The 72,089-nt window shown below is 38.8% G+C and overlaps 4 protein-coding genes across 9 annotated transcripts; 2 read left to right on the top strand and 2 right to left on the bottom strand.

Annotated features, from left to right (window-relative positions):
• Positions 1 to 38,461: 38,461 nt before the first annotated feature.
• LOC104228127 (uncharacterized) lies at positions 38,462 to 41,915 on the bottom strand. The gene is made up of 4 exons (XM_009780538.2): positions 41,169 to 41,915; positions 40,974 to 41,076; positions 39,375 to 39,583; positions 38,462 to 39,260 (listed from the first exon to the last, which is right to left on the bottom strand). Exons 1-4 carry the CDS (start codon positions 41,810 to 41,812, stop codon positions 38,966 to 38,968), a joined length of 1,251 nt encoding a protein of 416 aa, XP_009778840.1. The 5' UTR covers positions 41,813 to 41,915; the 3' UTR covers positions 38,462 to 38,965.
• A 1,826-nt stretch (positions 41,916 to 43,741) lies between these two features.
• On the bottom strand, positions 43,742 to 47,435 carry LOC104228126 (pheophytinase, chloroplastic-like). Of its 6 annotated transcripts, none has more exons than XM_009780531.2 (7): positions 47,170 to 47,435; positions 46,967 to 47,071; positions 46,717 to 46,855; positions 46,038 to 46,208; positions 45,673 to 45,919; positions 44,789 to 44,880; positions 43,742 to 44,184 (listed from the first exon to the last, which is right to left on the bottom strand). In XM_009780531.2, the coding sequence occupies exons 1-7, from the start codon at positions 47,255 to 47,257 to the stop codon at positions 43,899 to 43,901; spliced, it is 1,128 nt and encodes a 375-aa protein (XP_009778833.1). In that variant the 5' UTR covers positions 47,258 to 47,435; the 3' UTR covers positions 43,742 to 43,898. The 6 variants fall into 6 exon arrangements, with proteins under 6 accessions (XP_009778833.1, XP_009778834.1, XP_009778839.1 ...); XM_009780532.2 differs by having other exon boundaries at positions 46,967 to 47,068; XM_009780537.2 differs by having other exon boundaries at positions 47,175 to 47,435.
• A 17,877-nt stretch (positions 47,436 to 65,312) lies between these two features.
• On the top strand, positions 65,313 to 66,948 carry LOC138886352 (uncharacterized). Its single transcript, XM_070167436.1, has one exon. It carries the CDS (start codon positions 65,555 to 65,557, stop codon positions 66,917 to 66,919), a length of 1,365 nt encoding a protein of 454 aa, XP_070023537.1. The 5' UTR covers positions 65,313 to 65,554; the 3' UTR covers positions 66,920 to 66,948.
• Positions 66,938 to 69,239, top strand: LOC104229932 (replication factor C subunit 3-like; the record flags this gene model as incomplete). Its single annotated transcript, XM_009782661.2, has 7 exons — positions 66,938 to 67,033; positions 67,132 to 67,164; positions 67,494 to 67,671; positions 67,758 to 67,939; positions 68,088 to 68,224; positions 68,293 to 68,388; positions 68,520 to 69,239. Coding segments are annotated over 7 exons (975 nt in total), but the record flags the coding sequence as incomplete, so codon positions are not given.
• Between the last annotated feature and the right edge of the window lie 2,850 nt (positions 69,240 to 72,089).

The following is a 72,089-nucleotide window of genomic DNA, read 5'->3' as shown; positions in this document are numbered from 1 at the left end:
AGCCGGTCAACATGCAATCCGAAGCAAATAAGTGTACAAGTAGCAAGTAAAATGCATCAGGATGATCTTTTTATTTCGGGTACACCTGTCCTAGACAGACCCAACCCCTGTGTTGAGTCCCCAAAGTCAAATGCATGTGATGCAAACAAGCGTTTCTACTAGGGATCCGGTATGAGGATATGCTATTCTAGGTTTAAAAAGTTGGGTGTATTATTCTAAACCTGGCTTACCCGAGCGGACAGCTCGAGCCAGGGGGGACAGCGTACCGGGAATACAGAAGCTTCACCGGCTTTGTAACTTGTCCGAACCTCGTTCTAAAATTGGGATATGACTCAAACAGAAAAGAGTCACACGAAGTGCATACTTCCCAGATGATTTAGAAGACTCTGAGAGAAGAAGGGTTTCGTAACAGTTTATATATAATCCAAACAATATCAAAGCGGTAAAAAGCGGCATTTAGCACATTAGGCTCAAATATGTAAAAATCAGATAATAAATAAAACCAAGTATAACAGTTATTCTAAGCTCGAATTCTTGAACCCTGAACCAAAAGTTCTGGGTTATGATCCCCAGCAGAGTCGTCAGAGCTGTCACACCTCCTTTTTTACCACCCGAGAGGGGTATATAAGGGAGTTTTTCCAATTAAAGTGACATCAATCAAAATGGAATTATTTTATTTATTTTTTAGAGTCGCCACTGGGAATAATTTAGTTGGTGTCCCAAGTTACCGGTTTATTTTAAAAATCCCAAATCGAGGAAAATTGACTTTATTTAAAATTCTGCGAAATTAGAAATTCTAGATAAGGAATTCTGTTAACCTGGGAGAAGGTGTTAAGTATTCCCGGGTTCCGTGATTCGAGCACGGTAGCTTAAACTATTAAAATTGGTCTGATTATCTGATTAATTACATGTTTTAAAACTATTGTGCTTTTTTAGCTTTATAACCACCTTTTAATTATTTTAAAACCGCTTTTAGGATTTATGGAATTATTTCTTGAACAAGTTACGATTGTCGTACACTTGTTTGTTTTAGAACACGCTGCGAACCACGCTACATGAAATGTACCTGCAATTCACGATATGTGTATTTTATTAATATCGAAGTTGCTATAATCGGGTTACATGAAATGCACCCCCGAATTTGGGAATTAGGTATCATGACTATGCCACGAGAACCGTACCCATAGTCATGATGGTTTATTATAAAATGTTCCTAAAGCAAACTACGAATGTTCAAAGTGTTTTCTAGATAAGTTATGATAATGATATGAGGGCCATAGACTACATCATTTGGATGGAACACCTCAACTATTTTTTTAAAAAAAATTGGTTTCTAATTATAGCAAGCTAAACGTATTCAGTGTTAACAGAAAAACTGAATCGAATTTTAACATTTACATGATTAAAATGCATGCCTGGTTGAGCATATGAAACCTTTGACTATTAAAGGGGAATTCGGCCAACAGTAGCCCGTTGAGTGATCCACAGATAACAATCAATATTAGTTGGGCTCAAAATAGAGCCCAATACATAATCAGGGGACCGGGGGTGAATAGGCTGGCTTGCCATGGTGTAACCTTTTAATTGAGCTGATTTCCAACCCAGTTCCTAGACAAGGAAACCAATTTATTATTCATAAGAAATAGAACAGGAGTTCAAGGTCGTTTGGTCCTGAAGTTGAGCCCGAAGATAATGAATAAATTTAAATGAAGGCAGCCCAGCCTAAGGTCTATCAGGCTGCCTCGCCTGGGCTTTGGCCAAGCCCAAACCAAAAAATTCAGATTCTCTTTTTACAGCATATGCAAAAACATCAAAAATCTACAGAAAAATCTAATTTAAGTCATGCCATTAACATGAACTAAGCCTCAAATTTGACCATACACTAACTCATGCTATTGTGAAATTAGTTTAATGAATATAAAATTTATAACAACTGGTTAAGTGCATTAATTTCAATCCAGCGTACAAATGTTAAATAAAACGTAGGCTGGAATTTACAAACACAACATATTTAACCAAGTTCTTTAACAGTCCACTTATATATTAAAAGTGTTTAATGAAATGTTCGATATAATATATCACTTGATTTGAACTTCTAGGTGATGAGAACTATCCTAACAATGATAACATGCTTAAAATAAAAATAACTGTAGAAGAACTATAAAATGAACATTTTAGACAGTAACTCAAAATGAAGAACAACAATTCCTTTTAACAAGCAATGAGCTACAACTTCATTTTTCTGCACTTTCAAAGTTCAAGACATACCTGAAACAGCAAATAAAAACAGAAAGAAAGCTTCAGCAAAAAAAGTAATGAGAAAGTAGCAATCAACAGCAGGTTTCAGCTTCTTTGAACCCTCTTTAGACCCAAAAAACCAGAATTTCCATGAAAAGCTCTTAAAGTTCTCAAAGAAAATCAGATGACCAGCCAATAATGTAGAAAACATTTTGTGTATTTTCTTAGGGTATGAATCTCTCCTTTTGTGTGAAAGAAAGGGTCTATATATAGCCCTTAATAGTGCCATGTGCTGCAGAAACAGAATGGGAATTATTCCCTCACACAGCATCTTTTCCAACAGAATTGGGGACAAATGTCCACCTCTAATTGGTTTCAGCATTTTGTGCTGGCCAAATAGGGTCAACTGCCCCTATTCTAGAATCTTTTCTTCTAAAAATCCTATTTCTTATTTCCCAAATTACCCTCCTAAGTTTTCATCTGTTCAATTAACACCCTATGATTTTCTAATAATTTACTAAACTAGGCAAACACAGGCAAATGCGCCAATACCAGTAAAAAAAATCAAATAACAGATTCAAAAGCATAAGTATCTGAAAATTTAAATAAACTTAACTTCTAACAGACCAAGTTCATAAGAAACTTCACAATGCATAGGCGGACGGGTAAACAAACAATCACAAAACAACTTGAATAAAAACTAAACCTAATCTAAATATTCATTAATTAAAACAAATAACAAACAATTTAGGCTAATGATGCAAGAAGGGAACTAACAACTTATGACAGCAATAAGAAACCACTCAAGACTTAGGCTAAATTAATCAGTGCATTGAGACTAATTTAATCCCCCCCCTCCCCCAAGCAAATGATTTTGAATATGACCAATGATTGAAACAGGGATGACTGTTAAAAAGATGAAGAACAAACAGATTAACAAACTGAAAATCAAACTAGGAAGAATACTGACCAGAAATTTAAAGAAAAGAGAAGGAACGTGGAGAGATAGATGAGACTTTACCATTTGAGGAGTAGAAAGCAAACAAAACGGCTTTTGAGGTTCGTCTCCGCCTTGACTGACCAACTGAGGTCTTTTCCTTCAAGGGATCCGGTCTTACATGGCTTTGACCGGATCTCCTTGAAAGAAAAGACTTCTGGGAGCCTAATCTTCGAAGGAAAACAACAAAGGGCTTTGGATTTCGAACGAATATAGAACCAGCAACTTTGAACTGGACAGAACCTAGCCTTGGATTTGAAATTGCAGAATTTTGTGGGGTTATTTGGGAAAATCAATGAGGTATTAAGGTCAAGGGGAGTGAGGAGACTGTGTGATGATGTTTTGGGTGGACTTGGTGAACTAGGATTTAGAATCTAATTTAAATTATCTAAGATTTGAGGATTTGGGTGGGGATTTTGGAGAAAAGGTTTGTGGATTCAGAAAGGGGAGGGAAAGAAGACTATGGGGTGTTAATTTGGGAGTGTTTGGAGCACCGGAACCGCCGTGAGGCGATTTCCGGTGGGTGGTTGACGGCGAAGGAAGCGGGGAGATTTTTGGGGCGGCTATCTCTAGGGTTTGGTTAAGGAAGATGAGAGTGAGGGACAGGGTTCGAATATGGGGGTGAAGGTTTTTCGGACAGTTTTATATCAAGTCAAATCCAGTTCCCAGCCGTTGGATCACATGAGATCAATAGTTGGGATTCAATGGATCAAAAATGAGGTCGTTTGGCTTTAGATGGAAGGCTGGACCAGGTAATTTAAATTTGGGCCTGAATTTGGGGTGGGTTTGGGGTGTAAAGCAGCCTAATTTCAAAACTAATTCAAGCCCTTTTTTTTAATTCTCTTTTCTTTTTTTTTCTTTTTCTTTTCTTAAATTAATAAAAATCCTAAATTAATCCAAATTGTAAAAATTGAGCTAATTATCCAAATACAAAATTTATAATAATCAACTTGACTCTAAATTAAAAGAGAAAAATCACTAATCTACGAATTAAAATCAAAAATGTAAAAATGAGTCATTTTTTGTGATTTTCATTTTCAATAAAACAAATAATTAACTAATTAATCCTAAAAATATAAAAACAAAATTTAAATGCAATGCATGGTATTTTTGACATTTTTTATGATTTTAACAAAATTAAACGCGCACAAAAATGCAAATAATTAATAAAATCCTATAAAATGGCAAACAGTTGGAAAAAATCTATTTACTTTGATTTTATATGAGTATTTCGTATAGGGCAAAAATCACATGCTCACAATTGTTACCTTTTGGCTAAGAAAGAAGCAGTGATGGTGTCAGAATCGACATTAGGAGTTTGGACCCTATTTACGAGCGTAGCTTCCAACGTAAAAGGGTCAGGGATCGGCATAGTATTAACCACGCCTTCGGGAGAAACCCTAAGGCAGGACATAAGAATGTTTCCTCTTACCAACAATGAAGCGGAGTATGAAGCTTCAATCGCAGGCCTCGAATTGGCCCGGGGACTAGATTCTGAGGTCATAAAAGTCAAATGTGACTCCCAGTTGTTGGTAAATCAGGTCTACGAGATCTTGGAAGCCAAAGAGAAATGTATGCAGTAATACGTAGTGAAGGTTCAAGCTTTTATTTCTCAATTCCGGGAGTGGTCAATTATACATATCTCGAGGAAAGAAAATGCAGAAATGGACGCATTAGCTAACGTTGGCTCATCAATAGAAATGAAGGGATCGGACTCTGGTATGATCGTATAGCTTATGCACTCGATTTTGGATGCAAATAACTACTACGAGGTAAACACGACTAATTTGGTATGGGACTAGAGGAATGAAATCATTGATTACCTCAAGCACGGAAAGTTTCCTGAAGATCCCATGGCATCCCGAGCCCTGTGCGCTAAAGCAGCGCGATATAGTTTCAAAGGAGGCCAATTGTACAGGAAATCTTTCCAAGGCCCACTGGCCCGATGTTTGGGAGCCTCCAAAGCTAATTATGTTATGCGAGAAGTCCACGAAGGGATCTGCGGAAATCATTCGCGCACAGATTCCTTAGTACTAAAATTGGTGAGGGCAAGATACTATTGGCCCCAAATGGAACAAGATGCCAAATCTTTTGTTCAAAAATGCAATAAGTGTCAATGCTACGCGTCGTTGGTACATCAACCAGCAGAACCATTGCACTCAGTTCTATCTCCATGGTCGTTCATGAAGTGGGGAATGGATATCGTCGGACCACTGTCGCCAGCCCCTGGTAAGGTAAGGTTTCTTTTGATTTTAACTGACTATTTTTCTAACAGGGTTAAAGCAAGTCTTTATCAGAAGATTGACGAATGTGAAGTGGTGTATTTCTTGTGGAAAAACATAATTTGCAGATTTGGGATACCAAAAGAGATAGCCTATAATAATGGGCTGCAATTTATAGGCGCAAAGGTCACGAAATTCCTTGAAGACTTCAAAATCAAAAAGATCACATCTTCGACCTATCATCCAAGCAAAAGTGGTCAAGCGGAATCAACGAATAAGGTGATTATACAAAATCTCAAAAAGAGATTGGACGCAGATAAAGGCAAATGGCCCAAGGAGTTGCTCGGTGTATTATGGGCATAACGAACAACGGCTAAATCGAGCTCGGGAGAGACTCCTTTGTCCCTTGTGTGCGGAGCAGAAGCCCCAATCCGGGTGGAAGTAGGGGAGCCTACATTGAGATACTTCCAGGCAAATGAAGAGGTAAACAACGAAGAAATATTGGTCAATTTGGAGTTGTTTGATGAACATAGGGACTTGGCACATATAAGGATGGGAGCTCAAAAGTAGATAATAGAAAGATATTACAATCGAAGAGCCAACCTCCGTTATTTCAAAGTAGGAGACTTGATTTTAATAAAAGTAACTCAAAACAACTGAGAACTCAATGCAGGGAAGCTAGGTCCAACATGGGAAGGACCCTATCTTGTTTTAGCCATCAACGATAAAGGATCATACGAGTTGGAGAATCAAGATGGAGAAAAGTTTCCAAGCAACTGGAATGTGGCACACCTCAAGAGATACTATTGCTGATGACGTCACCTGTACTAAAAATATATGTTGCACTCTTTTTCCCTTCGTCCAGTTTTTGACCCAATTAGGTTTTTATGGCAAGGATTTTAACGAGCAGCAACAGAAAGCATACTACGAAGAATGTTTTAACAACAGCAATAATACCTTTAATAACAAGGCACACAAGCGAAGAACCACTCCGGAGGGGTTAGATAATCTTTTGCTCGGTAGAAAAGTTCCTACCAGGAAGTTAAGTTTGCGATCGAACAAAAATTACCTGACCGTTCACAATTGTAAGACACTAGGGAATTTTTAGATAGTGTTTACATCGATAGCATAAATTCCTAAAGGGAAGTGAAGTTTGTTACCGAACTGAAGATTATCTAGCAATTCATTAGTGGAATCCTTGAAGGTGTTAAACTTCCAGTGTTCAAATTCGTATTCTTCGCATTCGAACACTAGGGGGAATGATATGAGGATACGACAATAACGACTCTCGCTTCGATCGACATACAAAATCTAGAAGCATAGTTATATCCCGTAGAAACAAGTTGTACAAGTTAGCCACAAGAAAGGGCAATTTCTTTTTAGCACAACGAATGCTTATGTACTTTTCAAAATGGAAGGAATAAAGTAAAGTCCTTTTATTTCTATCTTGTTTCTTGTCTGAACGATGAATTGATTTTGTCATTAGAAAGTTAAAAAAGTACTTCAAATGCTAATGCCATGGTAAACAGGAGGCGTCCTGTTCAAGAGCACCCTAAACATAAGAGGGCCCTATCTTATAAAAACTCTCATGATAAAGGGTTGATTTCGGAAGAACTTGTGCCCTAAATCCAAATGCTTTCGAGAAAAAATACAACCAAAGCTTTGCATGATCAGACGCAAATAGTAAAACTTGCACAAAACACTTAAATGAAAAAGGATGAAAAGATCAAACTTACATAAACATTTAAACAAAAGTACACAGAAAGGAAAACTTATACAATACTTGAGCAAAAAGTGTTTTTATTTACAACGAATGTGCTAAACGGCACAAATACAAAAATTGGAAAAAGAAATCAAAAGCTAAGTTGTTTCATCTCCGGAACACGGAGGAAGAGAAGCATCCGCGACCCCGAGAGAAGTGGGTAGATCTGTCGCCGGCTCAATGTCTTGGCTTTCATCATTTTGACCTTCAGCATCATCTCCTTCCGGTTCCTCTTCAGTTCCCGAGAATTTAGAACCGGAACCAGACGAATCAGTAACATCAAGCCTGGCCGGAAGACCACTTTTAGCAGTTGACTCCAGCTCACGGGCTTTAGCGATTTTGGCATCAAAGTCAATGACACCCGCTTTAGCCTTTTCCTAGTTTTTTTCCTCATGTTGTATATAACATATGTTTTTTCAACAACTAGGGAAGTCGATCGGAGCTTGAGTTCTTCTTTAAGTTGGTCAACCTCGGAAAGAAAGATTTTCCCGCGCAAATCTAACAGATCGAGGCTGACATTGAGATCACGAACAATAGAGCTGAAAAGTTTATTATGCTCAATGGTCTGCTTATACTTCTCCTCCAATTGGGAATACTTCACCCCGGCAGAAGCAATCTTTTCAGTTTTGGAGTTCAAGGCCGCCTCAAAATTCTTCAATCTTTTAGCGGAGGGAGCCTCGTGATCGGATACAGCAAGAACGACACTATGGAATTTAGCCCATTTGGCCCTAGCCTCTTCAAATTGAACCCTCAACGGGGCGATCTCTTGGCTAAGGGTCTCTACTTCTTGCTTGCTTTGCTGCAACCGAACCTCCAACACAATAGCCTTAGCAGTTTTAGCTTCCAGTTATGATAGGTGGGCAGCAGTTTGGTCCCGCTCGGCCAAAAGTTGATCCTGCTCAGAGGTAAGTTCCTCCTTATCTCGAACCAACCTTTGGAGACCCTCGGAAGCAAGAAAATTGGACTGCAAAACAAAAAAGGCAAACTCAAAACACTAATATATCAAAGATAAAAGATATAATGAAGGAAGCGAAGAATATACTGCTGCAGCATTGTGCATAGCATTGTTCAACCCACTTTCCCGAGAGAGCTTGTATCTTTTCCCTATATTTTTCTGAAGCAAAGGCTTCAGATAGTTAGCAAGTTCCACCAGTCGGGGCAGCAGATTGCATTAGGTAGATACCGAGAGAGTAACGCTCCTCTTCCTTTGCGGATCTTCTAAGGGGGCGGCAAAATTTTGCCCCAAGTTTCCATAAATGGGGGACTAGGGGAGAGGAACATCCTGTTTTCGGACAGAAGCGGCCGGTGGAGATGATGTAGCAGTTGCTGGTAGTAAAGGAAGAGTTGGTAAAGGAAATGAAACTGATGGCATTGAAGGATGAGAAGTGGCTACGAAAAGCGCACTGCTGGTTGTTGGTTGCTCATCAACCAAAGACGCGGGGACCCAGTACTCAGCCTCGCAGTACCAGGTGCAGTGACTGGGATCCGAAAGCGAGAGTTGGCATTTTCCACCATCTCAAACTCCCCCAGAGAACCAAGGCATCATCCTCGGTTGGTGTAACTAACTCAACAGATTGAGAAGTCTATTGAGCTGAGGAAGGTCGTCATGTTCATTGTAGAGAAGCCCTCTCCTTGCTGGCTTACCCATCATCGTCAATCATCACGGTATCTATGGTTGGCCTGGGCGGGGGGCTCGTCACCACAACTTTCGAAGACGACTTGGGGGCGACAGTCTTCGCCCTCTTTTTCTTTTCCCCGGGATGTGGAGGAACGTCTTCTCTTTAGTTGTTTGCTCTCCGGTTGTGGACTCTAAGAAGAAGCACTCGCACCAGAAGCAGGCCCGAAGGCACTTGTCTGTATAAAGGCCTCCTGCAGCCTCTCCGTATCAACAGGATTAGCCAAAACATCCGCCTCAAGGGCGACAACTAAGCCCTGGGGTAGACCTAAATTCAATAGAAGAGAAGGGTCAAACAACCTCCTTATATGAAAAGGTAAAAACAAGTTGAGTTTGACTAACCATGATTTTCGGCCTTCCACATGTATTTAAGGGACAGTTTTTCCACGTGCGGGTTTCGGAAGTAGTAACGTCCAAGATTTTTTGGACCATTGGTCCAAGCCTTCAACCTTAGGTGGAACCTACCGAGTCGCTGAAATAAGTAAAAGAAGAATGGTCAATAACGATGATGAATTATCTTTAACGGAAGAAAAGAATTAATGGTGAACTTACGAGTACGGTTCCATAATTCGGGAAAGGCTGGAGCCGTGGCCGGGATGATGTCACTGGTCGCGACTGAAACGAACCATTCCATCCATCCATAGTCATTGTCATCATCCATGCTGGATAGCAGAGCATGGTGGTCATGCTTGCTAAAATTTATCATTCCCCCGCGGAAGATCTTAGGGGAATAGAGGTTCATCACTTAAGCTAGGGATAACTCTTCTCCCGTCTCTTGGAACAGGCGCCAAAGACAAGCGATTGTCCTACACACGGAAGGACTTACTTATGCCAAGTACACCTGGTAGCAGAGGCAAAACTCCATGATGACGGAATCAAGCTCTCCACTCAAAGAAAACGCTCCCAAGGTGAAGGGATACATGTAAAAATACGTAAAACCCTTCTTGGGTAAGGTTATCCGCTCCGCCAGGTCGGGAGCGATAATGTCCAAATCTTGACCGTGGCAGTCTTCTTTCACAGCAGGGATACTGGAAGGACGGATGGAAGAAGGGTATACGCTAACAACCCACGAATGAGGGTGATCAGATGGATACTTCTCTTCAAAATTTTTGGTAGTAATTAGATTCTTTGAGATGATGGTACTCACCGTAGGGGGAGTAGTAGCTTTATCTCTGTTCTTTGAAGAACTAGGATTTCTGGAAGAAGAGGCCATTTTTTATCAAAAGAAAGGTTTTCTCTCAAAGAAAAAAGTTAAAGAAAGGTTAAAGACGAAGTATGAGTTGAGTAAAGAAATTTTGAATAAATTTAGAGTATTATGAAGTGAATGGAGGAAGTTGATGCGTATAATTAAAGGTATAGGCGGAAAAACACGTGGTTATAATTACCTCGATAACTGACAAAAGTGATGCTAAATTGTGGGATGACGCATGTTCGGGGCATTAAATGCAAATAGGAGTGCGTCTAATCAACCGTCAGAAACCTTTCAGAGGGGGTCAGTGATTTCCCGCCAAAGAGGGTGTTTCTACCAACTTTCCAGTGACAGAAATTTATGCCACCAGAAAGCGGAGTACTATCTGTATAGGGTAAAATATGTTTATATTAAATGATCGCATGAGGAAGTGACATATGGAGCCGAAGACAGAAGATAGTTGAATCTGAAGGCAACAATCTCGTCTGTTACCAGAGAGAATGATACTCATAAAGATGAAGTAAATAACTGCCACCCGGTAACATTAATTGAGGATTATTCTACTGCATTAAGTATACAAGCCGTTACAAGGAATATGGCATTCACTGTCTGCCGTTATATATTCTTCAATGGCCCTAATAACTAACATTAAAGAGGGGCTTGATCCTAGGACTTGTTCCCTAGATGCAGCTACAAATAGTGAACTCTATTATCATTGTAAAGAACACGAATTTTCTGGCAAACATATACTACACTCTATTCAAAGCTCAATATAATTTTATCTTCTTGTTTAATGATATTGTTGCTATTGTGCTCGGGATCTCTGCTCCTGGAATTTCTATTTTACCTATTTTATCTCCATCTCAAGGCTAAGTATCATACTTTTATCTAATCCATCTATTATTTCAAGATCAAATTAATTCATTTGTATATAAACTACGTACAAATTCAACTGTATCATTTTTCGGCTAAACATATACGCAATATAATTTTTCGATGAATGGTGTGCGCTAGACCACCCATGGAATAGGGTGGCTACGTCACTGTCCGATATAGTTTTGGGATAGGAGTATGTGTTTAGCAAGCACCACTGATATTAGTTCTTGCCTATGGTAATTTTAATTTCTTTTACAAAATATAAAAAAGTTAAGCTCAAAAATAAATAGGACATATCAAGACCATGGTTTTGCTATGGTAAAAGCACCCGAAGTCAAAACAACATATAAGAAATTGTAAGAGTATAGGAGAATAGGGCAGGTTTAATTCTGGAGTTGTGGAGGGGAAGAGGAGAAGAGCGGATGGAGCCAGAGCACCCAATGTCTGCTCGTAGGGCTCGTTTGGTTGCATGTATATGTTATTACAATACTGAAGAGGTGTTTCGTTATTTTTTTCTTTACTTGCATAAAACTCATCATTGCTAATACATTGTCTGGTTATTTTTTTTCCTGCATAAGTAATACTTGCATAAATATATTATTTTTATGCAAGCTAGAAGACGAAATAAGAAAAAAAAATGGATTAAAACAATTAAAATGACCAAATAATTCTCATCTATTAAGCGATTTTTAAAAAAGTAAACAAAATACATATTTTAATATCTGCATTACAATTCTTGCATTATTAAGGGTCAGTTTGGAAAGTCATCCAATAATTGGAATTGGTAATTACTAGGGTAGTAATTACGACAATCTATTTGTTTGTCATAACATAATTACAGTGTAATTACAAGTGTGTTGTTTGGTTGCGCAAGTGTAATTACACAATTAAATTAAATTTAAATGAAATAATTATCAAAACTTAAATGATATTAGATTTGGTATTTAAGATGCATATTCTTTCTTGAATATACACTAATTAGTAATTCTATATTTATAAATAATTGTCACACCTCCTTTTTGCGCGCCCGCCCCGAAGGGTAAGATGCGCTGGTGGAGTTTTTCCAATTTAAGTGACAATATTCGAAATGGGATTATTTAATTAATTCAGAGTCGCCACTTGGGAAAGGGTTGGCTTTTGGTGTCCCAAGTCACCGGTTTATCTTGAATCCCAAATCGAGGAAATTTTCGACTTTTCCAAATGAAGTCTGCGAACCAGAAATTCTAAGTAAGGAATTCTGTTGACCCGAGGGAAGGTGTTAGGCACCCTCGAATCCCGTGGTTCTAGCACGGTCGCTTAAATTGTTATAATGGCTAAATATCTGATTTAAAAATATGTTATGACTTACGTGCTTTTATTAAGTTTAAACCGCTTTTATTATTATCGTTTATTTTTTATAGAATTTGCAACGTCGCGAAAATGTATCTCGAACCGCATCGCAATCAATGCGCCCGTAGTTGTTGACCATTTCGACTCCGTTGAGATTTGGATTCGGGTCACATCATGTGCACCCGAGTTTTAAGAATGTAATTTAATTAAGTCGTGCCCTAAGGGTCTAGCGCGTTATTATTTTGTAGAAGGCCATGAAATTCACTAAACGGCCTATCCTGAATTCTAAATAATTATTATGGTTATTTATTGAGGGCCCCGAAATTTTGCATTTTTATTTGGCGAGGCTCATCTCTATTTTAGAAAAAGGATATCCTAAAGTGACTACATTTCTAATACATTTGTCTCTAGGAAGATAAAGGAGAAAAATACTAAGCTTACTTGTTTAAGCAACTAACATACTAAATCCCTACTATATATGATGAATCCAAATTTTTGCTTGATCGCCTAATTGGTTGTTTATGAGGTAAGAACTATCTCATGCCTCGCCTTCAAGGAGTGAATAAGTTTTGTTAATTTGCTAAGGGGATTGCAAGCAAACTAATAACGTACACTAAATTTGCATTAAGAAACGACCTTCCAGTTCGGATTGCAGAACTAGCCCATTTGGTCTTGATAAATGAGATTAGTTGTTTATTAGGAAAACCACTGTTGATTGAACTCAGAAAAGCAGTCGCGTTATTTCGAAACGATGAATCTATATTGAAGCTCATATCGAAACTATGTAGAAAACAAGTAGTCCAGTAGAAGGGTAAGCATACATTATTACCTTGTTAATGTAACGCTGCAAGAGAATCAGTTTGGGGCACATCTTATCTTGGAGTTAAATAGAAACGAATGTAGCAAATTCGATGGTTCAGAGATATAAGCAAAAATACATACATGTGCTTGCGATGATTCTATGTTTATGGTATCATAACTGAAACAAAGCTAACGATTGCATGCTTTAAAACACATCTGATTTATCAAGCCAATGCTATCTACTTGTTCATCTCAACTTAGAATACATGTTAATTTATACAGAATGTTTGCAGTTTTCAGTTAAACAAATACAGGCCCAACTAACATTCAACCTATTTTTTAACACCAATATTATAACATAAACAGATGTTCATTTCTTTATTTCTGCTTCAACTTCAAACTTTCAACAATACATGATTTCAGAGGTTGTGTACCTGAAAATATTTGACAATTGAAGAAGAGGGCAATCAGCAGAGTAACAATGACAACAAGTGCAGCAGCAGTAACAGCAGGTAACAAAATCCCAATGCAAGATGCAGTTATAGCCAATGGGAAGAGGTAACAAAATGACAGCAACAAGCAGGGGAGTGGGCTCAGAACTCAAACGGTCTAACTCCAAAAGAAAACAAACCAATAAGAACCAAACAGCAGAAACCTGACTGATACTTGAGAGGAAATCAACACTTGTTTGAAACAGGTCAAACAAACTGGGAATCGAACAATTAGCAGGAAGAAAAGACAGTTTATGCTTTCTGTATAGCCACCCTCTATCTCCTTTCTTTCCAAAATCCAAAAATCAGTGTTCAGTTTTGAACTTATGCTTGAATTATCAAAAGAAACCTTTTCCAGTTCCCTCTATCTCCTTTCCTAACATCAGGTGGTATTCTTTTCCTCTCCTCCTATATTGTCTGTCTGTGTCTATTCCCTCTGTCTGTATCTCTATCAGCTCTCTCTTTTTCTCTTATATCCTCCCAGTGTGTGTATTTTTCTCTGTATGTGTGTGTGTTCTCTAACCTCTAATCCTCTGGGTCCTTCTTCTCTTTCAGATGTCCTCTAACCTCTCTTTATAAGCCTTCACATTACCCCTTTTAACAGCCTGTTTAGAATATCACCATACCCCTCCCATGTGCCTTCCATTTTCAGTTCCACTTTAGCTAATTAAGTATTAACCCCATCAACATTCCCTGGCAGACTTATCTTTCCCATTTTATTAACTAAAAGCAAGCATGGGCAGCAGGAGGTAGTCTGACAGCACATGCTGTCAAACTATTTAATTCAAAAGGGCCTTTATGCCCATGTTGTGCACATGCCCTCCAGTTCAGATTACCATTACAGACTAAACATTAGGTTTCTGAAATCACATTAACAACTATAAGTAAATGAACTTAGTTCTTAATTGATTCAGGCAATGTTCAACAGAAGCAAATCGATTTATTTTGTTCAGACAGTTGAAACTAATTGACGACACATGTCGACTCGACTATATTAGCATTAACATACACAATCGTAGCCAAAAATCAGACATTTAAACAGTATCGATACATGATTCGAATTATACTGACTAAGCAGAAATGCACTCGAGGAGTCAACTAGTCAGTCCAAATTTGAAAATCAGCTACTTGCACAACACTTACATACACATTATCAGAACAAATGGAAGGGCATAATCAAACAACAGAGGTTCAGGCAAAGTGGTTAAGGCACAGTTGATAGAAGTCAAGGACACAAACAGAACATGAACAGACCCTTACAAAAATCAAATGAACCAAAACAAATAAGAAAAGAAAGAACTCACCTTAAACCGCAAAAGATCAAAACCTTACTCGGACTCGGACAGACCTTTCTTAAGGCTGAACGGACTTTAATCGAAGTGTTTCTCAGATGAGAAACACTTCGATTAAGGTCCATTAGACTTTAATTTCTTTGGCTCGAACAAGACACGGACCAGTGACGAGGAATCACCCAGTTCCAAAACTCAGATCTGGGATTCATGCTTCCCTGATCAGATTCGGACCAAACCAAGTATGGTTTGGTCACGAGGGGGTCTGGGGAGTGTCTGGTGTGAAGCTGGGGTTAAACGGTGTAGATCGAGTTTTGACTCGAATCTTCAAATGAAGATTCGAGGACCTAGAGGATGATTCGACCTAAACGGTCAACAGGTCCATGTTCAGGGTGGTGAGGGGGTTCTATGGTGTTCAGGTGGAGGTTTTCGGCGTCCGTGTCGCCGGTTTTCATGGTGAAGAGTACAGGGGCGGCTCTAGGGTTTGGGGGTTCTGGTGAAGACGACGAGGCTGGGGTTCGGATAGGGGGGCAGGGTAAGATTATGAGCTTATATAGTTAGTGGGTAGGCAGATCCTGGCCGTTGGATGAGATGTGATGAAGGGCCAGGATCCTTCAGCTCGAAAGAAACGGTGTCGTTTCATTTTTTAGAGGGTTTGGGTCGATCCGGGTGGAAATGGGTCGGGGCCATTAGTGGGTTATGGGGAGGTGATCTTGGCCGTTGATCAATCTGAGGTCAACGGCCCAGATCAGTTTGGACCAAAACGGCGTCGTTTGGACACCCTGGGTATCAGCTGGTGCGGACCGGGTAGGCCTGGTTTGAACGTTGTTTGTTTGGGCCAATTTTAATAAATTGGCCCAATCTGGAATAATTGCTGATCTTTTTTTCTTCTTTTTTTTTATTTTAAAAACAAAAACTAAGCAAAAATCAAATTAAAAATTAAATACACACTCAATACAATTATTTGCACACACACTAAAATATTTCAAAACAGGTAAAATCAAACAAATCAAAATCACGGACGAGGATGCCTATTTATGATTTTCTATTTAACGACCGGATTACGGTTCGAATTATGCATGACCCACACATTTTTTGTATTTTGTTTTAAATAAATAAATAAATAAAAACGGGCAAAAGTCACAAATAAATCAACAAAGTGCCATACAGAAATCCAAAATTGTACAGCAGGACCAATTTTTATTCTTTTGGAGCGACTGTCGCGCAAAACAAAAATCACGTGCTCACAGCTGCCCCTCTTTGTTCGGAAACACGAAGAGTTTTCGTGCAAAGATAAAGTGAGCGTGTATGAGCGATTTTTGCCTATGGACCACTCCGTATGAAGCATGTTTTTGAAAGATCTGACCGAATCTTGCTTCAAAGATTTCCTACATATCCTGGGCTAAACAGGAATCAGGTCAATGTAGTTCGAGAAGTTTTGGTAGCTGGGACTACCATGGGATTGCAATGCTTGCTGCTACTGCTGTTGCTGTTGTCACTGCTGCGTCACTGACCGCCTTATTACAACCAAACGAAAATTGGAAACTGAACTAACTACTTATATGCATGTCAACTGCTAGTTACAAGATTCCTATCTATGATTCTTTTACGACTTGATCTTGGGTCTTAGCTGATTTTGCTTGTAGACTCCAATCTGAATCTTGATGCTTGCGAGTTGCGGCGACTTGTTTAATCTCCGGGATACTGAGTGAGACGCGATTGGCAGGGTTCAAGACCTTAATCAAATGTTGGAGTCAATCCGCCTTCCATTTACTCCGATATCTCGGGACATCTTCTTTTTTCTTTTTCTTTTTCTTCTTTGATTCTGAACTGGGACTCATCTCGTGGGTCATTTCGATCCATGTGGCTCGAGGTCAGACCTGCGGGAGAAAACAAACGAACGAAATTTTCTGCCCCAATTTCACTAGGAATATTTCGTTAATTATTCGCCAGGAAGTTCATAAAATTGATGAAAGAGGATATGCATGCTCAGTTCAGGGTTGGAGCCCTAATACTGACTAGCTGGGGAAAGGTTCAGTTTAGGGTTTAAAACCTTAACGCCGAACAAAGGAAGAATTCAGTTTAGGGTTTAAAACCCTAATGCTGACTAAAGGAAAAGGTTTAGTTTAGGGTTTAAAACCCTAATGCTGATTTATGGAAAAGCTCAGTTTAGGGTTTAGAAACCCTAATGCTGACTGGAAGCAAAAGCTCAGTTTAGGGTTTAAAACCCTAATGCTGGCTAAAGGAAAAAGTTCAGTTTAGGGTTTAAAACCCTAATGCTGACTAAAAGGAAAAATTCAGTTTAGGGTTTAAAACCCTAATGCTGGCTGCATGGAAAAGCTCAGTTTAGGGTTTAAAACCCTAATGCTGGCTGAAAGGAAAAAGTTCAGTTTAGGGTTTAAAACCCTAATGCTGACTAAAAGGAAAATTCAGTTTAGGGTTTAAAACCCTAATGCTGGCTGAAAGGAAAAGCTCAGTTTAGGGTTTAAAACCCTAATGCTGGCTGCATGGAAAAGCTCAGTTTAGGGTTTAAAACCCTAATGCTGGCTGAAAGGAAAACGTTCAGTTTAGGGTTTAAAACCCTAATGCTGACTAAAAGGAAAATTCAGTTTAGGGTTTAAAACCCTAATGCTGATTCTTGGAAAAGCTCAGTTTAGGTTTTAAAACCCTAATGCTGGCTGAAAGGAAAAAAGCTCAGTTTAGGGTTTAAAACCCTAATGCTGACTAAAAGGAAAATTCAGTTTAGGGTTTAAAACCCTAATGCTGATTGCATGGAAAAGCTCAGTTTAGGGTTTAAAACCCTAATGCTGGCTGAAAGGAAAAAGTTCAGTTTAGGGTTTAAAACCCTAATGCTGACTAAAAGGAAAATTCAGTTTAGGGTTTAAAACCCTAATGCTGATTGCATGGAAAAGCTCAGTTTAGGGTTTAAAACCCTAATGCTGGCTGAAAGGAAAAAGTTCAGTTTAGGGTTTAAAACCCTAATGCTGACTAAAAGGAAAATTCAGTTTAGGGTTTAAAACCCTAATGCTGATTGCATGGAAAAGCTCAGTTTAGGGTTTAAAACCCTAATGCTGGCTGAAAGGAAAAAGTTCAGTTTAGGGTTTAAAACCCTAATGCGGATTGCATGGAAAAGCTCAGTTTATGGTTTAAAACCCTAATGTTGGCTGAAGGAAAAAGTTCAGTTTAGGGTTTAAAACCCTAATGCTGACTAAAAGGAAAAGCTCAGTTTAGGGTTTAAAACCCTAATGCTGGCTGCATGGAAAAATTCAGTTTAGGGTTTAAAACCCTAATGCTGATTGCATGGAAAAGCTCAGTTTAGGGTTTAAAACCCTAATGCTGGCTGAAAGGAAAAAGTTCAGTTTAGGGTTTAAAACCCTAATGCTGACTAAAAGGAAAAGCTCAGTTTAGGGTTTAAAACCCTAATGCTGATTGCATGGAAAAGCTCAGTTTAGGGTTTAAAACCCTAATGCTGGCTGAAAGGAAAAAGTCCAGTTTAGGGTTTAAAACCCTAATGCTGACTAAAAGGAAAATTCAGTTTAGGGTTTAAAACCCTAATGCTGATTGCATGGAAAAGCTCAGTTTAGGGTTTAAAACCCTAATGTTGGCTGAAAGGAAAAAGTTCAGTTTAGGGTTTAAAACCCTAATGCTGATTGCATGGAAAAGCTCAGTTTAGGGTTTAAAACCCTAATGCTGATTGCATGGAAAAGCTCAGTTTAGGGTTTAAAACCCTAATGCTGGCTGAAAGGAAAAAGTTCAGTTTAGGGTTTAAAACCCTAATGCTGACTAAAAGGAAAATTCAGTTCAGGGTTTAAAACCCTAATGCTGATAGCATGGAAAAGCTCAGTTTAGGGTTTAAAACCCTAATGCTGGCTGAAAGGAAAAAGTTCAGTTTAGGGTTTAAAACCCTAATGCTGACTAAAAGGAAAATTCAGTTTAGGGTTTAAAACCCTAATGCTGATTACATGGAAAAGCTCAGTTTAGGGTTTAAAACCCTAATGCTGGCTGAAAGGAAAAAGTTCAGTTTAGGGTTTAAAACCCTAATGCTGATTGCATGGAAAAGCTCAGTTTAGGGTTTAAAACCCTAATGCTGGCTGAAAGGAAAAAGTTCAGTTTAGGGTTTAAAACTCTAATGCTGACTAAAAGGAAAATTCAGTTTAGGGTTTAAAACCCTAATGCTGATTGCATGGAAAAGCTCAGTTTAGAGTTTAAAACTCTAATGCTGGCTGAAAGGAAAAAGTTCAGTTTAGGGTTTAAAACCCTGAGTGAATTCATCATTGCCGAAGTACTTCCTGTACCCGTGTACCTTCTTCTTTAGGCGACACCTGCTTCTTGCACGGTTGTCTTGGATTAGACCTGTTTCAACCTTTTAGACAAAGAATCATTTGTTAGTTCGGAAATGACGGTCGGTTTGGTGACCTTGATCGTTCCCAGTTGCTTTCTTGCGTCTTTATTTCTGTTGTGAAGTTCCGCCATTGATTTGATTCGAATGGCGAAACCCTTCTAGACTGTTCAAGCTTGTATTTCCAGATTCTGCGATGATTTGCCTCGTAAGGCCTCTTTTTTGTTGTTTTTTTTTTGTGTCCCGTTTTGATTGGAGGTTCTCAACGGGGATTCTATTGGAGGTATTCTGCGGGCATTTGTGCAAAAGGAACCTCTGTGGGGGGAATATTTACAAAGTGGATTCTTTGTGCGGATTCTGTACAATGGGGTATGCTGGGTATTTTGTTTCAAAACGAGTTTCCCAGGGTTTGTTGGGGTAAGCTTGTTGGGGAATATTTACAAAAGGACTCGCTGGGGATGTGCTGAGGAAATTCCAACGGGGATTTTTTTTTTTTTTTGATACTGGGGAGACTCTGTGGGAGATTGTACAAAAAGAAGAGACTCTGTGGGGATTTGTATAGGGGGAGACTCTGTGGGGATTTATCTGAAAGTGGACTTGCTGGGGAAGATTTCTCTCTTTCCTCTTTACTTTAAAACAACATCAAACGTCATGATTCATCAGGCTTGGGCAATCGTACCAACGAAATGAGGCGCTTTCCTTCATGAGACGGGATTCCGTGCAAACAAACCTGCCACTTGCCCTTTCCGGTGTGTCCTGAACTTGGGGTTAAAACACAAAAGGGATTCGAAGAGAAGCAAATAAAGGAGAACACAAATTCAGGAAGGGAGTGTCCCTTTTGGGATGAGAAAGACTTATCTGAGGAAGATAACGCTGGCTTTAAATGACATGGCATGCTCTTTGGACTGGACGTCTGACCTTCCATGAACTTGCGTTTTCCTGAACCAGAACGGATCTGTGATTCCAAACCGGTGGAACGCCGAGACCTTCTTGGGGTGGAGTCATTCTTTTTCGGCCAACAGCGCCCTTTGCGGGTTTTCGCTGGCTGACCTCTCTCATTTCTCTTCATGTCATCGCTTGATAGCACTCTTTGCGAGTTTTTACTAAACAAGCTCTCTCATTTTGGTTTCTCTACTCCCGTCGCCTCGTGGTGCCCGAAGGTTTTCACCGCCGAGACTCTCTCATTTTATCTCTCTCAATTCAGAGTGTGCTGGTCTCCATTTGTGACGCTTATTGGTTCCCCACCATATTCGGTAATTGATTTGAAGGATTGGTAAAAAGAGGTAGATGATACTAACTTCTCAACTGCTCGACGTGCCCCGGTTTCAATTTCAGGGTGGATGGGATTTTATTGTTGGTGTGACTGAACCTCAGGGAGAGGCTGCCTACGTATCCTTTCGGAATCAAGTCAAACGTAGTTCAGGCCTCAATCAATATTTTTTTTTGTTTTCTTTTTTTTTGTTTTTTTTGTTTTTTTGCTTTTCTCTTTTTTTTTGTAAGCGGCTCAAAGGTTTGTAGAGAGAATTGGGTAGTGTTTGGGGAGTAGTGGAGAATAAAACCTTCGCCATTTTCAAATGTGTCAGGACCACTGGAGTATGATTTAGATGTAGTATCTCTTGACTGCATCTGCATTTACTACTGTGTCGGGGTCATTTCCTTCGATATCACCTAGATACAATGCTCCTCTTGGTAATATCTTCCTTACGATGTATGGGCCTTTCCAATTCGGAGCAAACTTCCCTTTTTCTTCCCCATGATGCGGTAGAATACGCCTCAGTACCAATTGTCCTACTTCGAAATTCCGGGGTCGGACTTTCTTGTTGTAAGCACGGGCCATCCTTCGTTGGTATAACTGTCCGTGACAAACTGCGGCCATCCGCTTTTCATCAATCAATGTCAATTGCTCTAACCGAGTCTTGACCCACTCGCTGTCCTCGATTTCTGCTTCGACAATGATTCGAAGCGAAGGAATTTCTACCTCTGCCGGTATTACAGCCTCGGTCCCATAAACCAAAAGATAAGGAGTCGCTCCCACCGATGTGCGTACCGTAGTGCGGTACCCCAATAATGCAAAAGGTAACTGCTCATGCCACTGTCGGGAACTTTGGATGGTCTTCCTCAAAATCTTCTTGATGTTTTTGTTTGCCGCTTCCACAGCACCATTGGCCTTTGGCCGATAAGGCGTGGAATTCCTATGCGTTATCTTGAATTGCTCGCATACATCTCCCATCAAGTGACTGTTCAAGTTTGCTGCGTTATCTGTAATGATAGTCGCAGGAATACCGAAGCGACAGATAAGATTTGAGTGTACAAAATCCACCACAGCTTTCTTAGTGACCGACTTAAGAGTGACAGCCTCTACCCATTTTGTGAAGTAGTCTATGGCAACCAGTATAAACCTGTGTCCATTCGAGGCCTTTGGTTCAATTGGTCCAATGACGTCCATGCCCCAGGCGACAAATGGCCAAGGTGCGGACATGGGATGCAGTTCCGTGGGAGGTGCATGAATCAAATCACCGTGCACCTGACACTGATGACACTTCCGAACGAAGCTAAAGCAATCCTTTTCCATGGTCATCTAGTAATATCCTGCTCGAAGGATTTTCTTCGCTAAGACATACCCGTTCATGTGAGGTCCGCACACACCTGCGTGTACTTCGTGCATGATCTTTCTCGCTTCCTCGACATCGACACATCTTAGGAGATTGAGGTCCGGGGTCCTCTTATACAACAATTCACCGCTCAAGAAGAAACCATTTGCATGTCGCCTAATGGTCCTCTTTTGATCTCCAGTAGCGTGCTCGGGGTATTCTTGTGTCTTCAGGAATTTCTTGATGTCATGGTACCAAGGCTGCATATTTGATCCCGCCTCGATTACACTGCAGTAACCGTGTCTTTCCTTGATTTGGATTTCCAAAGGATCGATGTGGGCGTTGCCCGGGTAGGGTAGCATTGAAGCCAAAGTAGCAAGTACATCTGCCAGTTCATTGTGACACCTCGGAATGTACCTGAATTCTATTGATGTAAAGCGCTTGCTGAGGTCCTCCACATGTTGTCGGTATGGGATAAGTTTGACATCCCGAGTTTCCCATTCGCCTTGAGCTTGCCGGATGATCAGGTCAGAATCTCCCATAATCAGTAAGTCTTCGACATCCTGATCGATTGCCATATGCATGCCCATAATGCAGGCTTCATACTCAGCTGTATTATTTGTGCAAAAGAAACGTAGTCTAGCTGTGGCGGGATAATGCTGACCGGAAGGCGAGATCAATATTGCCCCAATCCCTACACCCTTGGCGTTCACGGCTCCGTCAAAGAACATCTTCCAAACATGAGCTTCCTCCGAGATCACTTCTACGGTGTTTACCTCTTCATCTGGAAAGTAGGTATCCAATGGCTGGTATTCCTCATCGACCGGATTTTCGGCCAAATGATCTGCTAATGCCTGGGCTTTCATTGCCGTGGCGAGTGACATAAACTATGTCGAATTCCGTAAGCAAGATTTGCCATTTAGCCAGTCTCCCAGTAGGCATTGGTTTCTGAAATATATACTTCAAAGGATCCAACCTGCTTATGAGGAACGTAGTGTGGGCTTGGAGATAATGTCTCAGCTTTTGAGCAACCCATGTGAGAGCGCAGCATGTCCTTTCCAGCAGAGTGTATTTGGCCTCGTAGCCGGTGAATTTCTTGCTCAAGTAGTAGATTGCTTGCTCCTTCTTTCCGGTTACGTCGTGTTGCCCGAGGACGCAACCGAAAGAGTTCTCCAAGACTGTCAGATACAAGAAAAGTGGCCTCCCTGGTTCTGGAGGGACCAAGACTGGGGGATTCGAAAGGTATTCTTTGACTTTATCAAAGGCTTCTTGACACTCAGTTGTCCATTTGATCGCCGCATCTTTCCTTAAAAGCTTGAATATGGGCTCACACGTGCTTGTCAGCTGGGCAATAAACCGACTGATGTAGTTCAACCTGCCCAACAGACTCATCACGTCTTTCTTTGTTCTCGGGGGAGGTAGATCTCTGATGGATTTTATCTTAGTTGGATCTAGCTCGATTCCTCTCCTGCTTACGATGAAGCCCAAAAGTTTGCCCGACGGAACTCCGAAAGCGCATTTGGCTGGGTTTAGCTTCAAGTCATACTTCCTTAATCTCTCGAAGAATTTCCTCAAGTCTTGGATGTGATTATCCTGCGTCCTGGACTTGACTATCACGTCGTCCACGTACACCTCTATTTCCTGATGCATCATGTCATGGAAAATGGCAGTCATGGCCCTCATGTAAGTAGCCCCCGCATTCTTCAGACCAAATGGCATGACCCGGTAACAGTAGGTGCCCCAAGGCGTGGTGAAGGCAGTTTTCTCGGCGTCTTCTTCATCCATTAATACCTAGTGATACCCAGCATAACAATCTACAAAAGACTGTATCTCATGTTTGGAACAATTGTCAACGAGGATGTGGATGTTGGGCAGCGGGAAGTTATCTTTAGGACTCGCTCTGTTCAGATCTCGGTAATCTACACATACCCGAGTTTTCCCGTCCTTTTTTGGTACTGGAACCACATTCGCCAACCATGTTGTATATTGGACTACCCGGATCACTCCTGTTTTCAGTTGCTTGGTGATCTCCTCTTTAATCTTGTCACTGACCTCAGTTTTGAACTTTCGTTGCTTTTGTTGAACTGGAGGACAATCAGGATGAATCAGCAATTTATGAACCACTAGATCAACACCTAGTCCCGGCGTGTCATCATATGACCAAGCAAACACATCTTTGAATTCAAAAAGAAGTCGAATTATCGCCTATCGCATTTTCTTGTCCGTGTGAATGCTTATCTTGGTCTCCCGGATTTCTTCCGGGGTTCCTAAATTTACCGGTTCAGTGTCATTCAGATTTGGCTTAGGTTTATTCTCGAAATATTCCAACTCTCGGTTTATCTCCCTAAAAGCCTCTTCCGCATCATATTCTGGTTCTGGGTTCATTAATTCGCAGTTAAATAACTCATTGTGATCTGGGCGTGAAGTCCGCAAGCATGTCATATTTAAAGCCGCATTATTAGGACTGAAAAGAAAGATAAAAGGAAAAATAACAAAAATCAGAACAACAGAAAGAATGGGAAAGCAATGATGATTTTTTTTATTTTCTTTGGAAAGTTGGAAGACAACAATGTTTACAACTAGGAATTCAAAGCAACAATTGAAAAGAAGAAAACGTTCAAGTTATGTCCTGGAGATAACTTGTGACACAGGAAAGGTGGCAGGACAGGTCTACCCGGACTTCCGTCTAGTCGGGAATGGCGTGGCCTCCCAGTTTTGAAGTTGGGCGCTCGGCCCCATGTACAGCATCTCAGCAGTGCTTGTGCCTTCACCTGGTTGAACCATGTGGACCTCGTAGAGCATCTCTCTCATCGCCCCACATATCTCCTCGATTTCCTCAGCTGTGAAGACCTCATCATCATCTTCTTCAACGTACCTTGGCCTGATGAAAGTTGCATATAAATTCGGCAGTGGTTGAGGTAACTTCCAACCCTCATTTTTCCTTTTCTTTGCCCATTCTTCGTCTGCTAGAGTAGGTTTGAAACCTAGTCCAAAAGGTTTCTTGGTGATTGGCAAAGTAATGGGTTCCGTTATTCCCTGAAGGGTTCGTCCGAGTCCTTTCCCTGGCCTAAATCCATGCCGGATCATCTCTTTGGCCACCATAAACGAGGCGTTAGACAAGAAAGGCTGGGGTCAGGGTATTCCCTCTTCGTGTTGCTCTGCCAGTACAATCTCGAAAGCTTGATAGACCGTATGTTCGCTTCCTTCTCTCGGTTCAAGGTACGGGATGGATGGGTCCCGATAAATGGCATGCTCATCTTCCCCATGGACCACGATCTCTCGGTCTTTGTACTCGAACTTCACCATCTGGTGAAGAGTGGAAGGCACGGCTCCTGCCGCATGGATCCAAGGTCTGCCAAGGAGAAAATTGTAGGATATGTCCATGTCGATTACCTGGAAGGTTACTCGAAATTCGACTGGTCCTATTACCAACAACAGGTCTATTTCTCCCATGGTATCTCTCTTGATGCCGTCGAAAGCTCTTACGCAGACATTGTTGGGTCGGATTCTTCCTGTCCCAATTTCCATTCTTTGTAGCGTGGAGAGCGGGCAAATGTCAACACCTGATCCTCCATCCAACATTACCCGCTTGACATAGTAGTCTTCGCATTTAACTGTTAGATGCAAAGCCTTGTTGTGTGTTGCTCCTTCCGGGGATAAATCATTCTTGCTGAAAGAGATTTGGTTGACGGCGAAGAATCTTTCTGTCATCCGCTCTAGTTGCTCCACCGAGGTTTCAACTGGTACATATGCTTCATTCAGGGTTTTCAGCAGGATCTTTTGATGCTCGGTTGACCTCATCAATAATGACAGCATGGATACTTGCTCAGGGTACTTGCGCAGCTGATCTATCACTTCGTAATCCGGCATTTTCATTTGTTGGAAGAACACCTCCGCTTCTTCAACACTCACGGGCTTCTTTGGAGGGAAGCGCCTTTGTGTGGCGTTGTTCAGTTCTTGGGTATTTGAATACCTTCCAATGAAAGTATTTTCTGGAAGTTCTCCCATGACCTCTTTACCTTTGTACATCACCAAAGTCTTTTGATAATTCCACGGCACTGTGGACGGGTTGGTCATTGGCTTTTGTGGCACGCGTCCGATAACCACTGGCTCATTCAGCCGAGGTGGTTGAATCGTCCCCCGGACCACATAGGCCCCTTTCGGCACGTACATAGGTTTTGTCTTTTTGATCCCGAAGTTCTGCGTCTTCTCAGCTCGACCTCGTGGTATGTAAAGAACTTCATTTTTTACAGGGACCACTTTCTTCTCTATCTTCTTTTTAGGCTTGCTCTTTATAGCCTTGGCCTCCTCCCCTTTTCTGGTTTCTGGTCTATTTCGGGCCTCTTCCCCGTGTCGACAATGGCAATTATGGCTTTCAGAGCAGGGTCGAACTCTTTGTCTTCACAAATCATTCCGATCAGTGGCCCATTATTGTGAGCAGGCAATGGATTGTTAGTCACATTCGGGATCTCTTCGTCCCTTAGCACTATTTTCCCCTGCTCTATCAAATTTTCGACCACTCTTTTCAATGACCAGCAGTCGTTTGTATCATGTCCCTCGGCCCCTGAATGATAGGCGCATCTGACTCCGGCTTTGTAAGAAGGAGATGTCGGGTTTTGCCTTGTTTGAGGGATGGGTTGCAAGAAACCCAACTGGACCTACTTTGGGAACAAAGTTGAGTATGGCTCACCGATGGACGTGAAAGTCCGCCGTCGAGGTGGCTCCTGGGGGCGGTAGTTATTCTGCGGGGGCTGTGGGTTATAGTGGTTGCGGTAAGGAGGCTGATTTCTGGGAGGTGGAGCTGGGCCTCGGTTGGCTTGTTGTGGTGGATGGTTATAAGGTTGGGCATTCATGACCATATAAGGTTGATGAGCATATGCCAAATTTGAGTGGGGGTAGTAGTGTTGTGGGGCTCTTTCCGGAAAATGGGGCCTGGGATGACGATACTCCCTTGCTTCAGAGGCTGCCATAGTCGTTTCTTCCTTCTTCTTCCCCCTCGTTGTTCCTCCGGACCCGCTTTGGACGGCCTGGGAGGTCGCCCTTATGGTTGCTTGACTCAGAATTCTACCTGTTTTCAAACCATTTTCCACCATCTCTCCAATCTTGATCGCTTCCGCGAATGGCTTACCCATAGCTGACATCATGTTTTGGAAATAGTCAGACTCTTGAGCCTGGAGAAAGGTAGTGACCATTTCCACTTCATCCATGGGAGGCTTCACTCTCGACGCCTGTTCACGCCACTTAATAGCATACTCTCTAAAGCTTTCAGAAGGTTTCTTCTTCAAATTCGACAGAGAGTTTCGGTCTGGCGCAATGTCGATGTTATACTGGAATTGTTTTACAAAATCTCTGGCGAGATCATCCCATATATGCCATCGGGACATTTCCTGATCCATATACCATTCCGAAGCTATCCCTACTAGACTTTCCCCAAAGTATGCCATTAGCAGTTCTTCTTTTCCGCCGGCTCCCCGCAATTGGTTGCAGTATTTCTTAAGATGTGCAATGGGGTCACCGTGCCCATCGTATTTCTCAAACTTGGGGGTCTTGAAACCCGTTGGTAGGTGCACGTGAGGGAACATGCACAGGTCGGCATAAGAGACGTTCTTTTGTCCGCTCAATCCTTGCATATTCTTCAAACTTTGTTCAAGGCTTCTCATTCTCTTGGCAATCTCATTTTGTTCTGCAATTCTGGGGTTCTGATCCTGCCCTGGTGCAAGCTCGCACTGAGGCGGTAGAGGATTAGTACTGGTAGCGAACCTAGTTGGTTCCATTGAGAACGATGGTGCTTGGAATGTAAAAGAGGATGAGTCAAAGCTTGGCTTGTACGTGGTAGGCTGTGCTGTAACCGGGCAAGGCGATGCAGTAAAGATGTTCATGCTTGCATCAGTGGCCGACATTCGGGGATGAGGCTCAGAAGGCGATCCAGCGGAGAAGGCTGAGGTGGCTGGGTACCCGAATGGGGTAGCAGGATAATTTATGGGGACATTAGAAGTCCCACTTGACCTGGAGAATAATTCAGGGAATCCGGGGACGACACTTGGCGGCTCTTTCCCATTATTCCAGTCGTCCAGCATTTCCAACATGCGGAGCCGTAGGATTCTATTTTCCTCCGCAGTTGCGGATTCAGGTGTGAGGACGGCTGAGATCGAGCTCTCCTCGGAAACAGGGATTGTTTGCAATGGAATTTCTGAAGACATTTCCACACTTCCTTTTGACCTGGTGAAGTAAGTGTGAGTACTGCTTCTGGTCCTAACAACAGGTAGTTGAACACTTCTCCTTGACCTCGTGAAGTATGAGTGCGAGGCCAGACTTTCACCAAACCAACCGTCTTTTCAAAAACCCTGGAATACTCAATGACAAACGCACGGTTAATTTGTAGCAAATATCATATAGTTAATCTCACATTGGGCATGATGCACCTATACAGTTAAGTGGATTACTATATGTTTGCTACGAGAGCATGCGTCATTCCGGCATTTTTTATTAGTTTTCTTTTTTTCTTTCTTTTCTTTTTCTTTTTCTCTTTTGTTTTTCTTTTATGTTTTTTTTTATTTATTTTGCAGTAAAAGAAATGCGACCGGATCCGATGAGGATTGCCTACGTATCACGATGCCTACGTGAATCAGATCATTACGTAGTTCGAAAAACACAGATGATCGTAAAAGAAACAACCTCTTTATTGTTGAAATGTTCTATTACAAACTACATTTTGCAAAAGAAAAAGCGAACTTTGAAAACAAACCTAGATTCAAAATCGACTAAAAATCACCCTGATGGGAAAGACGGGCAGAAGATGCTAAAATACAGATTTGACCTATGAACACATTATGGTTTTGAAAATTGGTGTCCGCGGGGCATCGTTCGGCCTCACCGTGGTCCTAGGCGTGAGATCCCTCTCAAGTTGCTCCAGCTCATGCATAGTTTGCTTAACATAACCCATTACTGCCGAGAGGACGGTAATGCTGGACATGTTCTCACATCGGAGACATCGTCTGGTGATGGCATGGGCAATGGCCTTGATCCTATCTCTGGTTTGCTTCTTCTCTACGAGTAGGCGTTTTATCTGATCGCTGCATATCTTGAAGACTTGAGCATCTTATACATGCTGATGCTTCAGTCGCCGTACTTCCAACTTCATCTGGGCTATTGAGTCGTACCAGTATCCGCTCTCTATTTGGAAATCCTTGGCATGATTAACTGCTTTGATCTCAAGTGCAGCCATCTCTCTCTTTATTTTAGCAACAGTCTTCTCGTGGTTGTCTTCCAATTGATTCAGGTATCGGCGATGCTCATCTGCTCTTGTATCCCACTGTGCCTTGAGCTCTGCTATGATGTTTTCAGATTTCTCCAAACCATCTTGCCATTTTCTGATCTCGCTTTTTAGCCTTTTTATCAGGTGCTCGCCTGATCGACGCCTTGGCTGTTTATCCACATCCAACCTTATCTGTTTGATCTGGGCCCTGAGCATTTCGTTCTCCTGAACTAACCTGTTCCGTTCTCCCAAATTGGTAGCAGTTTGCACATTGTGCTCATATTTCAAGCCTTCTACTTGTTGCTTTAACCTACTGATTTCGGCGCAATAGCCTCTTTCCTTTGCTAACCAATCCCACTGTCTTTGCGATGATTCGGTGAAATTCCGTATGTGGGGTCTCTTAGCTGGCCTTTCATGCTCAAGTTCCCTTCTATACCATGCAAGGTAACCTGGCGCCGTCTCTCCTTTGGCTCGATCCCGCACGCAAGTATCTGATTTCAAATATTGACACTCACTCCAGATTTGGCGAATCTTTGCTTCTGGGAATTGTCCGTTAGGACTTATCTCAACTGCTTGAGTGCTAAGATCTTCCTCATGAGGTACTGTCTGGCATCTTCCGAACTGTCTCAAAACTCGGCAGGGTGCGTAAGGTTGAATGCTCTTAAGCCCCATCAGTAAGAAATGAGTTTTAGCTGCAGACATATATAGGATCTCATCAACAGGCAACCATCCCAACGTCCATTGTATTTGGCTGGCAGTAAGAGCTTGAAAGAACGAGGTCCATGCCAGGACTCCTTTGGGCAAACTGATCTCTTTGGTTCTCGTGTAAGATTCTTCTATGCAGGTCTTTTCCGGGGAACCATGGCTCAAAATCTCGGAATGATGGCAGAGGTGCTCGGTCATCCATATCTGTAGGAGCAAGTTACAACCTTCGAAGAAATTTCCCCCAGCTTTACAAGCTGTGAGAGCTCGAAAGATGTCGGATACCACCATAGGCGCGAGAGTACTGTCACTTTGCGTGAGTAAAGTGCTGACGACCCCAGATATCTTCAAATCAATGTTTCCATCTTTCCTTGGAAATACCAGAAGGCCCAGGAACATCATCATGAAAGCTACCCGTCTGTGCTTGTCCCACTTCTGACGAATTCCTTTGCTGCACAGTTTGTTGATTGGATTATTGAATCCCCCTCATGACCGTATCTATCATATATGAAGCATGGAGTACAAAATCCGGCTGCCAAATCGGGGTTGTGGACTGTCCTAGGTATCTTCAATGAATCTAGGAACCGATGTACCGTGACGACTCTTGGGGCAACCCAGTATTTCTGTCTTAACGGAAGTTCAGCATTCCCGATGTACCCAGCCATTTCTTCCAAAGTCGGGGTGAGTTCAAAATCAGAGAAATGGAAAACATTGTGCGCCGGGTCCCAGTAGGTGATCAAAGCCCTTATGATATCTCCCCGAGGTTGGATTTCCAACAGACCCACAAGACCTTTCAGATATTTCTTAACCTCATTTTGTCCTTCAACACCTAGATCATTCCACCATAGCCGTAACTTGACAGGGATTTTGGTCATTATTGAAAAATGTTCATTTTGCATCGTGCTCATCCTGCACATTTATTAAGGTGATTTTAACAAAAATGACTGACTCAAAATATTTTACAGAGGGGACCAAGCTTTGAACACGGCCTTTAAACACTTCTGGGACGAAGATTTTAAGGCTGTGTGGGTCTATTGGATAAAAATGCTAAACAAGACCCAAAGGTGGCTGTTTATGCAAAGTCAGCCTTCCGGCGTCCCTTTCGGGAACATTCGGCTATTTATGACAAAACAACGTCACCTGACTTATTTATGACTCTTTAAAAATTTGACATATCTTTTTTTTATTTATTTAATTATTGATTTTTGGGTTATTTTAGCAAAATGGGGTTGAACCCGACGAGGGTTGCCTACGTATCTCACATCCGGTGAGAATCAAACCGGCGTAGTTCGGGCATATCATGAATAGAGAAAATCAAATAAACCTAGAAATCAAGAATAAGTATTTTTTATTATTTTTTGAAAAAAAGATAAAGACTAAAGAAAATATTTATTTATTTTTTTTTAGGCAATATTTGGACTATTAGTCTGAATTTATAAAAGGGGTACTACAAAAGAAACAACACATTTTTTTGAATTATGAATTTTCCATTTTTTTTTTACTTTTAAATAAATACCTTCTTTTTTTTTATTTTGGACATGAAAGGAAATTTTTTTTTTTTTTTTTGTATTTTTTTTTAAATAATTCAAACTAAGAAGACAAATTTTGTTTTTATTCTTTTTTTTTAGAATAATTCCAGCGAGGTTTTGACAATACTTGAACATTGGTTTTATTTTTCCAAAGTAAGTAATTATCTCCCTACGCTGCTATTTTCCCCTTTTTAGAAACCGGTCAGCATGCGGAACCGAAGCAAATAAATGCACAAAACAAATAGGATGCAGCAGGGTGGTCTTTTTCATTTCAGGTTGCCTGTCCTAGACGGACCCAACCCCTGTGTTGAGTCCCCTAAGTCAAATGCAACATGATGCAAATAAGCGTTCCTACTAGGGATCCGGCATGAAGTCAAGTTATTCTAGGTTCGTAACCTGGGTATTTGTTCTAGACTGTGTACCCGAGCGGACAACTCGAGTCGAGGAGGGGGCTACGTACCGGGGACCCGCGAGATCGTCCGGCTTTGTAACTTGTCCGACCTCTTTCTTATTTCAGGTATTGACACTAACAGAATAGGGAGTCTCGACCAGCGAGCTTCTCCCCGGAGGTAAGAAAAGAAGGGTTTCGGCACAGTTTATATACAGTTCAGATAATATCAAAGCGGTAAAAGACAACATTTAGCACGTTATGCAAAAACATGTAATAAAGATCAGATAATAAAGCCAAATATAACAATTATTCTAAGCTCGAATTCTTGAACCCTGAACCAGTGGTTTTGGGTTAAATCCCCAACAGAGTCGCCAGAGCTGTCACACCTCCTTTTTGCGCGCTCGCCCCGAAGGGTAAGATGCGCGGGTGGAGTTTTTCCAATTTAAGTGACAATATTCGAAATGGGATTATTTATTTAATTCAGAGTCGCCACTTGGGAAAGGTTTGGCTTTTGGTGTCCCAAGTCACCGGTTTATCTTGAATCCCAAATCGAGGAAATTTTTGACTTTTCCAAATGAAGTCTGCGAACCAGAAATTCTAAGTAAGGAATTCTGTTGACCCGAGGGAAGGTGTTAGGCACCCTCGAATCCCGTGGTTCTAGCACGGTCGCTTAAATTGTTATAATGGCTAAATATCTGATTTAAAAATATGTTATGACTTACGTGCTTTTATTAAGTTTAAACCGCTTTTATTATTATCGTTTATTTTTTATAGAATTTGCAACGTCGCGAAAATGTATCTCGAACCGCGTCGCAATCAATGCGCCCGTAGTTGTTGACCATTTCGACTCCGTTGAGATTTGGATTCGGGTCACATCAATGTGCACCCGAGTTTTAAGAATGTAATTTAATTAAGCCGTGCCCTAAGGGTCTAGCGCGTTATTATTTTGTAGAAGGCCATGAAATTCACTAAACGGCCTATCCTGAATTCTAAATAATTATTACGGTTATTTATTGAGGGCCCCGCAATTTTGCATTTTTATTTGGCGAGGCTCATCTCTATTTTAGAAAAAGGATATCCTAAAGTGACTACATTTCTAATACATTTGTCTCTAGGAAGATAAAGGAGAAAAATACTAAGCTTACTTGTTTAAGCAACTAACATACTAAATCCCTACTATATATGATGAATCCAAATTTTTGCTTGATCGCCTAATTGGTTGTTTATGAGGTAAGAACTATCTCATGCCTCGCCTTCAAGGAGTGAATAAGTTTTGTTAATTTGCTAAGGGGATTGCAAGCAAACTAATAACGTACACTAAATTTGCATTAAGAAACGACCTTCCAGTTCGGATTGCAGAACTAGCCCATTTGGTCTTGATAAATGAGATTAGTTGTTTATTAGGAAAACCACTGTTGATTGAACTCAGAAAAGCAGTCGCGTTATTTCGAAACGATGAATCTATATTGAAGCTCATATCGAAACTATGTAGAAAACAAGTAGTCCAGTAGAAGGGTAAGCATACATTATTACCTTGTTAATGTAACGCTGCAAGAGAATCAGTTTGGGGCACATCTTATCTTGGAGTCAAATAGAAACGAATGTAGCAAATTCGATGGTTCAGAGATATAAGCAAAAATACATACATGTGCTTGCGATGATTCTATGTTTATGGTATCATAACTGAAACAAAGCTAACGATTGCATGCTTTAAAACACATCTGATTTATCAAGCCAATGCTATCTACTTGTTCATCTCAACTTAGAATACATGTTAATTTATACAGAATGTTTGCAGTTTTCAGTTAAACAAATACAGGCCCAACTAACATTCAACCTATTTTTACACCAATATTATAACATAAACAGATGTTCATTTCTTTATTTCTGCTTCAACTTCAAACTTTCAACAATACATGATTTCAGAGGTTGTGTACCTGGAAATATTTGACAATTGAAGAAGAGGGCAATCAGCAGAGTAACAATGACAACAAGTGCAGCAGCAGTAACAGCAGGTAACAAAATCCCAATGCAAGATGCAGTTATAGCCAATGGGAAGAGGTAACAAAATGACAGCAACAAGCAGGGGAGTGGGCTCAGAACTCAAACGGTCTAACTCCAAAAGAAAACAAACCAATAAGAACCAAACAGCAGAAACCTGACTGATACTTGAGAGGAAATCAACACTTGTTTGAAACAGGTCAAACAAACTGGGAATCGAACAATTAGCAGGAAGAAAAGACAGTTTATGCTTTCTGTATAGCCACCCTCTATCTCCTTTCTTTCCAAAATCCAAAAATCAGTGTTCAGTTTTGAACTTATGCTTGAATTATCAAAAGAAACCTTTTCCAGTTCCCTCTATCTCCTTTCCTAACATCAGGTGGTATTCTTTTCCTCTCCTCTTATATTGTCTGTCTGTGTCTATTCCCTCTGACTGTATCTCTATCAGCTCTCTCTTTTTCTCTTATATCCTCCCAGTGTGTGTATTTTTCTCTGTATGTGTGTGTGTTCTCTAACCTCTAATCCTCTGGGTCCTTCTTCTCTTTCAGATGTCCTCTAACCTCTCTTTATAAGCCTTCACATTACCCCTTTTAACAGCCTGTTTAGAATATCACCATACCCCTCCCATGTGCCTTCCATTTTCAGTTCCACTTTAGCTAATTAAGTATTAACCCCATCAACATTCCCTGGCAGACTTATCTTTCCCATTTTATTAACTAAAAGCAAGCATGGGCAGCAGGAGGTAGTCTGACAGCACATGCTGTCAAACTATTTAATTCAAAAGGGCCTTTATGCCCATGTTGTGCACATGCCCTCCAGTTCAGATTACCATTACAGACTAAACATTAGGTTTCTGAAATCACATTAACAACTATAAGTAAATGAACTTAGTTCTTAATTGATTCAGGCAATGTTCAACAGAAGCAAATCGATTTATTTTGTTCAGACAGTTGAAACTAATTGACGACACATGTCGACTCGACTATATTAGCATTAACATACACAATCGTAGCCAAAAATCAGACATTTAAACAGTATCGATACATGATTCGAATTATACTGACTAAGCAGAAATGCACTCGAGGAGTCAACTAGTCAGTCCAAATTTGAAAATCAGCTACTTGCACAACACTTACATACACATTATCAGAACAAATGGAAGGGCATAATCAAACAACAGAGGTTCAGGCAAAGTGGTTAAGGCACAGTTGATAGAAGTCAAGGACACAAACAGAACATGAACAGACCCTTACAAAAATCAAATGAACCAAAACAAATAAGAAAAGAAAGAACTCACCTTAAACCGCAAAAGATCAAAACCTTACTCGGACTCGGACAGACCTTTCTTAAGGCTGAACGGACTTTAATCGAAGTGTTTCTCAGATGAGAAACACTTCGATTAAGGTCCATTAGACCTTAATTTCTTTGGCTCGAACAAGACACGGACCAGTGACGAGGAATCACCCAGTTCCAAAACTCAGATCTGGGATTCATGCTTCCCTGATCAGATTCGGACCAAACCAAGTATGGTTTGGTCACGAGGGGGTCTGGGGAGTGTCTGGTGTGAAGCTGGGGTTAAACGGTATAGATCAAGCTTTGACTCGAATCTTCAAATGAAGATTCGAGGACCTAGAGGATGATTCGACCTAAACGGTCAACAGGTCCATGTTCAGGGTGGTGAGGGGGTTCTATGGTGTTCAGGTGGAGGTCACCGGCGTCCGTGCCGCCGGTTTTCATGGTGAAGAGTACAGGGGCGGCTCTAGGGTTTGGGGGTTCTGGTGAAGACGACGAGGCTGGGGTTCGGATAGGGGGGCAGGGTAAGATTATGAGCTTATATAGTTAGTGGGTAGGCGGATCCTGGCCGTTGGATGAGATGTGATGAAGGGCCAGGATCCTTCAGCTCGAAAGAAACAGTGTCGTTTCATTTTTTAGAGGGTTTGGGTCGATCCGGGTGGAAACGGGTCGGGGCCATTAGTGGGTTATGGGGAGGTGATCTTGGCCGTTGATCAATCTGAGATCAACGGCCCAGATCAGTTTGGACCAAAACGGCGTCGTTTGGACACCCTGGGTATCAGCTGGTGCGGACCGGGTAGGCCTGGTTTGAACGTTGTTTGTTTGGGCCAATTTTAATAAATTGGCCCAATCCGGAATAATTGCTGATCTTTTTTTCTTCTTTTTTTTTTATTTTAAAAACAAAAACTAAGCAAAAATCAAATTAAAAATTAAATACACACTCAATACAATTATTTGCACACACACTAAAATATTTCAAAACAGGTAAAATCAAACAAATCAAAATTACGGACGAGGATGCCTATTTATGATTTTCTATTTAACGACCGGATTACGGTTCGAATTATGCATGACCCACACATTTTTTGTATTTTGTTTTAAATAAATAAATAAATAAATAAAAACGGGCAAAAGTCACAAATAAATCAACAAAGTGCCGTACAGAAATCCAAAATTGTACAGCAGGACCAATTTTTATTCTTTTGGAGCGACTGTTGCGCAAAACAAAAATCACGTGCTCACAATAATATTATAAAAATAATTGATATATATTTTCTAAATTAATTATATTTAGTTTAATTAATTATAAAAGCTAAAAATATACTTTTTATAAGAACATCATGGAATGCAAGTTTTGATAAAAATAAATTAATATTTATAAATATAATGTCATAACATTATGCGAATATTTGAAAAACTAATCTATCAATCTAACTAAAAAATGAACAGCACGCAATGTGAAATAATAAGTCAGTACTACGAAAATAAGTAAATTAGAACCATAAATATAACACAATTTCAAAATTCCAAAAAAAAAAAACTTTAACATATGTCAAATTCCAACTTAATAAAAATAAGTTCCAATACAACTTAAGATTAGGTCATTCAACAATGAAATTCTACTTTAATGACATCACTCATTAAATGCCAAATTTGTTAATGACTCATTATTTTTAATATTAGGAGGTGTAGTTTGAAAAAATAGAATAATAACGCGGTTACGCTAAATTAAAAAAATAAAACAAATAAATAATAAAATATACAAGCAATTACATGGAATCACAAGAAGTAAAGATAGAGAAATAAAAAAAATAATGTACAAAGAAAATATATTTTAAAATTTAAAAAGAAATTAAGAAGTAAATAAAATAAATAAATAAATAAATAATGGAAACAAAAAGTTATAAAGAAAAAAAATAAAATAAAAAAAAGAATAAAATTAAAAGGTAACCTTGTAATTACACAGTGTAACTACCACCAATTCTCACCTCCCCAGAATTGGAGAGTGTAATTACATATCTCTAATTACATTCAATTTCATGTTAACCAAGTAATTATTTGGCTAAATTAATATGCAAAATTGTATAATTACATCCAATTAAATACAAATCCAATTCTCAGGTGGCTTTCCAAACGGACTCTAATTTTTGCATTAGAATCCCTCCGTTACAATCATTACACAACACGTCTCCGAGTAAAACGACCTGTCAAGTGTCTTAAATAAGCCGTTGTCAAATAAATAGTGAATACAGTAGCTATTAACTTAAGGCCCATTTGGCCATAAATAATATTCAATTTTTTTTATTTATCACTGTTAGGCAAAAAAAAAAAAAAATTCACTTGAAGTTGGATTTCCCAATTTTTTAGAATTTGAAAAACTCCAAGAAACTATTTTTCAAAATTTTCACTTCAAATTACTCACAAATTTAAAAACATCTCCAAATTGTATTCATGTCCCAACACAACTCTAATTTTCAAATACTATTTTCACTTCTTCTTTTCTCTTTTTCTTTTTTTACTTTTTTTTTCAAAATTTCACAATTCTTCTACCCAAACACCCACTTACAGCTTGTTTGGATGATTGTTACCCGTTGTATCGTATTGTATTGTTATCCCAAAACAATGTTGTTTTGATTGTTTATTTAAAATTGATTGTATCGTATTGTTAAATCCATTGTCCCGAAATAACCAAAAGCCCATTTTTTTAAACAATCGATTTGATGTGGTAGGATCGTTTCCTATTTTCTTTTTCAATTATGCCCTTACTTATTACTCCATAATTCTATTTTATCCTTAACATTTTTTAAATTTCAACTCCAAATCTCCAACCTATTGACCTACTTTATCTTCTTCCATCTTTTCTAGAGTTGGTTCGCCCCGTTCTTTTTATCCAAGTCTCCGATCAATTCTTTCTCTTTCCATCGTTTTCATTCTTTTTTTTTGCTAATTATTAGTTAGCCTTTTTTCGGATTTTTGCTCTTGTTTCCAAGCTACGTAATTAATGATAAATTAGTAGAAATAGGTTTTCTCAAATTATTTTTATGTCTAATTCTTGATAAATTTTATTTAAAACAATTGCAGGTATTTTAGTAAACTTATCAGTTACAGTACGATACAGTCAAAACAAATAACAAAAATATTTTTTAACAACAGCAAACAATATAATCTATTCAAACGTTGTATCGATAAAACGATACGATACGATACAATACAATATAATACAATACATTATAAAACGATAGCTAACAATGATCCAAACATAGTGTTAGTCTACTCGGTTCCCCTTATGAACATTTTTCTTGGAACTCTTAGCTACTATTACAACCAATCCTGCAAAATGCACCAGAACTTGTCTCATAGGCTAGACTTCGGGAATATATTGGAAATTTTATGAGTTTGCTTCAGAACTACCTAAAGAGGTTTACCCAAAAATTAAAGGGAAGAAAAATAAAAAAGGAAACAACATTGCCTTATAAGAATGCTCCAGGATAGGTTCTAAGATACATGGATATATTCTTCTTCTTTTATGAAAGAAGATATGTGGAATTTGATAGAACAGAATTCATTTACACAAATATTAAATCCAAGGATGGATATCCCTACCTAAGTCAAACAATGTCAAATGTGAAAGTAGCAACATGCCTACTACATACTAATATATATAGAGATTAGGCAGAGGACAATCACTACATGCTCATTTCTGAAACACAGATAAGGAAAATATGGACATACTCATCTTTTTAGAACATTGGCTCCAGTCGATTGGAGTTGTATTATCTACTTTGGACCAATGACAATGGCAATCACCATCAGTTCGGCTGCAGCAAGCCTTACTTTTGCCTCATTGATTAATTTAAAGGCATGCATAATGTTACTGCCCGAGTAGCAATTGAAATCCACTTCGCACGAGACTAAGTTGCTACTCTTACGATGCATTGCCACAAATTAAAGCAATTCAACAAGGAACTAGGAGGGACAATAACCACTTTCAACGCCTATGATCCATTGACCTGGCTTTCTACTTGGTACACTCCATTTGGAACGAGCATAGATTCTTCGAGAAATTTCTGTAGTACAGATACATAAATGTCTGGGAAAGTCCGGTAATGGTCTACATGGGGAGATGAGCCAAAGTTGAAAGAGTGAACCTTTCTCCCACTTTTTCTCTGCTCTTCAATAAAAGACTCAACCGACTGAATTGGAATGACCTTGTCAGCAGAACTGTAAAGATAAAGCTGCGGACAAGAAGGCTGGTTCTTGACAAGGGCAGAAATTATCTTCCTCAGCCGCCTGTGCATTGGAGACAACCAATAATTAAAAGAAGCTAAATTTTACTTCTGTACCTTCTAATCAAAAGCTAAATACCGCGAGCAAAGAAGAACAAAAACATGTTGAAGTACTTACGCATTAACATCAGGCAAATTAAGAAGAAATGAGAAAAGCTTCTCAAATGCTGCTAAAAGCAAGGTTTCCATCAACATGGGTTCTTTCCCTTGAATGTTTCCTGAGGTTAACCCACTTTGCACTTCAATTCCTTCTCCAGCTTCCACTGAAGGATATACAGAAGAGCTACGCTTCTGCAGCAGGGCTGTAGTAAATCCTGCTGCCCAGACCTGCCAGGTTTAAGATTGATTTACCATACGACATTCCATTTTACCCAATTTTGTAGAAACAGAATCAACAGTATACAACAAAACAGGAAATAATGTGGCACATTTTCTTATTAAGGAGGAACGAAAAAGCGCACCAAGAGACCAAAAATCTTCCAAAATGGCAAACAGAATTCCCCCACAAAAAAAAAAAAAAGAAGCAATATATGCATAGAATTTCCTGAAGTTGTGACAAAACTTCCAGCAAAAGGCTCGATCTGTCAAAAAAAGACAATGTCAAACCCTCAACGGCAAATAGGGACATCGAATCTCAAAGAACATTTAAGAGCTCTGCGTTCTGCTACTCCTCACAAGAGGTTATGATACGAAATATCATTTAGAAACTGAAAATTTACAGAATAACTATCTAAAGCCGTTCAACAGTTTGAAACACATTCCAAACTCATCCCCTTGCCTTTCACCTCTCTGTTTGTTAAATTCTTCGAAATTGGTAGTAGGTATAGCTTAATATAATAAATTCATGATTAAAGGAAAATTGTCAGTAGCTAACAATAGGCATGAAAAATTTCCTTCCTAGCAATACATTTACCTGAGGCTAAACTTGACACATAGGAATAAGAGTCATATCAAATCAATCCCTCCACAGATACTATGTCAGCTTGCATCTTTACTTCTTTATTTCTTCAATGACAACACAAATAAATTTGACAATGGATATTGTCATTTTTAGTTTGTTTTTGTGTGTGTGTGTGTGGGGGGGGGGGGGTATGTAAGCATAAAGGTTGCTTATGTTGCAAATTTCCACCAGTGTACAACAGCAGCATGACATATCAAAGAGATATATGAAAAAACAAACACAGGAAATTAAAATACATTTGTGGACGCATAGTCTAAAACGCTAATAGATAAGACTAACGACCGGGTATGCGGTTCACAAAAGGTAAATGCCCCTACTGCTAATGATATCATAAATTCGCATGCATAATTCTCATTGTTATAGCAGTAAGGAGTATCTGTGGTTTCTACTGGGAAGATAGTGTGCAGATACACAGCCCCAAAAAGATGACCACAGGATGCAGCACATCCTTTCATATTAAGGATATTCATTTCTATAGCTAGTTAAAATGTGAGTGAAGAGCATGATCCCGGAATTAAAAGCAGCTAGTACTCAAGCATCATTTGACTCAGTGTCATAACAACAATTGCCATACTAAATTACTAATGAACTGGAAAAAAAACCATAAACAGAGACAACACAGGGAGACACAAACACGGAGAGAGAAAGCAGAATTCAGACATTCTGTACAAAGTAACCAATGACACGAAAATGCAAAGGATGATCATTTTGGAGTAAACACTTAAGTGATGGTGGGGTGAGGGAAAACCAAATAACCTTGGGGCTTATATTGGGGTCACCACCTGAATCAACAATACATCCCTTGATCTTTTGCAACAAATCCTCTCTGCTTTTCAAATTCTCTAGAATTGCACCATAACTGCATATAAACAAATAACAAAAAAGAAAACAGCTTAAATAACAAAAAACCGCAGCACAATCAAGTTTTTTAAGTCCGATAAATCAACCTACGCAAGCCAGCCAGTATTACTGAAGGTGTGAAAAACCAAACATCTTTCACGGCCATCCTTGTCTGATTCCGACAACCACAAAGAAAGCTCATTTGCCAGCACAGCAATCCGCTCCTCTAATTTCTTCCCTAAATCGAACGAAAGCACATCTCTCACAGAAGCAACAAATGTTACAGCGTGAATGCCCCTAGCGTTATACAACTCAATATACCTCCTCAAATGCTTGGGCTTCGACCCGAGCCAACCCAATAACACAACCGTCACAATTGGGCCTTCTTTCGGCGGCACCACAATTTCACTACCATTTTCGCCGCCTGCAGCAAAATGCCAATTGAATAGACCGTCTTGCGGAGCCGATACTATACGGGCAAAACGATTGCTGGATAAGATGGGATTGAAGAATTGTGATGTACTGAAGAGAGGATTTGAAAACCTAAATGGAGGTGAAAGTGGGAAGGACGAATTGGAGGAGAAATTGCGATGAGACAAGAAAATGTGGGGGGCGTTTTTGCGAGATAAGGAAAGTGAAGGGGTGGGAAATGAAGAGGGTGATAAAGGAAGGGGCTTGTGATTGAGTTTGAGGAAGAGAGAAGTGGGGAGATGGTGGCGATTTGAACAAGTGAGTAGTCTCACAGAGGCTTCCATGAATGGGAATTTTGCGAGTCGTAGTAGGTTACAGGTGCTGTTATTTGTAGCGGGGGATGAATTGGGCAACCACCCGTTTTTAGCTTTAGTGCCTCTTCTTTGGCGTTTGGAACAAGGAAAGTTACTATTCCTTGCGTCATGCTTTTCCGTACTATACGGAATATGTCAGTTCCTTTTTTGGAATATATATATATATATTTTTTTAAAAGTGTTACACAAACTGTGGCATATGAAGTATCTTATCTGCAACTATCACAATTGAATATTCTACTAATGTGATATCGTAGAAAATTTTCAATTGTACATTATCAGTTTGGTTAGAACAATATCTGAAGTCTGAAATGCTCGACTCTGTTGTCACAATGACTTTTGAAGCGAGCGGAAAAGTCTTTTCTGGAAAAGAGAAATCACTGAAATTAACAAAGTCATAGTTCAGTATTTAAGACTTACTAATTCAGTGACTTTGGCATTCAACGTTCCCAAAATGGTCTATCCGATATATTGAAAATAATATCGACCTGTTGGGTAGAATAAGTTCATTGAATAGCCTACTATCGAAACTCAAGTTCAATCTTTCAATCATAAAAAAAATGAACTCATTTTCCTTCCGATGTACATTATGTAGTGGGAAGAGAACCAGCAGTAGGAACTTCGTGTTCGCGAAGCATAGAACTCTGCCTGATAGAAAATGTTACAGTCTACCCTGGCTTATTGAGAGATGAGAGCACTTGACATGAAAACGTTACAGTCTATCAAGTGTACCCTTGACATCATTCTTATCGAAGTCACTGAACTAGGGGAGAAAAAATGATTTAGAAGAAAAACAAGAGCTTTGAAAACTCATACACAAGTTACACAAATTAAGGAATAAAAACAGTAAAGGGTACACATGAACTTCTTTGAACCAAACTGACTTCATTATTTGTCGGCGGAATATATCTGGAGACGCTTGAAGTTGGTACGAATTTTTATTTAGACATTTGAACTTATGGGTGTTCCTAATGAGCACATATATTATATAAACTTTGTTCCAATTACGCACTTCTTGCTGAGCTAGCACATAGAGTAAGTGTTTCACCCAATATAGGCGCATGAAGAGCCCAAAAAATAGATTTTTTCTTCTTTTTTTTTTGTCTTTTTTATTTCTTTCTTCTTCTTCTTCTTTATGTTCACCACCATTGCCTCCTCCACTTTCCCCATTGTTGTGCCTCCACCATTGATTTAGCTCGAAAGTTTGAACCAACCCTTCTTCTTCACACAAAAAAGCAGCCGCTAGCCCCTTCTCCAAACAACCAGCCGCCGCCAAGCTCCCCCTTCCTCACCACCAAATCCTCTGCCACCCTCCTCTCTAACCCCCATCGCCTTACCCTTCTTCTTCACCCCACCCATCTCCAGCCGTCACTCTTCTCCAGGAGCAGCCCTCCCAAGAAACGAGTCCGAGTTCTTCATTTCAAATCAAAACACCATTAATGAGGTCTTTATAAAGCTTGAAGTTTTAAAATGGGTTACTTGATTTGATGAAAAATTGAGAAATTAATATTGGAGTTGTCTTCGAGTCTTGGTAGGGAATCTTTAGTTGAAGTTATAACAAATTTGGAGGAGTTTCTCTTGAAATTTTGGATTAAAATCGTGGTTGGAACAAGAATAGACATGAAGATACTAAAGAACACCAAGAACAATGATTTCAAGAACACCAATGTGTCCTTTTTTTTGTCTTTTCTTTTGTTAATAATGTGTCATTTTGTGATTGAGTGAAAATTAAGTTTATTTTATTATGTTTACTAAATAGATTTTAAAATAGTTTTTTCTTTCTTTCTTTTATAACTCAAAATGATATATATCCTTTTTTTTTATTTGTCATTCGCCACATTAGCGGCGAGTCATTGCACACACTTTTTAAGTTTGGTTAATTGTTAAAAAAGTGCCTAATTGGAACAAGTTTAGTGTAGTATAAGTGCTCTTCAGTTTAAGTGTTTAAATGAAAAACGGTGCCAACTTTAAGTATCTCCGGATGTATTCCGCCTTGTTTGTCAGAGGGCTGTACACTTCAATAACAACATACGTCGTGCATACGTTAGCAATGAGGCTAAATTTCTGGCACTGTTCGAAGAGAAGGTTCTGACAACCCCAAGGTTGATAACCAATCTAATAAAGCTTTATTCACTAGTAGTGGAACTTCGTCGTGGGGGTAATGCCCTGCCTGCAAGTTTACAAGCGATGTGTTTGGGTAGAACTCCTTAATTCGATTTGCCTTTGCATGATCAACCCAAGGGTCTAGGTCACCCCACAACAACAACAATCGGCAAGAGAGTTGGCTCAACACACTCTCAAGTGTATACTTTCTCGGGTTCGATATAAGTTGTCTTAATAGTCTGCAGAATGCAAAGTAGAGAACGTTAGCTGACTGTCTCAACCTAAACTTTTGATAGACAAAAAGCAGTAGGAACTTTCGCATGAAATGAAAGCTAAAAGAACTGACATTACAAACAACCTAAATCTGGTGCTGGTCACATACTTATCAGGCTACATAGGATAGGATATATATAATGATGGAACTTAAAAGTAAGTTTGATGTATCAAACCACTAGGCAAAATGATCCCCTAATTATGGAGTAAAATGGCGTGATAAAGTAGATGTAGTAAGTCTATTTTGTACACTTCTGAATGTTAGTAGCTCAACATTGTCTTTGAACTTTGACTAATCTGCAACTCTTTCAGCATTCACTTATAAAGCCCGAAGAATCTCAGTTTAAATTTCAAAACACAAATTCATCATACAGGTCTGAATCATGGAGTCAAGGACTTCGATAAGAATGATGATGAAATTTATACAGGAGTAAGATTTTAGACTAATATTCCATTGAAATGTTGCAAAATTTCTAGTAATACTTCCGCTTCTTCCAAGGGAAACAAAGTAATGCTCTTTTAGCTGCCAAAACGGAGGCAAAAACCTATAGGCTTTGGCTGCATTCATACCGGTAATAAACTTCCCCTGCATTTGGATCAGCAGCAGGAATAGCAATTGAATTGAGGAGGTAATCATCCACATTCGAATGGTTTCTATAGACCTTCAAGAGACAAACATCTAGAAAGTTAGTTCTTCTGTCTGCTAATAGTTCCTGAAGATTGTCAGTGGGTGACTAAATAACAAATGAAATGCAAAATGAAGAAACAACCCTTCCGTTTCTGATGCATCATCCTGCGAAAGTTTCAAATTTGAAGCCAAGAAAACAATATTAGAAAACAGCCTCACATGGAAGCAACCATGAACTATTTCTCGCTCCATCTATGATTGTCGATTTTCACTTTTAGAAAGTCAGCTTTCCTATTCCAAGAGTGAGATACGGCGTTGGCTAAATGTCATCTTCTATGAAATGAACTTAGAGTTTGGAACCTAGATCACATGAACCACAACAAACAACTTCAGTATTTCAAATCTTTTTGACAAGTTAAGAAAATTACGTGAAGTGAAACTTTTTGACTTAAGAAAAATGATAAAAGAGAGATAAATTGGGTCAGAGGGAGTAATTTAGAAGAATTAAAAGAGTCAATGGTCAATTCGAAAACTGATGAATCTTAGTTTCTGCAAGAACTAATGTGTTAGTCGGTCTTACATATCGATCAACTACCAAATGCTTCTTTTGTTTGCTTATCTATTTGGACTCAGTTTACCATATCAAAAGAAGAGCAAAAAAAGCTAACAGCTATTACTACTTACAGATTCTCTGAGTTAGGACACGTATGTGCACAAGCAAAAAGGTAAGAGCACTAGTGCATAATTTGCATATGCAAGCAAAGCAAAAAATCAACATTCATTTTAAAAAGTTGGTAGAAGAAAATTTAGCTAGGAAACAACATACACCACTCTTCAGCTGAGCTTCAATTTGAGTTGGTCGCATGGATAGCCAAAATGCCAATCCGACGACAACACGTTGAAAGATTTCCTCTACTGGCCTTACAATGAACTTTCTTAAGGCTGTCTCTTCACTTGTGTCAGTTGTAGTAATGTCATCCCCAAATTGTCCTGCACTATTTAACAAGGTAACCCCCTTGACTTGCTCAGCTGGCAGTTCTGCTGCTGCTAACAATGTAGTAAATCCTCCAAGACTGTTAAATAATACAACAGACATCATAATTGAATTCAATCCAATAGTATATGTTACTGAAACAGTACAGTTAAAAGTGCATCTTGGAGATTCATGCAATGCTAAATGAGTGAACTCACCCGTTCCCTACTAAAACTGTGTGTTGTTTAACTATCTCCTTTAAGAAGTCGACAAGCTGGTCTCTCCAAATCAAGGCATCATAGTCTACTTGTGCCTTCTCACTCCAGCCAAATCCGAGCAAATCCAGAGCATACACCTTGTAATTTTTAGCCAGCTCAGGTATGTTATACCTGAAAAAGGAAAGAAAATAGTTTCTGGAGATTTGAAGAAATAGTACAACGCCAAAAGGATTTGCATATGCAAGCTACACCAACTGGTATATTATCTGTCTTTGTAGCAAATAATGGACAATGTATGAGCATCACATAAAAAATGGAATTCCTTAATAAAGATCAATAGGACATGGGTTCGAGCCGCGTAATCAGCCACTGATGCTTGCATCAGGGTAGATTGCATGTATCACAACCCCGGGGTGCGGCCTTTCCTGGACCCTACGTGAATGCGGGATGCTTTGTGCACCGGTCTGCCCTTTTCTTTTTGCCTTAATAAAGATCAATACTAGCAAAATCCCATTTTAGGAGTGACAAGGAAGAGTTCTTTTGCAATTTTGTTAGAGAACAAATGTATATCAAATAAAAAGGAAGAATATAATCCCACTGAATCTTGTGAACACCATGTCAACTCTATCCCACTAAATCTTATGAACTCAATGCCATACAAACACAGAGACAGAATTACCTCCAATGGAAAGCAGAAGTACCAAATCCGTGAATCAGAACAACTGGAAACCCTTCCCCTTCCTCTACATAATGAATTTTGTGGCCTCGCCATGTCCAGTAGTTGTAACCCTCTGGTTTAAATGGTAATTGCTGCAAGCCTATATTATCATTTCTTTGTCAAGTATTTCCAAAAGTAAGCAACCCTTCCCCAAAAGAAGGAAAACAAAGCAGTAATTCTCATAATTGCTGCAAACGGGTGATGAACTGACCTTGAGAGGATTCAGCAACTACAGAAGGGGGCATAACTGAAGCACCAGTAGCAACAATTCCATTAATAGCAAAATTCCTTCTATTTAATTCCCATCTGCCCCCTTCTTCCAAAAGAAAAGGGAAAGAGAGAGATCAAAACTCAACATCAATGAGTTGTACATAGTAATCAAGAAACTGTTGTAAGATTGAACAAAAAGCTTACTGAACTGATTACTTCTTCCAGGTACAGCAAACCTGTTACCTGTCGGATTCAACCATTCTGTCCCAGCCGTAGCACAAGAAGCTGACATCGATTTTACTTAGAAACTAGAAAGTCCCAAAAAGCCTTGCGCCCGAGGATTCAAGAATCTTTATGGACTTTTGGAACAGTTGAACGTGGAACTTATAAGTTGATGGCAGTTTAAAAGATTCTCATTGTCTTTTTCCGTAGCTATATTTCTTCAGCTGGTGGCAGTTTAGTAGTCACAGTTGTTTCCCCGGGTTTTAAGTGTTATAGGCCTTTTGGATCAGATTACATATATTTCCTCAAACCTCTCCTTATTTCTTTAAGATATTTTTGAATATTATAGTGAATTGTTATTATAGAGAACATATATTATAACAAAACATAATATGTGGTTCCGAAAAAATTTAACTTTTATAGTGAAACATTGTTATATAAGGATGTTCTTATTTTTACATAAAGAATTTTACTTCCCTTACATTAATTAGTTTACGTATAAGTAAACAGAATGGTCAAATTTAGTCGATATGAACTATAAAGTATTATAATGTGTAGTTCGAATTATTGAAAAATACTTGTTACATTAATATTTTAATAGAAAGGTTTTGTAAATTTGAAAATTATCATGAGCTCTTGAAGAGTTTTTGGCCAATATTGTCTCTTATCTTTGAGGGTATGTCTATTTTGGTCCCTCAAATATAACCCTGAGCATATTTAGTCTCTTAAATATTTTAACGAAATTCATTTTCTTCGACTTGCTTCCCTTCTCACCTTCACGAATTTACTAATCACTTGTGAAATAGCATAATCCTTATAACCTCCAAATAATCTTTTACTTGGACTGATGTCAATTACCTTACGACAAATTCCACGTTTAATACTTCAGGGTGCAACATTGTCGTAACTTAATATTGTGAAACGTGATATCGATGTAATATTGCGGGGCGTAACATTATTCCCCCCTTTGGAACATTCGTCCTCGAATGTTGACTGATGCTCTTATCATTTTCATAACTTATAGCTCTTGTGAATACCTCAATACTTTCCTTGCCATTTAGGCAGTTGTTCTGTGAATAAATCCAAAGTTCAGGTCACTCCCCCCTTAGGCCTCCTTATCACACCACAACCTGTAGTCGGAATCCTTCCAATCTCGTAATTGTTTCTACCTTCCATTATGCATCCTGTACGATTTTGACCTTGTAAGTGTGCCCAATATCTAGGTTTCATATGTAGATCTTGATAAAGATGTTCCTTTGGGCATTTATCAGTGTACTGAAGTTGTTCGCTGGGTACTTTGTTGAATTCACGAATATTGCTATATCTTATCGCATAGTTCTGTTTAGCCAACCGTATGAATTTACTGCCATAACTCTTACTTTAATTTATCGTTGCTGAGGTTTGCTACCAAATCCCAGCTTACTCTCGTTGCTTATTTCAAGTGTATAAATTAAATCCTTTAATGCTTCCTCGTTACTGCCCATCTTTAGAATGATGGCCTAATCTCATCTCATACTTTGTGACTTTTGTCCATCCATTGTTGATTCACCTCAATATTGATCTACAATATACTACTGATAACTTGAAACTTCTTATGTAAGATTTTGACTCTAGGGCTTACGTTACATCAAGGAATATTCGAAGTAATTTTTCTGATCCACTTAGCGTCGATGCTGTAATGCAATAACCGCATTCTATAGCATCCCAAGGTGGGTATTTTAATCTCGTACAATTCATGAATCCCTTTTTTTTTTCTTTTTTTTTTAAATTATTACTCAATTAAAGGCCCAAACATCGTCCTTTATCTATCATAATTACACTTTTATTCTACTATTAGGGCAGCATTCCATTTCTTCTAAATGCTACTTATAAAGAGTAACTCCTTTGAGTCCATTCAGGCCATACTGAGCTTACTATAACATAGAGAAACTATCTACTCTTCTTGTTTTCATGGGCTTAATCCTAAAGACTTATTCATTCTCGTCACCTTTTCACTTGTCTTTCCTCATCCTTACTCATGTTTCCTTAAAACTTTGTCGCTTTGCAATACTTTAACTTGCGACCTATACATATCCATTTATACTACTCGCAACTTTCCTTCAACTTGCTTGCACCATAGATTTCCTTATGTTATTCTGGAACGTCAAGCGAGACATCACATCCTCCAACTTTTCTCTACTCTCTTAACTATATCTCTCAGTACTTAGAAACCATAGGCTGGAAGACATGTCGCCGACGATGCCACTATCATTCCTGGTTATTGGATCCCCGTGCTTATAGCCTTCTATCCAAAGTATGGACTATTCACGATCTTCTGCCTTTGAGTATATCGTACGTTGTTCACCATTACCTTACTTACCTTAAAATCTCGCATCGTATCTTCTATCTCTTTCCTGACCTCCCTTCCACCTAGGTGTAATTCACGTCCAAAACTTGAAACTCTATTATAATACTCGCACCTCTGGTACATACACATTCCAGTAGGAGCTTCGTACTGACTTCTTATGAGGCTGGTACTCCTTCTAACTGGCTTCCTTGTAGAGCCATTATAAATTATGGTTGTTGTGTTATTTCTCTTGAACATCTGATATTAAGAGTGATTCTGTCATGTTCTCAAGCACAAACTTCTATAATTTTTCTAGGTCTAATAACCAGACTCCTGATTTACTTGGGTGATGTAATTCTTTAGTTTCCTCTTCCTTCTGATCAACCTCTACGTAGGCTTAAGCTATCTTCCGATCTGTGGCTCATGGTATCACTTATTACCTTAGCCTTTCATGGGCGTTATGGAAAATCCATGGTGCAATCTTCTAACAATTCAATCTTTTGTCTATGCCCTGGGCTCAATTCTTTCTTTTAACTTATATCAGAGTCTTCTATGGCTGTATGATTATCAATAAGTATGTTGCCTGGATAATGCTCCAAATTCTTGAGTATATCCATAACGTAGTAACTCAGGATCATTGATTGAATAATTCTTTTCGTTTCATCTCAGCTTTCTTTAAACGTGTGCAATTATTTTTTCTGGTCTTTCTGCCCCTTTTTGCGTCCATACTTAGCTTATCTTAGTGTCTACACTTGCTAGAGTTTTCATACAACTCATATGGTCTCGAATATTACTTTTAATTCTTACTTCCCGTTTATTAGCCACGATAAGTGCCACTTTCCTTTGTAATGCTTACAATATTGTTGTGAGATTATTGTTATACGACCATTTCATCTTTCGGTCGTTGTGCTTAGGTTGAAACCTTCTTTCTTTTCTCTTTAGCTAATCTTTCGTTGTAGTACTTAGGGAGAACCCTTAACTCTCGTAAAACTGTGAGATTATTACAAACCTTTTCTGATGTCCTTAATTGCCTATAATCATCTGTAGTTGCTTACTTCCATGCCCTTGTGCTTATATGGTTGCTTCTGAACTGATATTTTGATTGCCTTCCCAGTGGCACTTTTTTTATCCCCGTAACACTCATACGATACCTTTAACTACCCCGACTCTTGTTTGAATATATCTCAAGTATTATAATGATATTCTCTGAGGTTGAATTCTCCATGTTGGGTTCTACTATGTTTATCTTACATGATCTGATGACTCATATGTAACCTCCTGTTTAGCCATAACTGAGATCTTCTTGACCAATTACTAACTACTCATTGTCCCATTCTCATATCAATATTCCTCATAATCTTTCTTGGGTTATTTACTTTGTTTTAACTTATGTCTTGTACTGGCTCCTTATTTATTAATAACAGCTTGGGCAGGAACCTTTAATTCCTCTCATTGACGTCGTGCTTGCACAATATTCTTGAATCGTAGTGTATCTGTAAGATTTGGATAAGTGCCATCTCATTCCTCTTTTATTTATCACATTCTTCCTTTACCATTTCATGGTCGCTAGAACTACTTAATTCTGACTTAATGTCACATTACTCTGAATTCCCCCCTTTAGGGGTGTACTAACAGCTAAAGCCACGAGGATCTACCTATAGATGTTTTACCTCCTCATCTTTGGCGTCGTTTCTCAACATCAATGATCCTTACTCGCCTTGCGGCAATTCTTCTATACCAAGGACGACAAATTCCCTTACTCGCAAGGGTAACACTTCGCGTAACTGGCACATACAGTCTCTTAAGCTTAACTTTGCTCATATTGCTTGCTCTAGGGAAGCGTCTCCCTGAATGACTATTCTTTGAATTCATCGTGAATCTTCTTCTGTGGTTCATTCTATTACCGCCGGAACGAAATCTGAAATTCCCATGATGCCGAGTACTTTCCAATCATTCAGTCCCTAATTCATATTTAGTTTATCTTATTTACCAGTCCATACTGATTTCTATTACTCTGGGGATTAACTCTCCCCTCTGGTAGTCACGTTGGAGTCACGAACTTATTTCTCGAAATGAGGATATAACCTTATGGACTGTACTTTATCGTTGTCTTAAGGCCCATTATCTTTCGTCTCTTTCTTCATTTGACTATAGGTTCTGAAACACTCTACCGTTTTATCCATGTATCACACCATATTCATAATGCTTTCTTATCCCTCTTCTCATTATTCTGCTAATATTTCTGCATATCCCTTTTCTTGTGAAAACTTCAATATGACATTCCTTCACTTTTAGCTTTCCTTTGCTCCATCCAGTGGCTCTTCAAGTTGCTTAACGTTCTCGCTTTACTAGGACACGAGTAACACTAAGGTAATATTTATCCTTCAAGGCTTATAGTGCATGTCTTTGTAGTGCTCATATCTGGCTACACTATTTTAGAGTGCACCATCGAGGTGTCTCATAAAGAGATCTATTAGCATATTTGCAATATCCTTCAGAAATGTCAACTGACACAATCAATTCATCCATCATATCTTCTTATACTACTTTTGTTAACCCCCATAGGGCATATCTAGAAGGGGTGCGACCAGTTGTATATACCTCTGTTACTTTTGAATATAATTCAAAAAGCTTATGTTCCTCCGCCTCAATTATAAACATTGTTAACCTTTATTAACTGGGCGCCTCGTACCCTTCTTCACCTTCCTTCTTTTACTTGCTGAAACTTGTATCTACCTTCCGATTCTCTTGTTCCTTTTTACCGTAAGAGTAGATAGGCATTCTTGCCTTTGGAATCTTTATCAAGAAACTTACACATCTTAGTATATATGATTTGCCGAATACATCATATTTATTCATCATAAGCATGATGCAAAAATGGAGTTCCTCTGACTCAACTCTTCTAAAACAATCTCTCTTTCCAACCTTCTTTCCAGATACAGGTATCGTCTTATTATGAATAGGATTTAGGAATTTGAATTCCTATGGTTGAGCTCTACCATACGATCTAGAATAAGAAGAAAGAGTGATAGTCCTAAATGCCATGTAGCCTCCTGCTTATAAGTGTGGTGCACGACACACCCATAAACAAGACTCTACTAGACACGGCTTATAGACTCCCTAGGACAGAACTGCTCTGATACCACTTTTGTCACGACCCAAACCGATGGGCCGCGACAGGCATCCGGTACCTTACTCAACCAAGTACCAACGTAGCGTACCTTTCTTATTACATCATTATATACACATGATATACGGGCCTAATAGGCCAACATAATCATTTATAAACTCAAAACATAGGCTGGCAAGGCCGTACAATCTTTTACGTACACGACATATATCGACAAGCCTCTAAGAGTATAGAATGTCATAAAAGTTGGGACAGAGTCCCGCCATACCAAACAATACACGTCTAAATCATATCAGCCAAACAAGCAACTCCGAAGCAAATGGAGCGCACCAACATCTTCCGATGAGCTAATAGCCTACTTGGAGGGCTCTCGGCCTGTCTATCGGAACCTACGAGCATGAAACGCAGCATCTTCAGGCAAAAGGGACGTCAGTACGAATAATGTACCGAGTATTTAAGGCACATAAATAAATACATAAGAGATATGGAAGAAATATAGAGTACATGACTCAACCTGTAAGTCTGAATAACTTTGTAAATCACAAATTACTTTTAGCGTCATGTATATGCGTATAAATGTCATGTCGTGCATAGGTACATGTTTCATAACATCATCAGCCTCTGAGGGTATCCCATCATATCATATCGGCCACTATGGGCAAAATCATCATCGTATACCAGCTGATCAGGTGGTGGTGCGTATATAACACCATAACCTTTCTCATATCCCATATACATATACATACATATATATGCGTATATAATGATGTTTGAATCATATTTACATATATACGCGTATATAACGCCATTTGACTCATATTTCAGCCATTGTGGGCAACATCATCATCATCATATACCAGCTGATCAGGTGGTGGTGCGTATATAACGTGGTAACTTTTTCCCATATCCCATATACATATATTTATATATATATATACGCGTATATAACGCCATCTGGTCATGGGTCAATGCACATGTATAAATGAGTGAAATGCATGAAAAATATATAATAATCTCGATATTCCTTCCGGATAAACTTTTCCAACTGCGTATTATTCTGAGACCCATGAACAGAGAATAATAATAATTCTCATGGGGAATCAAAATTATAGACACCCTTACAATTTCTATGAATAAAGTAATTTATAGAAATTATGTATTTGTTCGTTTCTTCAGTATAATCTGGATCATGCCAAAAAAAGAAGGAATAGTCTTAACATACCCAGACTCCTAAGCAATTGAGACCTGAGCCGCATGAACCAGTGAGATAGAAGGTGGTGTTATCGACTAAGGAATTATCAAAAGTTTAGTAACTCATCTTTTGGCAATGAGAAATTGAAAAAGGAAACAACATATCATTATCGAAGAACAAGTTGTCAATTTATTTATTTTTGGCAATCCGCTAGGCAAGCGCCTAGGGCTAAGTTTTTTATTAATAAAAGAACAGAAAAATACAACAAATAGGAAAAGTACAAATAAGGGGGACAATAGCACCGGTATTATTACCCATATGCCTTGGTTATATAATCACTCCTCTGCGCCTCACACTGCCTTATGATGACAACCTCATGTAGAGGATTCATGGTGTAGCTGTCGGTAACGTCTCACGAGGGCATATAATCTCATAACCGTGTGGATATTTTCCAAAGGCATAGGACCAAGGCAACACAAATCGGGCTAAACCTTACCTTACTAATCCTATTGAGGCAAATAAAAAGCCTCGCTTACTAACAAGCATGTAAAAAGAAAGAACTGGAAAGAACCAAATATTTAATGATCATCAGAGAGTTTATAACATAATCTGTGATGATATTACAAATGAGTATACTAAGATAATGGTAGAATAAAATGATGAAGGAATTAAAATGTTGTCCCTTCTTGTCCGAACTTGTAATTTCTTCAATTTGTAACTCTTTTTCATCACAATCCCAATTCTTCAAGATGTATTCAAAATTCATGATTTCTTTTTTGAGCGATTGGACTTTGTTGATGTAGTTGGGGAGGCCTTCTTTTGTTTGGCAACTCTCATTGGAGGTCGCCTAACATTTGAAAATCACTAACCTTGTCATCCCAACTATTCTTCCTTGTATGATATTTGCAAATTTTTCCACTATGTATTGGTGATAAATCCTCTTTTCTTGTCGCCTCTTCTCTACATTGTTGTAACATTGCATCTTTTTCTCCTTGTTCAAAAAACTCTCTCCCTAAATTCACAGGTTGTGGTTCATTTTGAATCGTATCTAGTGACACCAAGGCAGATTCTCCAGTTGCCACCATTGCCTTACTTTGTTGTTGTCCAATGTGTTGTAATTTGTTGTTATTCCTACCTACAGGACCTGTGCTAGATGTAATAGGATTTACAGGTATGGAACTTACCATAGCTTCCAAAAGCTTTCTCTCCTCCTCTGAAATAACTGGTTTAGTGGTGACCAGTTACTGCTGCCCAGTTTTTGCCCGATCAGCTGTAGGGTGTGCAGCTTTAACAGTCTGCCTTGTACCTGCTGTTACAGCTTGACTTGGACTTGTATTTGGGGAACAGCTCTTAGCACCTATAGTAAGCTGCTTGGAAGAAGTTGCCACATGTTGAGGCAAAATTCTAGCTGGGGCATTTTGAATTGCAGCATTAGGAGACATTCTGGGAACAAATGCAGGAGCATGGAGGTTTAATTTGCTCGTAGAGACTGCTGCAATTTTCCCATAAGACTTTGACTTAACTAGAGAGTCAATCTCCTCACCTGCACTCTCCTGATCCACCTCCTCGTCACCTTCTTCAGCTGAGTATCCTGCAAAACCATCGCCCCAATCCTCCTCTTCATCTTCGTCTCGTTGATCTTGCCACAGTTTGGATGTAATAGCCTTAAGCCTCACGTTTGTTTGTATAACCTCGTTGTTATTCCCCGTTGACAACATAAACTGCCTAGATTCACCTTCTAATTCCCCAAACGACTCTGCAGATTGAGAAAGGATATCATATACGGAGGTGTTCAAAGTGACCACAGGTTGTTTCACAACAGTAGAATTTTTCATCATTTCATTCTGAGCATCTTTGATGATTTGTTCTACTTGAGGGTTGGAAAAATGCATTGTAGGTGCATTTGAACTGTGTGCCTCTGCCTTTTGCTTATCAACACGAAAAATGTCCTTCGAAATAGTGAGACGATCACCTATGTTCTTGGAGATTTGCTGCTGCGTGTTACTGCGTAAAGGTTGTGGTTGCCCATTTTTTGGAGTTGTGTTCATCATCATAGCTGCTTGGGCATTCTCTACCATTTTAGCTAGCTCTGTATTGGAAATGTGCATTGTTGTTGTAGGATCATCATGTACTTGACTTGCCTCAACAATGTGATTTTTATCTGTTGCAATCCCAAGTCGATCATTTAAACATGTGTCACCCTGCACTAGTTGCAATATATTCCTAGCTTCTTTCTCACCTTGCTCATGGACATTGAGCAAAGCATCAAAAGAGTTAGAATACTTGAAAGTTTCTGCTGCCCTTTCCAGTATTTTAATATCTGAAGCCTCTTTCTTGCTAGGTGATCGATGCACAACTGACCAACCCATATTCTGTGATTGTTGCCCATGTCGATACTCTACTTTAACACCTGATCCCACAACAGAAGCAGCATCTAAACAAGCTGCTTGTGCAGCTGATTCAACATTAGCAGATGAACTAAATTGTGCACCTGCTATTGTTGCATTGTTCAGAAAAGCTGAAGCTAATGCATTATCATCAGTAATCTGCAGAATCTGCCCAGTTCTTTCTATTGCATTAACCCTTGCATCATCCATATTTCGAGCATCAGTAGTGAATCCTTGCTCTTCAGATTTTCCAGCTGCATTTAGTGTATCAGCGTCCTGATCCACCTTCTTAGGATTTGGAGATTTTTCTACACATTCCACAGGTGCTACAGTATCTATATTAATAAAGGTAAATGCAGCTCTATCCGCTGTTGTATTCAGTGCAACATCAATCTCCATATTTGACCCTATAGTATTAGGAACTTTTACATCTTTTTCAGCATCTCCTGCCCCTTGACGATTCTGTCCAGATAAAGTAACAGCTGAATAACTAGCAGCCTTCAAAGCACCATCTGTTGCTGCATTCATTCGTTCAAAAACTGTTGCAGCAGGGATGTCAGCTAGAGGTTTGGCTTTCATAGGAGATGATGCATCACCTACTGCTATCCCTTGTTTACCAGCATGAATTCCTTCACCATCCCCCTTTTGTCCAGCATTAGCCAAAACCAAATAGCCATTAGCCTTTTCATTAACATTAACACTTTGTTGTCCTCCATTGGGATGCAAAATCAACTGGTTCACAACTACACCCTCAACCTTTTTCCCAGCTTGATCTTGCACTTGTTGGACCTGTATGTCCTCAATTGTCTTGTTCACAACCACCTCTTTACTACCATCATTCATAGTGGCCTTCAAATTATTTTGTTGCCTAGAAATTGTATTTTTTCCAGGTCCTTCAATTAACAGTTGGCTAACGCTTTTTGAATTTAAATAGTCCCGTGCATCACCCTGTAGTTTCTCCTTCACACCTGTTGCATCCATTTCATCATCCACCTGTTCATCATGTGTTACTGTTTTTTTTAAAAGGATGCGACATGTATATTCGTCATGTCCTTGATGCTTGCATTGGTTACAATACAAAGGTAAATTATCATACGTAACTTGTTGAAGTTGTTCAACAATCTTTCCAGTTCCTCCATCAATATATTTGAGCCTTATTTGTTCTGGATGTTTGTCCAAAATATTCAGAATCACCTTGACCCTGGATGTACTAGGTCTAGATCTAAGTTGAGTAGCCTTATCAATAGTAATAGGCTTTCCAACAGCTGCTGCAATAGACATTAAGGCAGGCCTAGCAAACAACTCAGGGGGTAAACTTGGAAACGAAATCCATACCGCTGCCATAGATGTCTCTTCTTTTGGATTGTATCCAATCGTCCATGGAAACACTCTAACCTGATGTTCTTTTCCTTTGTTCGAAAAATAACTAACTGACCTTGCAAGACAAATTACAAAGTCTTCATATTGATCCAGACGAACGAGAATCTGTCTTTGCGCAAGAAGTCCGATCAAACAGTGGCCTTTGACGCCAAACTATTTTGGAAGGATTGTACGCAATTCTTGCAATTGTGGAGCATTAGGAGAAACCTTCACTACAATGGATTGATGTAAACCTTCCTCTCTTGCAAAGTCTTCCCGTTCCTCCATTGTAAACTGTAACGTTGGAATTCCATGAACTACTTCGTTTGGCTTCAAGATTGTTTTTGTAACTTGTCCAGTTGTTTGTTTATAGATCAAACTTGCTGCATATGAATTGGGTTTGTTGTTTATGGAGTTATTAAGGATTGGAGGGATGATTTTAGATGGCTCTCCCACAGCTTGGAGCTGGGGAGAGACGACAACATCCATGGCTGCTCAAGACGTTACCATATCATTGACGTGAAGAGAAAAAATTAACGATAAAATATTGAAAAATCTGGAAAAAGAGCTGCCTGCTATAGTAACCGCGAACTAAAATTCAAGATCTCTTACAAATGGCTATGGATTTGAGGATGAAAACAAATGGGGTTTGTGCGCAAAGACTAGATACTTCTTTTGACACCAACTTTGCGAAGATCCACCACCGGATGCCGGAGTTGAGGCACGTGAATAGTGACGGAATTACTATTCACCCTTCTTCCTAGAGAGAATGAGGAGGATTTTAGAGAGAGATGGATTTCTTTATTTCTTTCAGCATTTTTAACTCCTTACAAGCTGTCAAATTCAGTCTTGTAAAGAAGCAATATTTTAATTTTTCCCTCTACTGAATGCTTATTTGCCGCCTGATATTGCGATAGTTTAGCCTCGTTCGGTATAACACCTTGTCAAAATAGTAGTTGTTCTTTCCTTTCCTTGAACTCAAAAGTATATACTTGAATGAAACTTCAAATCTGCTCTGATACCACTTTTGTCACGACCCAAACCGGGTGTCCGTCGCGACCCATCGGTTTGGGTCATGACAAGTATGCTAAAGTGGAGCACCTTTAGTCTTACTAACGCAATGTGTTTGAAAATTAACTGTGTTACCCAACTCTAATTCATGAAGCAAATCCTCTGCTCTAAAGCAAAACGTTTTCTTTTATTGGATAACGCAAATTATCACTTTAATTACGCATTTTTAAGATAATGTCTTCTAAAATTTTAACCTTGAAAATATTCCCTTTTGTGCCAGTTTTCAATGAGAAAATGACATTAAATAATGAAGAATTTGTGATTCGAAGATGAATATTGAGCTAAGAAATGAGAGAGAAAACAGGGGAAGAAGAAAGCTCATCTTCATTATCGATTAACCCCCTTTGTACAGTGTTAACTACCAATTATATACTAATACATCTGTACTAACTAATTACTAACTATAGTTAGATAAACTATGATTAGGCTAAACTCTAGTTATCTTAAGTTACTTCACTACTCAATACATTCATACTCTTAACACCCCCCTCAAGCTAGGGGAGGTGAAGATGCTCTTCATCCCTAGCTTGGATAATAAATAGCTATTATGTACTCTGCTCAGGCCTTTGGTGAGAATGTCAGCTTGTTCATCAGTAGTATTGACATAAACAGTGTGGATCAACCCTGATTGGATCTTATCACGTACAAAATGACAGTCGATGTCTATATGTTTGGTCCATTCATGAAAGACAGGATTAGCGGCAATTTGGATTGCTGATTTACTATTACATTAAATGGGAACTGGATTTTACTAAGCAACACCTAACTCCTTGAACAAACCAATGAGCCAAATGATCTCGGCCACTGTTGAGGCAAGACTCCTATATTCTGCTTCAGCAGAACTTCTGGAGACTGTTGATTGTTTTGGACTTCTATAAAATAAAGAAATCACCAAACTTCACTAGATAACCTGTTATAGATCTTCTACTATTGGGGCAAGCTGCCCAATCAGCATCACAGAAAGCTGCTAGTGAGCCAGAACAATCAGCTTTCATCAACACCCCTAGTCCAGGACAGCTTTTGATGTATTTCACAATCCTGAGAGCAGCATCTATATGAGAAGATTTAGGACTGTGCATAAACTGGCTTAGTGTTTGGACTGCAAATGAGATATCTGGCCTAGTGACTGTCAAGTATAGCAGTCTTCCAAGTAATCTTTGGTATGGTCCTGGATCCTCTAATAAAGCATCATCATCTGTAGAGTTTGTGTGTGTATCAAACTCCATTGTGGTCAGCTTGGTATTCAATTCCAAAAGTGAACCCATAGGTTTAGAACCTGATAAACCTAGGTCAGCAATTAACTCTAGGCTATACTTCCTTTGATGCATCAAGATCCCTTCTTTACTTCTGGCAAACTCAATTCCCAGGAAATACTTCAGCTCTCCCAAATCTTTGATTTTGAAGTTATCCTGCAATTGTGATTTGGTCTCTTGTATTATCTCTAAGTTGTCTCCAGTAATGATGAGATCATCTACATATACAAGAACCACCACAAGCTGCCCTGAGGATTTTTTAGTGAATAAGGAATAGTCTAGGTGGCTTTGTTGAAAACCTGATGCAAGTAGTGCTGCAGTGAGTTTGATATTCCATTGCCTAGATGCTTGCTTAAGTCCATAGAGTGACTTATGCAGTTTACATACCAGTGATTTGTTGTTACATCCCACAAAGCCTGGTGGGATACACAGGAATACCTCTTCAGTTAAATCTCCTTGAAGAAAGGCATTGTACACATCCATTTGATGGATGGTCCAATGCTTAGCTACAGCTAAGGCAATCACACTCCTAACTGTCACCATTTTCACTGCTGGTGAAAAGGTTTATTAGTAATCCAAACCCTTCTTTTGATCGTATACTTTGGCTACAAGCCGTGCCTTAAACCTCTCAACCTTTCCTATTGCCTTGTACTTGATTTTGTAAACCCATTTGCACCCTATAGCTCTCTTCCCAAGAGGCAGTGGTACTATCTCCCAAGTTTTGTTATCCTCAAGTGCCTTTATTTTTACCTGCATTGCCTCAATCCACCTCTTGTCCTTTGCAGCTTCATAGTAGTTATTAGGCTCTTGTTCTGAAGAGAAATCAGACAAGTAACTTTGATACTTGTGTGACAGTTGATCATATCCAATGACAGCAGTTATTGGATATCTGCAAATGTTACTTTGTGTGCCTTTGTCTGCTGTTACATAATCCTTGAGCCAAATGGGAGGTTTAGAAGTCCTGCTTGACTTTCTAACAGCCTCAGCAGGTGGTATACTCAATTCTAGAATTGCAGTTGGCATAGAAGTTGGGGGATATTAAGTGCATATTGAATGGGTTGGAGAAGTTTCTGAATGTCCATGATCTAAGATAGGTACTGGGGAACTTTCTGGATTAGGAACAATGGGTGAGTCTGTAACTGGAGTTGATGTAGAATGTGGATAATACTCATGATCTAGGGTACTATGATCATAGAGTGTTCTCATGTTCAAGTCATCTAGGAAGGATTAGTCGGTTCCCTCCTTTGGGTTCTGGAAAGGAAAAACATCTTCAAAGAAGGTTACATCTCTGCTAATGAAATATACACTATGCTCAAGGTCAAGGAGTTTATATCCTTTCTGGAGTGCTGCATACCCCAATAGCACACACTTCACAGCTCTAGGCCCAAACTTGTCAGTTTTAGGCAACAATGAGGCAAAACACAAGCACCCTATGATTTTTAAATGAGCTAAAGAAGGTTGTCTATGATACAACAGTTCAAAAAGTGACTTGTTTCCAAGCACTGTGGATGGCACTCTATTGATAATGTAAACAACTGTCTCAATGCAATCTCCCCAAAATCTAGATGGTAGATGACCCTGAAATCTGATAGCCGTTGCAATCTCCAAAATGTGTCTGTGTCTTCTTTCTACTCCCCCATTCTGCTGAGGTGTATAAGGGCATGAACTTTGGTGTAATATCCCATGCAGCTGAAACAATTCCCTACATTAAGTATTGAAAAACTCACTTGTCTGACCTGAACATTTTAACAGGTTTGCCAATTTAAGTTTTAACCATAGCAAGAAAATTCTTAAGGATGAAAATTACATTAGATTTCAATATTATCAGAAAGGTCCAAGTTCACCTAGTGTAATCATCCACCAATGTAAGAAAAAATTTCATTCCATTATATGTAGCAACCTTGTAAGATCCCCAAACATCCATATGAATTAGTTGAAAAGCATCAATACTTTTAGTAGCATTTACTGGAAAAGGCATTCTAGTTTGCCTTGCCAAAGGGAAAATCTCACATCTATGAACATTATTGAAATCTAAACTGTTTCTGAAACATTATAGTTTTCTAATAACTGGTAGGGGCACATGCCCCATTCTCTTGTGCCATATATCTGGATCTCCTAGCTTCATCACTGTAAAGGCTCTGTGACAATGCATCCTTTTGTGTGACTCCACTGATATCATAGTGTATAGCCCATCTTCTTCCCTATCAATCTCCTTCACCTTCCCAGACCAAAGGTCCTGAAATACACAGAATGTAGGAAAGAAGGAAGCAAAATAGTTCAGATCTTTTGTCACCTTGGAGACAGGCAAAAGATTGAACTTGAAGGCAGGAACACATAAGACATTCTTAATAGTGTCACCTCCTGATAATTGACAATCTCCTATGTGTGTAATTTTGGCAGAGTCTCCTGTGGGTAGTTGAACCTGTCCTACATTTTCTGTTTGTGTTCCATTGTGTAGTAAATCTTTATTTCCTATCATATGGTTTGTAGCTCATGTATCTACAATCCACTTAGGAATACTAATGTTATTGTAAGGAAAGGTACCTGCCATAACTGCTATATTACCACTGGATTCACCAATTGAGCTTTTGTTAAACAACTGCAAAATCTGAGAATACTGCTCATTTATGAACATGTGTGTTGGAACTCCATTGTGTGCCTCTTGCGATACATTGCTCTCTATTTGTGTTGTTGCATTAGCTCTTCTCTTAGGTTTAAAATCAGATGGATAGCCCACTACTTTGTAACAATTCTCCTTCAGATGGCCAGATTTGTTACAGACCTCAAACTTCATCAACCTGTAACAGCATGCTTTTGTGTGTCCCTTCTGATGGAAAAATTCACATTCTATACCAAAATTTCTCCTTGGCCTATTCCTTGATTGTGAAGTAAACATAGCAGTAGGCTCTACTTGTCCGGTATAAGTATTGAACTAGTTGCTTGAAATTATTCTTCTACTTTCATCTTAGACTATCATTGCATATGCTTAGTTAATAGAAGGAACATTAGGCATCATTAGAATCTAGATTTTGGCTTGCTCAAATCTATCATTTAATCCCATTAAGAAATGCAGCAATCTCTGAAACTCCAGTTGTTCAACATAGTCCTTAACAGGAGGTGGTCCTTAACAGGAGGTGGTGGTAATATAGCATCATATTCTGCCCACAGATCTGTTAATTTCGTAAAGTAAACTGAAACAGATGAAACCTCCTGTGTTGAAGTGAAAATTTCTTTGTGCAAGTAGTAAAGCCTCGAAGCATTTACTTTGTCAAAACGTTCCTTAAGTCGTGCTCAAACTGTTTGAGCATTTTCTGAGAATAAAACACCAGTAAGAAGATGTGAATTAATGTTACTCATCAGCCACAAAGTAACAATGGTGTTGCAACGATCCCACTGATGAGCTAATCCAGATCCAAAATCACCTTTTTGAGGTGATACCGTCAACTAAGCACAGTTTGTTCTTTCCTAAGAGAGCTACTTTCATAGCTCGACTCCATAACGTGTAGTTTTCCATTCCAGTTAATAACAAGCCAATTGACAATGAACCCGGTCCATCAGATGGATGCAGATAGAGTGGGTGATTGTGATCAAGAACAGGTCCGATCGGTGTCGCACTAGTGCTATCGCCTGAATTATCATCACTCGCCATGTTTATTGTAGAAAATCACTTGCAATTACTCAACCAAATCAACGAAAAATTAGGGTTTCGATCGTGAAAAAACTCGTTTTTGATTTTGACAGAAATCGAAGAAACAAAAAAAATTGAACGAAATGAAGAAGATGCGAGTTGATTCTCTCGATTTACAACGAAATCCCTAGAATCAATTAGTAATCCGCTCTGATACCATGAAGAATTTGTGATTCGAAGATGAATATTGAGCTAAGAAATGAGAGAGAAAACAGGGGAAGAAGAAAGCTCATCTTCATTATCGATTAACCGCCTCTGTACAGTGTTAACTACCAATTATATACTAATACAGTTGTACTAACTAATTGCTAACTATAGTTAGTTAAACTATGATTAGGCTAAACTTTAGTTATCTTAAGTTACTTCACTACTCAATACATTCATACTCTTAACATATAGCCGCTGTAAAAATAATAGCCGAAAAAATATATAAAATTTGTATATTTTTTCTGTATATATATATAGACATACATTTTGTATGTTAATATACAAAACCTATACAAATTTTATATACTTTTTCGGCTACCAGATGTAAATAGTTTATGGCACGGGCTAAAAATGATAATACAACCTGGTTATTCGTTTGCTTTAATAATATGCCTAGAAGTGATTCTGGCAGCTCTATTTTTTTCAATTTTAATTTTTCTTTTTGGAAAAATCAATCGACATTTTTAAATGTATATATATACAAAAATTATACAAATTTTATATATTTTTCAGCTATTATTTGTACAGCGGCTATACAATATCATTTTCTCATTGAAAACTGGCATAGAAGGAGATATTTTCAAGGTCAAAATTTTAGAAGAAATTATCTAAAAATGAGGAATTAAAATGATAATTTGCCTTATTCAATAAAAGGAGAAGAAACGTTGCTTCATAGCAGAAGATTTGCTTAATGAATCAGAGTTAGGTAACACCGTTAGTTTTGAACACATTGTGTCAGTGAGACTAAAAGTGCTCCACTTTAGCATACTTAATGGACTAAATATATTCAGGGTTATATTTGAGGGACCAAAATAGACATACACTCAAAGATAAAGATAAAGGACAATATTGTTCAAAAATTTGAACAAGCAAACATAAAACAATCCTCCCATGGGCCTATTTAACATTACTACAATGTGTAAATCACTGAATGATCACCTCATCTAATAAGTCAATCTATTAAAAATGAGAAATTCAACTCCATGTAATAAATTGTGTTAGCGCACTCTTTTTCCAAGAACAATGTGAGTCTAGGACAGCTGCCGAAATGTTTCAATGAGGAATCCTTTTGTTCCATGCAGAAGACAAAGTCCTCTCCCGACAATGCACTTAGAAATTTCAGAACATCCCATGTATAATGCTAAAAAGATGCTGCGCACAATGTCAAAAGCTTGCTCTTCTTTAGTTGTATGCTACATTAGCTGGATTTAATTAGTTCAGCACCAGCTCGTCGTGTTCACCAATGTTTCTGCTTTGTGTTCAGCACCAAGTATTCCTTGTTTCTCCAACTCTTGGGTCTCTGGCATAGTTCTCTTCATCCTTTTAGGAGCCACTTCAGAATATTCTGATTCCACTCAATATGAAATCATATATTACGGTGATCATCTCATATAAAATCTTAAACGGTTATACAGAACATATATTTATTTACTTAATTACCCCTTAAGTACGTCAAGACTCAGCTCATGACATATGTCTACTGTAATACCATTTTAAAAACAATGTGACCAACTTTATCCAAAAATTTATACATATCCAACACCGTGGTTTTGTTTTCCTTGTGCTTTTCACAAAAAAGGAAAAAAAATAATTGGTACAATTCTTGTTACCATTCTCTGTATCTTTGCTGTCCTTACAGAATAAATTGGATGCTAATTCCCACCTATGATTAATTTTTTCCTTTTAGACCAGCAAACTGTTTGAATTGCCAGTGTTCGAATCATAGCTAAGAGAGAAAATTAAACTCCTGCTAAATGGAGGGAGCTTCAACATATAACAGAACTCTACAACTGAAAATCTCGTCGAGTATGAGGCAAAGGAGAAGTGGTTACGAGCCATCAGATACTGAGACAGACTGGACGTTGGACAGTCCACACCGTGAAGCAAATGCAAACAATGAAAAAGAAATACATCTTGAAGAACCTGAAAGCGAAGAGCAAAATCTAGCATTGCAGAAAGCAAAGGACAATAATTTTTTGAATGTAAGCCGGAGGACTAATGTCCCCAGTCCTGCTCGAAGGAGAACTACTAAGTCTCCTTATAAGCCTCGTAGAGATACCGATGATGATGTTCATTCTCCTGCAAAAGCTTTGCCAAGAAGTGTTAGCACATTTGCACGCAGGCCTGATTTATATTCTCGTAGAAATGTTAGTTCTTTTCAAAAATCTGAGTACCATAGACATACATCTCCATATAAATATGAGGATGAATTTGCTGATTCAAATAGAAAGCAAAACAATGTCCATAGTAGACTCGGTGAGAAATCAAATTATAATCGCAGGTATGCTTCTGCTCCTAGACCTGACAGACAACATAGGTTTGATGCTTCTAAGGAGCGAAGGAAAGCAGATAAGACGCTGTCCCAATTGCCAAATAGGAGCTTGTCGCGGAAAGAGAGGGAAACTCTGAATAAGCATGGACCTACAGGAGGTGAACTAAATGAAATGATTGCCAAAGCAAAGATTTCTGGAAGCAGTACAGGCGTTAATCATATGTTTGAAAGCACAGAAACCATTGCACCTGGTGATATTTTCTTTTCTCAGGATTATGCAGCCTTGACTATGCAGCAGATTACTGAAAACAAATCCAATAAAAAGACTCAGGTACTGACTGATAGGAATGTTGTACTATCTGTGAAAACACCTGCCAATTTTAATAATCAGAGTAGCAGAAGGAATTTATCGAGTAATACTATGACTCGACCAACTATGAGCGCGAGCTCTTCAGTAAGTAGGCAGAGCAGCACTTTGAGTGAGGCTAGTGGAAGGACAACTGCAAGTATGAAAAGGTTCACGGCGAACAGGCAAAAGAAGCAATCAGAAGCATGGTTTTCTTGTCTCAACAAGGGATCTTGTAGAACCTCAAGAAGAGAATCTCCAGAAAGAGGGCGCCCGATTGATGAAGCTTTAGTTATTGCCAAGGCATCTATAGTTGAAAGCCTGAGACCCTTTTGGGCTGATAGGTATCAACCTGTTTCACTAGAAGAATTCACTTGCCACAAGCAAGAAGCTTTACTACTTAAAGACCTGGTAAAGACAAGAGGAAATTTTGTACTGGTAGTTAACTTTTTCTGCTTAGATTACACAAGTTTCTTTGCTTTTCTAATGTTTTTCTTTTAGGTTTCTTCAAATGAAACCTTTCCACAAATCTTATTCAAGGGACCTTCTGGCTCTGGGAAGAGAACTCTCGCGATTGCTCTTCTTCATGAAATCTATGGAGATGCAATCTGCAATGTAAGTAGAATGACATTTATTAGAAGATATAGAGCTATGCTACATTTTTTACGGTTCATCAGTAGAAATCTTCAACTTCTTTATGTTCTTGTTTGCAGATATCCCATGATCTGAAATACTTCCGAATTAAGGTACCTTAGGCTTGATTTCTTTTCTGCTATTTATTCATTTTTCTGATCTTCATAAAATCAAAATTAATTATGCGGCTTAAACTTCTGTGATTTTCAATTGATCTCGATCCATCTGTTAAGCAGTTAATGTTTGTAAACACCACACTTTTAACCAGCAACCTTTATTTGGTAAATTGGAACGCCAAGCAGTTAATGTTTGTAAACAACACATAACCACATTGTTAACTAGCACCCTTTATTTGGTAAATTGGAATGCCATTTTTATTGCATAACCAGTACCAAGTAGTATCAGTTTTTTTTTTCTCTTCTTATCCCCTATTTGTTGATAGGAAACAAGGCCAGTGCAAGTTGTTGTACCAGTAAGCTCAAGTCCTCACCATATAGAGCTGAACGTTCAATTGGAACCTAATGCTAGATATGCAATAATGGCTTTTGTTAAGCAAATAAGTAGCGAGTATGCACTGACCCCTGAAATCAGCAGAGTGAATATGAAGGCTGATTACAAAGGTAATCATATCTATCAATGCAAAAACTATTTTAACATTGTAGTATCACTTCAGTCTTGATATCTAATAATAAATTGCTACTTACAGTAATAGTTCTGTATAATGTGGACAAAGCTGCAGAGAACATACAGCACCTAATAAAATGGATAATGGACTGCTATTCAGATGCTTGCAAACTCATTCTCTGCTGTGAAGATGATGTATCCATACTTGACTCAGTGAAAAGCCACACCAAAGTTGTTGAACTATCAGCTCCTGTAACTCATGAAGTAAGTCTCAAAGTAGTACATTGTAAAATAATTTACATTAACATTGACTACAAATGTAACATGTATGTCATCTGAAAAATGAGTATCGTTCATATCTTCAACAAGACACGAGAAATTTCCTTCTTACTTAATCTTTTGCATTGCTTAGATCATGGAAGTTCTTACTCAGATAGCAAGAAAGGAAGATTTTGAACTACCAATGGGCTTCGCGGCTAAGATAGCTGCCAAATCAAAGCAAAACCTGAGGAGAGCAATTATGGCTCTTGAAGCCTGCAAAGCGCACAAGTAAGACTAATACTTACAGATTATGCTCCTGCTAGTTTGTGGATTACTAATCCACATACTTAATACAGCTATCCCTTTGCCGAAGACCAACCAATTTCAATAGGATGGGAAGATATTGTAATAGAACTTGCAGCAGAAATTCTAGCTGATCCCACCACAACGAGGTACTTCTTTCCTTGGTTCCTTTTTCAATTTATTTCTTTCCTTCATTTTGTTTGTAAGGAAATTATGGATCCACTTTAGACTGTTAGTTCACACAATGCATAAACTACACATTTTCCTACCGGTGCAACAGGTTATTCTCTGCGCGGGGAAAGTTTCAAAAACTTCTGGTGGAGTTTGTACATCCAAAACTTATTCTCCTGGTAAAGTATAGTACTTTAATGAGGATGGTTGAAGAGGTAATATTTAAGGGAGATCTTAACATGATCATTGTTCAATGCATGCAGAAACTAGTTGAAGAATTCCTTAAAAGGGTTGATGCTGGTATAAAAAGGGAAATTTATTATTGGCATGCTTATTATGTAAGTTCTCTCCTTCTATATTAGAATATTTATTTCAGAAAACTTCATTGAATGACTGAGGACGATCTGCAGGAGAAAAGGCTTCCTCTTGGAACAAGTGCTTTGTTAAAATTAGAAGGTACCTTGTTATGCTATGTGTATATAAGACATTTTAAGTGTCATCAGTTCTCTTCACCTGGATTGTTGATAGATTTATATGTATGACTGCAGAATTTGTGGCAAAATTTATGAGCATTAACAGGAAAAATTTCGGCAACCGTCAGCAGTTTCACTAAAATTCGTGACTACATGGAGGCTATTATGATTGAGGGAAGGCTCAAATTTTGGCGCAACAGGTCTTCCCCTTTTATCAAACAGTCTGCATTCACGATGGGATAACAGTCATTCTTGGGAAACTATGTCAGGTTGTAAAGATTATCTTATGTGAATGTGGCGATGCATACAAACAGAAAGCTGTATGCATCTGGTGTAAGTTTTTTGGAAATTCTTGAACTGGTCCGTCATATATGTGAGAGACAAATCACGTACTACTATTATGTAATATTATTTAGAATTCATTATACTGTATGTCCAAATCAATCATAAAGTGATGGTCGACTCACTCTACAAAGTCTATTTTTTTAGTCTCTTGTATTGCTGTGTGCATTGTCAAATCTTGTTTGAGAGTGCAATAGCTACTTTCTCTATCGTTCTTAACAAAAAGTATAACGTACTTTATTAATTTTGTATAAGCACTAGCACATCTTTTCCTGAAAGAAAAGAAAAAGTTCGTTGTTTCCACTTCTTGTTATTTCTTTACATCTACTTGTTCTTATTTAACAAAAAACAAATTACCTACTGGATACAGACTTTAATAAATACCTAGTAATATTTTTTCTAGGACTTTCCATCCAAAAACATGTGGAGTGCCTCCAGTTTTATCATTCAAGCTAAGCCTCTCAATGCACTTTAATGACTTCAAAAGAACGACAAGACTTTAAAAAACAATATATGAAACAAAACATTCCTATGCACTAAGGGTGTGAGCTTTGTTCCACAGGTCACTTATAAGGTAATTACAATATTTTCTCTATGATAATTATTATTCTTTAGTAACCTGATAAAAATAATAATTAACACGTTATTAGAAATTAAGAATCACAAATAGTATCAATGTTTTAAAAGGCATTTCTGAGACTCACCCGGGGGCTCGCCCCTAGGCGAGACACTTGTAAAACGCCCTGGGGCTCATATATGAGGCTCAGTTCTGTGAGGCTTACACCCCAAGCGCTCGATTGTAAGCCCTAAACACGCCTAATGCCCAATGTTCGGGGCTCGCCTAACAATTCTAAATCAAATCACGTGTCGAATTTCCTAATTAGCATTATTGACCCTCAAAATTTTTTATCAAATTAATGATAAAAGTTCTATTCATGAATAGAAATACGAAGATTGAGCGTAACTCAAATAGAGAACCATAGTATTGCGTTTTTGTATCTTCACTTGTTATTGGTCGTGTCTTGTTCATACATCTCTCCTAATTATAGACTTTTATTAATTTAATATTTTAAACTAATTTATATTTACTCATGAATGAATAATATTTTAATTATAGTACTGACAAGATTTACTGATTATTCACTTTTAAGAAGGCAAAATGTAGAGTTTGATAATATCTTTTAAGAACTTATGATTCTTTAATTGTTTGAAAGTTAAGACGTTATACGTGATTTGCCTGTGTTATTACACTTACGAAACATGGCATATATTTTGTTTTCTGTGATTTCTTTAATTTTTAAACTTTCAATTTATATTTTTATGTTTTTATTAATTTAAAATTAAAATTTTTAAAGGCCCATGAGGCTTATGCTCTCTGCCTCAAGGCTTTCGCCTCGCCCCATATCAAGTAAACGCTCCGACTCACACCCCTGCACTTTAAAATATTGAATAGTATCCATTCAAATATTAGGCATGTCAAGAAAAGAACGCCAATTGTCATAAATCTTTCTTTCTTTAAGTATATTTATGTTGATGAGAAGATTTTGTTTCTTTCCATTTTATGAGTAACAAAAGGAAGGGCTTAAAGTAATGAACATATTTATTGCTATTACCTTGATACAAAGATTTAGGCCTCATTTGTTTACACTTAACGGAGGTCTGAATCTTAATCATTCAGATCTCAGACATTAAGTGCGTTTGTTTTTAAAGTCTGAATCTTAATTATTCAGATCTTAATTATTAAGTGTTTTTTTTTTTTACTTCACAGTCACTTATTGGGTCTGAATAGGTCTGTATGATTAAGATCTATAATAGAGACTTAATTTATTAAGATGCTATTACATATTCATTATTAACTGTCGCAACCGCCTACCATTATCAACTACCACCATGCCACCACCACCACCTCCACCACCACCATGCCACCATCATCCTCAATCATAGCCGCCACCGTTATCGACCATCACCACCCGCTATCTCAACCACTCCAACCGCCATAATCATTCTCACCCACAATCAACACTCATCCACCTTAACCAGCACAACTGACCACCCCATCACCATCAACAACCACAGCCGGTACTGCCCATCATTATAACCTACCACCACCAACCCACCACCTTCATCAGTCACAACTACTACCATCACCCGCCATTATTAACTATCACCACCCACCACCACCATCCTCAATCATAATCGTCATCACTACCAATCACTACTAGCTACTAGCATGAACTACCATCATCAACCAAAGCTACCACCAACCACCACCTCTAGTCGGCATTCACCCGTTAGCTATCACCACCAACAACTATCGTGTTTTAAAAAACTATATATTTTATTGATAGAATTTTAGATTAGTTAGTATTTCATTTGAATTTTATGTTATTAATTTTCAATAAAGATAAATTTTATATGTTCAGATGTTAAAAATCAAACAATCTTAGTTATTTCTATTCAGATCTTAATATACATCTTAATATATTCAGATGTGTGTTCAAATTCAAATGTCTTAATCTTAATACAGATTTTGATATTCAGTGTATTCAGATTCAGACGTCTTAATCTTAAAAAGAAGTGAAGCCTTAGATTGAGGTAGATTATACTGGATCTTCAAAATCTGCAAGTAAAAAGGAAGATACAAATAAAATGACGAATGAGTAAGGTGGAAAAAGATAGAAGCATTTATGTTATTTCCTTCCCAAGCGGAAAGTAGAACATTTGCCTTAACTTCACTTTTCCATTTCTAAATCCAAGAAATTTTTGGAATATCTTTTTCATAGTGAGCACAGGAGTGCGACAACCGTTACATCAGTTTTAGAGTTTAGAAACTACGTGGCGATCTCTAATTGGCCGTCTTAGTT

Source organism: Nicotiana sylvestris, chromosome 2, assembly GCF_000393655.2.
Source record: "Nicotiana sylvestris chromosome 2, ASM39365v2, whole genome shotgun sequence".
NCBI classification, from domain to species: Eukaryota; Viridiplantae; Streptophyta; class Magnoliopsida; order Solanales; family Solanaceae; genus Nicotiana; species Nicotiana sylvestris.
This window is presented reverse-complemented; position numbering and strand designations above follow the sequence as displayed.

What these genes read in the sequence shown, in the direction of transcription:
- LOC104228127 (XM_009780538.2), bottom strand. Translation starts at nt 41,812, where the DNA reads ATGGAAGCCTCTGTGAGACTACTCACTTGTTCAAATCGCCACCATCTC. An exon ending in AGTAATACTGGCTGGCTTGC is followed by an intron (nt 41,077 to 41,168) that starts GTAGGTTGATTT and finishes GTTTATATGCAG; the next exon opens with TTATGGTGCAATTCTAGAGA. An exon ending in ACCCCAATATAAGCCCCAAG is followed by an intron (nt 39,584 to 40,973) that starts GTTATTTGGTTT and finishes TAAACCTGGCAG; the next exon opens with GTCTGGGCAGCAGGATTTAC.
- LOC138886352 (XM_070167436.1), top strand. Translation starts at nt 65,555, where the DNA reads ATGGAGGGAGCTTCAACATATAACAGAACTCTACAACTGAAAATCTCG.
- LOC104228126 (XM_009780531.2), bottom strand. Translation starts at nt 47,257, where the DNA reads ATGTCAGCTTCTTGTGCTACGGCTGGGACAGAATGGTTGAATCCGACA. An exon ending in TGGAAGAAGTAATCAGTTCA is followed by an intron (nt 47,072 to 47,169) that starts GTAAGCTTTTTG and finishes TTCTTTTGGAAG; the next exon opens with AAGGGGGCAGATGGGAATTA. An exon ending in AGTTGCTGAATCCTCTCAAG is followed by an intron (nt 46,856 to 46,966) that starts GTCAGTTCATCA and finishes ATGATAATATAG; the next exon opens with GCTTGCAGCAATTACCATTT.